The 68,220-nt window shown below is 37.3% G+C and overlaps 3 long non-coding RNA genes across 3 annotated transcripts; all 3 read right to left on the bottom strand.

Moving 5' to 3' along the window:
- Positions 1 to 23,000: 23,000 nt before the first annotated feature.
- LOC127075502 (uncharacterized) lies at positions 23,001 to 23,621 on the bottom strand. The gene is made up of 2 exons (XR_007786485.1): positions 23,520 to 23,621; positions 23,001 to 23,259 (listed from the first exon to the last, which is right to left on the bottom strand). It is a non-coding gene; the product is annotated as an uncharacterized LOC127075502 (long non-coding RNA).
- Positions 23,622 to 28,748: 5,127 nt separating this feature from the next.
- Positions 28,749 to 38,632, bottom strand: LOC127075494 (uncharacterized). Its single transcript, XR_007786473.1, has 2 exons — positions 38,526 to 38,632; positions 28,749 to 29,001 (listed from the first exon to the last, which is right to left on the bottom strand). It is a non-coding gene; the product is annotated as an uncharacterized LOC127075494 (long non-coding RNA).
- LOC127075496 (uncharacterized) lies at positions 35,042 to 35,793 on the bottom strand. The gene is made up of 2 exons (XR_007786478.1): positions 35,648 to 35,793; positions 35,042 to 35,389 (listed from the first exon to the last, which is right to left on the bottom strand). It is a non-coding gene; the product is annotated as an uncharacterized LOC127075496 (long non-coding RNA).
- Positions 38,633 to 68,220: the final 29,588 nt, after the last annotated feature.

Here is a 68,220-nt window from a genome sequence, read left to right as displayed (position 1 = left end):
AATCTTTAATCAAAAAACATGTAAAGCCATTAATCAGAACGATGGCTCTGTCCTTTTCACAGGCAAAAGGAAAAACAACATTTATAAAATTAATCTTTCTGATTTAAAAGAACAAAATGTTAAATGTCTGATGTCAGTTCACGAAGAGCAATGGGTATGGCATAGACGCTTGGGCCACATTAGCATGAGGAAACTTTCTCAGCTAAATAAACTCGAGTTAGTCAGAGGCCTACCTAAACTGAAGTTTTCTTCAGATGCTCTGTGTGAAGCATGTCAGAAAGGAAAATTTTCAAAAACGTCTTTCAAAAAGAAAAATGTTGTTTCTACCTCTAAGCCTCTGGAACTTCTCCACATTGACTTATTTGGTCCTGTGAAAACAGCATCAGTCAATGGAAAGAAGTATGGACTAGTAATTGTTGATGATTACAGCCGCTGGACATGGGTGAAATTCCTAAAGCACAAGAGTGAGTCTCACTCTGTATTCACCAATTTCTGTTCCAAAGTGCAAAAAGAATTTGACTCTAAAATTATTAAAGTCAGAAGTGATCATGGTGGGGAATTTGAAAAAAAAGATTTTGAGGAATTATTTGACTCTAATGGAATATCCCATGATTTCTCCTGCCCTAGAACTCCACAACAAAATGGAGTTGTAGAGAGGAAGAATAGGACACTCCAAGAGATGGCCAGAACCATGATCAATGAAACTAATGTAGCAAAGCACTTTTGGGCAGAAGCTGTAAATACAGCGTGTTACATTCAGAATAGAATCTCTATAAGACCTATTCTGGAAAAGACTCCCTATGAACTGTGTAAAGGAAGAAAACCAAACATCTCATATTTTCATCCTTTTGGATGTTCTTGCTTTATCTTAAATACTAAAGAACATCTGAACAAGTTTGATTCCAAAGCACAGAAAGGTATTATGTTAGGATACTCAGAACGCTCTAAAGGCTACAGAGTATACAACACAGAAACCAAAATTGTGGAAGAATCAATTCATGTCAGATTTGATGATAAGCTTGACCCTGAAAAGTCAAAGCTAGTTGAAAAGTTTGCAGATTTAGAGATCACTCTGGTAGAATCTGATAAAACTCCAGAAGCAACTGTCACTCAGAACTCTGAAGAAATTAAATCTCCAGAAATCCCAAGGAAAGTTAAAAGTCGTATTAACGTATCTGAAGATTTGATTCTGGGAAACAAAGACGAACCTGTCAGAACCAGATCTACCTTCAGGACCTCTGAAGATACTCCTCTGGGACTGGTGTCTCTGATTGAGCCTACGTCTTGTGATGAAGCACTTCAGGATAACGACTGGGTTGCAGCCATGCAAGAAGAACTAGATCAATTCACAAAGAATGATGTCTGGGATCTCGTTTCTAAACCCAGAGGCACTCGCATCATTGGAACCAGATGGGTTTTCAGAAACAAGCTGAACGAGAAAGGAGAAATTGTCAGAAACAAAGCTCGACTGGTAGCTCAAGGTTACAGTCAACAAGAAGGTATTGACTATAATGAAACCTTTGCTCCAGTCGCGAGGTTAGAATCTATTCGTCTTCTTGTATCTTTTGCTATTAATCACTCTATCAAATTATATCAAATGGATGTCAAGAGTGCATTCCTTAATGGTTATATTTCAAAAGAAGTGTATGTCAACCAACCTCCAGGTTTTGAAAATTCAAATTTTCCAGAACATGTTTTCAAACTTAAAAAATCTTTATATGGACTTAAACAAGCTCCCAGAGCTTGGTATGAACGTTTAAGCAATTTTCTTCTGGAACAAAATTTTATCAGAGGGAAAGTTGATTCCACACTCTTCTGTAAGAACCTTAATAATGATCTCATGATATGTCAGATTTACGTTGATGCCATTATTTTTGGTTCTGCTAATATCTCTGTTTGTCAAGAATTTTCTGAGTTAATGCAGGCAGAATTTGAAATGAGTTTAATGCAAGAACTAAAGTTCTTCCTAGGAATTCAAATTAATCAAACTTCAGAAGCCACGTACGTTCATCAAAGTAAATACATTAAAGATGTTCTGAAGAAGTTTGACATGACTGAATGCAACTCTGCAAAAACTCCTATGCACCCAACTTGCATTCTTGAAAAGGAAGAGGTAAGCAAAAAGGTTTGTCAGAAGCTCTATCGAGGTATGATAGGCTCTCTTCTCTATCTGACTGCTACTCGTCCTGATATTCTCTTTAGTGTCTGTCTTTGTGCCAGATTCCAATCAGATCCTAGAGAATCTCATTTAACAGCAGTTAAGAGAATTCTTAAGTATCTGAAAGGAACTCCTAACCTGGGCCTGATGTATGAGAAAACATCAGAGTATAGACTCTCGGGTTACTGTGATGCAGACTATGCAGGAGATAGAATAGAACGAAAAAGCACTTCTGGAAATTGCCAGCTTCTGGGAAACAATCTGATATCCTGGGCTAGCAAAAGACAGTCAACAATCGCTCTATCAACTGCAGAAGCAGAATACATCTCAGCATCACTGTGCACAACTCAGATGCTCTGGATGAAGCATCAGTTAGAAGATCTGCAAATCTTTGAGAGTAACATTCCTATCTTTTGTGATAATACTGCTGCTATTTGTCTTAGTAAGAATCCCATTCTACATTCCAGAGCCAAACACATTGAAATAAAACATCATTTTATCAGAGACTATGTTCAGAAAGGGATAGTAACATTGAAGTTCATTGATACAGAACATCAATGGGCAGATATCTTTACTAAGCCTCTAGCTGAAGATAGATTTCTTTTCATCTTAGAAAATCTGAACATTAAAAATTGCCCTGAATGAAGTATGGCTCTGAAAATGTAAAATGAGACTCTGATATAAACAAATGTGCTTCTGCCTCTGACTCTGATACTTCTACCAGTTAAGAAGATATCTGAGTTAGAAATCTCCAGGAACCAATCCTTTGGTATTCCTGAAGATCAGATACATCAACACGTGGAGCACTGAGCGTCTAACCCTAGAACTTCTAGACAGCTGTCCAAAAGAAATTCAAAGGGCAGACGTTTGAGTTCTCCTCGAGCAGTGTGCGTACTGTTGGGATTAGACATTCATTAATTAGCTGTAATCATTTCTCCCCCAAGCGTGCTTACTTGAGCTTTGTGCTAACGCAATATTATGTGTCGTTTTGCATGTGTTTTTACTTAGAGTATTTAAACACTCCTCTCACATTTCACACACTTATCACTCTCACTCACTCTAAAAACCCTAAACCTCTCTGAAGCATTTCTACAAACTCTTCATCTTCATCAATCTTCATCTTCTTCTTCACCATGGACGCTCAACAACAACAAGTTTTCAACTTTTCTCAACAAATGGAATCAAGCTCAACTGCTCAAACTTCAAGCATTCCAACTCCAACGGTTACAGGCGTCACCATTACTCCAGTGTACAAGGAACCCCATGTTCTTGACCGAGAACCCCACATAAACCTATCAACTCCATTTGAGGGACTGGAAGTTTTGTGTGAAACTCTTGTGGACTTCGACAACATGAGGAGAAATGGCGTTGATCTTACTGAAGAACTTCGTCAACAAGGTTGGGGAAACTACTTCCAAAGGCTCTATGGCCCTGTTTACCCACTTCTCATCAAGGAGTTCTGGAGATTTGCAGATGCTGATGACCATTTCATCGTCTCCTATGTTTTGGGGGTAAAGATAGTAATTACTGAAAAGTCAATTGCTTCTTTATTGAACATGGAGAAAGATGGAGGAAAATAGATTTACAACATCAACCCTAGATCAAGGCGCGTTGCTGAAGTAATCAATCCAACCATCTTCAAACCCAACACTGAAAGAAATCCTTCAAAGAACATAGAGCTGCATCAGAACCTCAGAGTGTGGCTCAAGATCATTCTAGGAACTATTCACCACCGCCCAACATCTAACTCCTCTGATTACATCAATGCAGATCAGAAGTGCATTCTGTACTGCATTCACAAGGGTGTGAAGATCTGCCTCCCTGCACTACTTTTCAGATACCTCAGAGACTCTGTCAGGGAGACCAGAAATAACATGAAGCCCATAACCTACATCCCTCTGGGAAGATTGATATCTGATGTTTTCATCGAGAATGGGTTAGTAGATCATCTGGAGAAGAACAGGCTGATGCAAGATCTGGCAATAGATACTGGGAAGCCTCTGAACGCCAGAAATCTCAAGAGTATGGGAATAGTAAAGAAGATTCAAGTCAGACCCACGCTGGACACCTCCTGGGATTCCTTGAAAGATCAGAGGAAGCTGCCTCATGGTCTTGCTAGGTTCTACAAGAATGAACCCAGAGATGCGGTTGCTATCTATCTTCAGCGTCTGCTGAATGAAGGTGTTGACATCTCTGACTTCAGCCTCGACGATTGTCTAAATTCAGAAGAAGACTTCGTCAGGTACAAGAGAGGTCTTTTTGAGAAAAAGATAGCATCACAGGCAAAGAAGGCAAGACTTGGAGAAACTTCTGGAAGCAGATCTCCAGCTCCTCTGCAAATTTCTACTGGTACGTCTGTTCCTCCTATTCCCTCTGAACCTCTTATGGCTTCTTCTAATCCTCTCCCAACATCACCTCTACCCAAACCTATATTTACATTATCTGACATTCCACCTTCTACAACAAAATCTCCAATGCCCAAATTCAATCTTGCCTTCACAAACCTACCTATATCTGAAGCCCTAGAAATGAAACAAACCACCTCTTCTTCCACAGCACCAGAATCACCACCTTACTTCATCCTCTCTTCTGACCCAAAATGCTCTGATCCTAACTCACCAACCTTAGCCCAAATTCAGGCTCAAAACCTCGCTTCACAACAACCAACACAACCTGAACAGGAAGTTACTTCACCTCCTCCAGAACCTGAAGTAACTTCACCACCACAACAAACAACCAACATTCCTTCTGAAGACCAACCTTCTGAAACTCAACCCTCTGACCTCCACACCTCTGATATCACCCCTCCAAACACCTCCGCTGAACCTGAACCTGAAGCTGAAACTGAACCTTTAGACTTAAACCCTCTTTACGCTTCACCCCAAAGATCTGAACCTCAACCTGAAGCAGAATCTGAACCTCTCACATTAAATCTCAGCCCTCCAACATCTTCACCTCAAACCTCTGAACCAAACCTTTCTGTACCTACCCTTGAGGAAGCCATAATGCTGGTCGCAGAGGCTTCAGTACAAAAGGTCAAGTCTCTGACCACTAACTTTGAAGTCAGTGATGATCCTGACTCTGTAAGGACACACTGGAACAGAGTCATTGGCTGGATGACCTCTGAGGCTTTTAGACTGAAGAACATCTCTGAACAAGTCAGAAATGGCTACATCAGAGATGCTGAGGCAAGACTTCAGGAAAGACTTGCAAGAGAAGCTGAAGCCAGAAGGCTGGAAGAAGAGAGATTAGCAAGAGAAGTTGAAGAAGAGGCTAGAAGGCTAGAGCTCTGGCTGATGCTGCTGCTGCTGCCGAAGCTGAAGCACAAGCTGCTGCTGAAGCTGAAGCGCAGGATGCTGCTGAAGCACAGCAGGCTCTGACTCAGGGGGAGTCTTCTTCTTCTGTTATCCCTATGGTTCTCCAGACGCTGAAAGAACTTAAGCAAGATCAGAATGAACTCCGGGCCAAAATGGACAAGCAAGATACTGTCAACGACAACATCCAGAACATGCTTGCTCAGTTGCTTCAGAGAATGCCTCCGCCTCCGAACCCCTAGGCACTTAGGATATTTTTTTTTGCTTGCCTGTTGTTTTTGTTTGCTTTCTCTGATTCTGATGTTTTCCTGTTCTTGTTGCCTTTGTGCTTTTATCTGAATACAATGTTTTTTCTCTTAATTTATTTATTTTTGCTATGTCTTTTTGATTCTGACAAAAAGGGGGAGAAGTCATTAAAAGCTCTGATGAAAATACTGTCTAAATACCTTAAGCACTCTGCAACATATTTTCTTAAATTAAATTTATCTAACAATAGACTTAAGAAATTGCAGAAGGTATCAAGAAATTTCATCGCTTGGAAGCTCTGGTAAGAACTTCTGAACTCCCTAGCACTAACTCAGGGGGAGCTCTTATCTATCTGATCTGATATTATTCATGTTTCATCTGCTAATTAAGTTTGTTTTGTCATCATCAAAAAGGGGGAGATTGTAAGAACAAAAATTGTTCTACAACAGATTCCTTGATTTTGATGATAACAAAGGATGAAACCAAAAATGGCACCCTAACGAAAAGTTTCTAAGTGTGCAGGGTTCTAAAGAAAGAAGGAAGAAATCTGATGACGTCATCAGATACAGAACCAGATCAGATACAAATTATCAAATGATCAGAAGCATCTGAAGTGGAAGCACGTTCAAGAAAGTCTAACTCTGAGCAAAACAGCGAAGTATCAGAAGCATCTGAACAAGAAGTAAGCTCTAGATGTTCTGACTCTGAACAACGCTATCTCTAAATTCCAGAAGTTATCAGCGCTGTCTGAAGAAACTATCTGAACTCAAAAGAGATCAACATCAGAAGAAAAATTCCAAGATTCTCAGATACACGAAGACTCTGATCATGGAATTGCTAATTATGAAAGAGTAACGTTAAAGTCAAGTAAAGGTTTGCAAATGGATTTCCTAATACAGAAAGAGACGTTAATCTCCAATTTCAATAAAGTAGATACTATATGTAGTAAGTAGTCATTTCAAGGAGAGAAAGTTATCCTGCAGAAGCTATTTAAGTGATGGCGTAAATTCATTTTAATATCCACCAGTTTCAACCACTACCTCACTGATATATAAAATGGGCTGCAATCAACATTGAAGAACAAGTAAGCTAACAAGCAAAAATTATACTGAAACATCAACGCACAAGAAATCTTCTTGCTCTCATAATCTTCACGAAGCTTTTGCTTATAACGTGAAAAACTCTTGTTCTTAATATTGTAATATTTGCTTTCTTAGAAGCACTCTAGATTACATAAATCTTTTATCTATTGTTTGTTTATTTCCTCAAGTGACTCTGTGTAGTCTGTATACTTGAGAGGACTAAGAGATCTTTTTCTTAGACGTTGTTTGTAATCTTTTAAGATTAGTGGATTAAGTCCTTGTTGAAGGCGAAATCACCTCGGCCGGGTGGACTGGAGTAGCTTTGTGTTATAAGCGAACCAGTATAAAATCCTTGTGTGATTTTCATTTTGAAAAGCGCTTATTTTTCCAAACAATTCAAACCCCCCCCCCCTTCTTGTTTTTCTCACCTTCAAGAAGATCATTCAGCCGCACCTTGAAGACTTGGAAACAGTCAACTTGAGGTCTAAGGATTGTGTTCGCATGGTTAAGATTGGGGAACTTCTTGAAGAGTCTGTCAAGAAGGATTTGATCAGTTTGCTACGAGAATATTCAGATGTCTTCGCTTGGTCATATGAAGACATGTCGGGTTTAGATACAGATATTGTGCAACATTTCCTGCCTTTGAATCCTGAGTGCGTGCCAGTGAAGCAAAAGCTCAGAAGAACTCATCCAGATATGGCAGTGAAAATCAAAGAGGAAGTTCAGAAGCAAATTGATGCGGGGTTTCTGGTGACTTCTACATATCCTCAATGGGTGGCCAATATTGTGCCTGTTCCTAAGAAGGACGGAAAAGTCCGTATGTGCGTTGATTATAGAGATTTGAATAAGGCTAGTCCAAAAGATGATTTTCCTCTACCGCACATTGATATGTTGGTAGATAATACAGCTAAATTCAAAGTCTTTTCCTTTATGGACGGATTTTCCGGATACAATCAAATCAAGATGGCACCAGAGGATATGGAGAAGACAACATTCATCACACCTTGGGGAACATTCTGTTATCGAGTGATGCCCTTCGGTTTGAAGAACGCCGGAGCCACGTACCAACGAGCCATGACTACCTTGTTTCATGATATGATGCACAAGGAGATAGAAGTCTATGTTGATGATATGATTGCTAAGTCCCGAACGGAAGTTGAGCATGTTGAGCATTTGTTGAAGCTTTTTCAGCGTTTGAGGAAGTTTAGACTCCGCCTGAATCCGAACAAATGTACCTTTGGAGTCCGTTCCGGAAAGTTATTGGGTTTCATTGTCAGCGAAAGAGGTATTGAGGTTGATCCTGCAAAGGTCAAAGCAATACAGGAGATGCCTGCACCCAAAACTGAGAAGCAAGTCCGAGGTTTTCTTGGCCGCTTGAATTATATTTCCAGATTTATATCCCACATGACTGCCACATGTGCGCCGATATTCAAGCTCCTTCGGAAAGATCAGTCCCATGATTGGACCGAGGATTGCCAGAAAGCTTTCGACAGTATCAAAGAGTACCTGTCCGAACCTCCGATCTTGTCTCCGCCTGTGGAAGGAAGACCTCTGATTATGTACTTAACAGTTCTCGAAGACTCGATGGGTTGTGTACTCGGTCAACAAGATGAATCAGGGAAGAAAGAATTTGCTATCTACTACCTCAGTAAGAAGTTTACTGATTGTGAGTCTTGGTACTCTATGCTTGAGAAGACGTGCTGTGCTTTGGCTTGGGCTGCTAAGCGTTTGCGCCAGTACATGATAAATCATACAACTTGGTTGATATCCAGAATGGATCCAATTAAGTATATCTTCGAGAAGCCTGCTTTAACTGGGAGGATTGCCCGTTGGCAGATGTTGTTGTCTGAGTATGATATTGAGTATCGAGCTCAGAAGGCTATCAAAGGTAGTATCTTGGCTGATCATTTAGCACACCAGCCAATTGAAGATCATCAGTCAGTTCAGTTTGACTTCCCTGATGAGGAAATTCTGTACTTGAAAATGAAAGATTATGATGAGCCTACACTTGATGAAGGTCCAGAACCTGGTTCCAGATGGACGATGGTGTTTGATGGCGCTGTTAATCAGTATGGAAATGGAATTGGGGCAGTAATTGTTAATCCCCAAGGTGCTCATATTCCTTTTACAGCAAGGCTAACTTTCAAATGCACGAATAATATGGCGGAGTATGAAGCCTGCATTATGGGACTTGAAGAATGTATTGATTTGAGAATCAAGCATCTTGACGTTTATGGTGATTCGGCCCTGGTTGTTAATCAGATCAAGGGTGAATGGGAGACGAATCAGCCAAGTCTCATACCATGCAGAGATTATGCAAGAAGGATTTCAACTTTCTTCACAGAAGTTGAATTTCATCATATTCCTCGAGAGGATAATCGGATGGCAGATGCTCTTGCTACGCTTGCTTCTATGATAGTAGTCAGACGGTGGAATGATGTCCCCAATATTACTGTAATGCGCTTGGATAGACCAGCTCACATATTTGCAATCGAAGAAGTCAAAGATGACAAGCCTTGGTATTTTGATATCAAGAATTTCCTCCAGAACCAGGTCTACCCGCCTGGGGCGTCTGTAAAAGATAGGAAAACTTTGAGAAGGTTGTCAGGCAGTTTCTACCTCAGTGGTGAAGTGTTGTATAAGAGAAATTTCAATATGGTTTTGCTCAGATGCGTGGATAGACACGAAGCAAACCTATTGATGACTGAGTTCCATGAGGGTTCATTTGGTACTCATTCCAATGGACATGCTATGGCTAAGAAGATGTTGAGAGCAGGCTACTATTGGTTGACAATGGAGTCTGACTGTTGCAAATATGTGAAGAAATGTCACAAGTGTCAAATTTATGCGGACAAGATTCATGTTCCTCCGACACTCCTGAATGTGATTTTATCACCATGGCCTTTCTCTATGTGGGGAATCGACATGATTGGCATGATTGAGCCAAAAGCGTCCAACGGACACAGGTTTATCCTCGTAGCAATCGACTACTTCACCAAATGGGTTGAAGCTGCTTCGTATGCGAATGTGACTAGACAGGTGGTTGTGAAGTTCATCAAGAACCAGCTGATTTGCCGTTATGGTGTGCCAGAGAGGATCATTACTGATAATGGATCTAATCTGAATAACAAGATGATGGATGAGTTGTGCGCTGAGTTCAAGATTGCACACCATAATTCTTCTCCTTACAGACCCAAGATGAATGGGGCTGTTGAAGCCGCTAATAAGAATATCAAGAAGATTATCCAGAAAATGACAGTCACGTACAAAGATTGGCATGAGATGCTGCCATTTGCTTTGCATGGATATCGTACGTCTGTACGCACTTCAACAGGGGCAACCCCTTTCCCTCTTGTTTATGGCATGAAGGTTGTTCTCCCAGTAGAGGTGGAGATCCCGTCAATGCGAGTCTTGATGGAAGCCAAGTTGACTGATGCTGAATGGGTTCAGAGTCGTTATGACCAACTGAACTTGATCGAAGAAAAGAGATTGACTGCCATGTGCCATGGTCAGTTATATCAGCAGAGAATGAAGAAAGCATTCGATAAGAAGGTCAAGCCTCGTGTGTTCAGAGAAGGTGACCTCGTGCTCAAGAAAGTCTTGTCTTTCGTGCCCGATTCCAGGGGCAAGTGGACTCCAAACTACGAGGGTCCATATGTTGTTAAGAGAGCCTTTTCAGGCGGAGCTTTGATGCTTACAACAATGGATGGGGAGGATTTCACTCGTCCTGTGAATTCAGATGCAGTTAAGAAATACTTTGCCTAATAAAAAAAAAGTATATGCAAACGAAAAAACAGAATAGCTCGCTAAGTTGAAAACCCGGAAGGGCGGCTTAGGCAAAAATGAGCGTCTCGATGGGGAACCCGCAAGGGTAATCCAGGCAAAAGTTAGAGACTTGAAAAAGCAATATTTGCATCCTGCTAGATTGAGTACCTCACCCTGGGGCAATCTAGGCAAAAATTAGGGACTCAGGCAAGTAAACTGCATCCTGACAAGACTTTCTGTTTCATCAGCTGTCTTTTCGTCAGAGGATTCTCAATTCGTCGTCAACTGAAGCTTCGAATACATCGAGATTCAAATTGGTAGAGAAAGGATCATTATGTTCAATGTAGCCCTCTTCCAATATATATCACTGATTTCAAATTTGTACAGATCTATGGAGTCTTGCCATTTGCAGACTACCATTCCATCAAATAAATTTGAGCTTTTATCCAATTATTTGCACTCTTGTTTGTTTCAATTCAACAAATGTTTTGCATGTTTTAATTGATAAAAATATCATCGTTTTAAAAACAAAATTTTTCAAAATTTATTGTTTTAAACAAAGTGAACATTCACAATGATAAAAGGATACTCAACGAATTTCTCAGTGCTCTCCCAAGGGTGGCATGATTTCCAACAGGTAAGACATTTGTTTATATTCCTGGTTTGGTTTGTATCCTTCTTCTCCAGATTCTGGTTGTTGGGGTTGTTCCCCAAGCAGAGATTGGTTGTTAGGGTTGTTCCCTAAGCAGAGCTTCTGTGGATGTTTTCTCCCCGAAGCAGAATTGTGTGTTGAAGACTCGGTCTGTTCTCCAGCAGTAGTCTCTCCCCGGCTTGTTTGTTTGGTTGTTCAGAAAATTTGTGGTTAGTGGGTGGATATCCCCGTATCCCGTATTCCTCCCTAAGTGAGTTGCCAGTGCAGTCAGAGCAGAGTGTTTGTTGAAGACTCAGTTTCGTCTCCGGCAGTGATTCTCCTCAGCATGGTTGATTTCTTTTTGAAGATTCAGTGGTTGAGTGGGTTGATCCCGGTATTTCATCCATATTTCCCAGCTTTGTCTGTTTCCTCAGCACGGTCGCTTTCTTTTTGAGAGACCTGGTAAGTCAGTGGTTTGAGGCCCGGTACTCTACCTTTTCCCCGGCGAAGTCGTCCGCGGAGTTGTTGCTCCTCTCCATCAGAGTGTTTGTTCTCTTCAACAGAACATTTATCTTCTCCCTCCATGTAGAATCCTCAGTAGATCTCCGGTGGAGCCGTCAGTAGATTTGTGATGCGACGAATTATATTTGTGATTTTTCAGAGATCTCCGTCAGAATTGGTATATTCGACAGAGCGCTGTTATAGCAGTTTGCTTGGTGAATTCTCCGTTCCCTCAGCAAATCCTCTGTTCCCCAGTTGGTTGGGATGATCTTGATGCTTTTGATCCTCAGTAGTGTGGCTATGTTGCAGAATCTACTTGTGTGATCTATTTTCCCCCTCAGTGGATGTATCTTCGACAGTGATTGATGATATCCCCAGTAGAGTTGCTTGTGCAGCCAAACTCTATCCGGGTGACCTTTGCTCCCTCAGTGGGTTGTTCCCTAATGGAGTTATGTTGGATCCGTTCCCATAGCAGTGTTTGCTAGGATCCCCTGCAGGACTTTGAGATTTTCTCTTGTTCCCCGACAGATTCGTCTTGGTGGCTGTTTTGCCCGTTGTGACTTTCTGTGCCCTAGTTGGGGTGATCGCTGATCCATTGCTCAGAATTGGTATTCTCCAGTTATCTCTGATTCTTTTGCTTCCGCTTCCCAGCAGTACCCGCAGATCTTCGCTGTTATAGCATGTGGATCTCCAGCAGATTGGCTTTCCAGTTGGTTTCTCCCCTGGAAGTGTAATACCGGACGTTTGATTCCTGGACCTGTTGTGTTAGAAATGTCTGTTTTGTCAGCATCCATCAAACATAAATAACGCATATTCATGCATATTCATAAAACATTCAGATATTCATGTTGCATTTTTGCCATATATCCTTTGTTGTTGTTCCCTGCTATGGTGATATAGATCTTTATAGATCTTCCTAAGCAGATGTCGGGTGTTAATCTCTCCATGTAGAGTCAGCCCTATAAGCAGAAAGTGTCTGTCTTTCCTTCTGCAGTTCCCCACTGAGATATACCCTCGTGGATGACGGTTTCTTCCGTTTCCTCCCAACACATATATTGGGATGGATGTTCCTATTTGAGTTATATCCTCATTAGGACGTGTCTTGATTCAGTCTGTCTTTTCAGATCTTTCCCGAATTTGACGTTTGTCGTCTGTTTCTTGTGCTTCCCTGTGGTGATTTTTATCCCCAGCGGATTTTTCGGGCCTCTACCCTTATACCGGTAGTTGTAAGTCCTAGGGTTCCTTTCCTCTTGGCGGAATTTATGGTTATACACCCTTCATTCCTCCGCAAGAGTCGATTTTGGGCCTCTACCCTTATACCGGTGGCTGTAAGTCCTATTTTCCTTGCCCTATTGATGGAGTTGGTGGTTATATACCTTTTTTTCCTCGGCAAGAGTTGTTGGTTTTCTGCCTAGTAGTGGGTAGTTATAAATCCTATTTCGTTACTCTCCAGCAGAGTTTGCGGTTGTTAAACCCTATTTTTATTTCCCGTGCAGATTTGTGAAATATTTCCATCCCACGTGGAGTTAGTGAATTCATATAAACCCTAATCTTGTTATCCTCACCAGAGTGTTGGCTACTGCCCTCATACCGGTAGTCGTAAGTCCTATCTCTTTTCCCCTAGTAGTGGTAACCTCTGTGGTTCGGTCTGGTTGATGGTGGATCTTCTGTTGTGGTGGTTTTATCCCAAACAGAGTTTATTCCCGGTGGTGATTTATATCCCCAATGGAGTTTGTGGTCTTCTACCCCGTATTCGGTAGTTGTAAATCCTTTGTCGCTGTGATTTTTCCTCTCCAGCGGAGTTGTATCTTATGATACACGTGGATAATTGCCGGATGCTTGCAATGTTATCCTTTTGAAGTAGCCAGTGGGTCTTTTCACCGTTTGCTAGTGATTTGTTCCCCGGATCATTGATTGTTTATCAATGTATCCCCAGCTTTTGTGGATAATTGTCGGATGCTTGCAATTTATCCCCAGTGAGTCTTTCATTTACCCTTTTGTTGGTAATGTGTTGCTCCCTTTGATTGGTCATCATTATATACCTAGTGTGGTGTCCCGATGCCTTTCTTTTCGGTCGATTTATCCTTTATTAACCCTTATACCGGTTGTGGATAATCTTCCATGCGAGTATACTATCCACGTTCTGACGGTAATGGATAATATATCTCATGCACTCTTCAGTTGAAGCCTTTTGTGTTTCCCTGGTCGAGTAAGATTCGTTATTCCCCTTTGCGGAGTCGAATATTCTGTGTTGTTGGATAATTGCCGGATGCTTGCAATTTATCCCTTGAGTTGTCGTTCGTTTACCCAGATGCTTGGTATCGATTGTCTCTCTTTTTTGGTTAGTCACCTATTATATACTTCGGTATCTCTGGTGTCTTTTCCTTTCGAGTATATTATTCACGGTCTGCCGGTAATGAATAATATGTCTCATGCGCTCTTTAGTTGGAATCCTTTGTTGATTTCCCCCAATTGAGCAAGATTCGTATTCTTTGTAGAATCGAATATTCATCCTTTAACCGGTTTGTGTTTCGGATGTGTGTTTTGGCATATATACCAACTCACGTTTTCGGTAGATCACCTATTATATACTTCGGTATCTCTGGTGTTTCTTACCATGCGAGTTTATTATCTACGTTCTGACGGTAATAGATAATATATCTCATGCGAGTATTCTATCCACGGTCTGCCGGTAATGGATATTATATCTCATGCACTCTTTGGGTTTGTGTCCCCAGTTGAGTAAGATTCGTTTTCCCTTTGTGGATTCGAATGTCCATCCTTTAAGTCGATTTTGCTTCTTCAAGCCCTCCTGTCGGATGATGAGTGTCTTGGCATATATACCAATTCACGTTTCGGTCGGTCACCTATTATATACCTCGGTATCCCTGGTGTTCCTTCCTTCCTACTCCCTATTATGACGTTGGTCCCTTGTGGAGTTAGATTTTCCTGAGTTTTTGTACCCTTTGTTGGTGTTCATCAGATGTTGGCTGATTGATATCTCTCACCTTTATACCGGTCTTAGATATTCATTCTTCCTGAGTTTGTTGCCCTTATACCGGTGACACCTCATTTCTTGTTGCTGTTCCCAGGAGAGTCTCTTTGTTAGACATTCCCCTGCGGAGTTTCCTTTGGTGATTTTTGCCCTTTGCTATATGGGTGTTTCCCCAATATATGCATTTTCCCGGCAGGGAGGTTCTATGTGGATCTTTTCCTGGTCCGAGTCCGGATTTTTATCCGAAGTATCCTTTATGGATAATTTGAGTCAGCTTGTGTCTTTCCAAAGGATTTATTTTCCTCTGGAATTCTTTATTCCCCAGTGTGAGTCCTTTGCTTCCCCAGCAAGCTCTCCAGTCCGATGTCTGTTATCCCCACTCAGAGTTGTGCCTTAGTCACACTGTGTCAGTTTTGTTTTCCCTAATCAGAGTCGTGTCCTGCTCACGCATTCTTTTTCTTACTATCCCCTAACTAGAGTCCCAATAAGAGTCTCATTAGAGTATCTGTTCCTGGTGAGCGTATTACTCCGATGGATCGTCTTTTCTTCTGTGTGAACCATATATCTCCCCATAGAATTTGCTTTTGCATGCATACATCTGCATCATGAGGTCTCTTAGGGACCAAAATTCGTCTCATTACTATTATTTAAGCCCATTCTACCGCGTCGAGATGAAGATTTCTAAACTTCACTTCTCCGGATAGAATGACCTTAAATAGGGGCATCTGTAAGACCCCAATTTTGGCCCTAAGATCCCTCATGGCCCATATCATATCATATCATGGCCTCAAGGATCATTGCATACCCTAGCTCCCCTCCTAGTGGGTGGGATACCTTGTGAGTGTGGTTCTTGATCACCAAGCATGTATTACATTTGTATAGCATTGCTTTTCATATGTTTACTAACCAAAAGTACAAAAATATTGTCATCTAACCATGTTGCTTGCAGATGAAGCTAGCTAGGTCAAAACAGTCAAATCAGGCCTTGAGCAATACGTGGTGGCCATTCTTGAAGAATTTGGACACCATGATCATTCATAAAGAGTTCATATAACTTATGGTATCATTTGGAATCAAGATCTCAATTGAAAGAGGCTTGGAATTCATCAGAACATGGCCCAGTCATCCAAAACCCTATAAAAGTCAACTGTGGTAAACTGTGGTCAACTGTGCATTTAATCAGGGATTTGAAGGTGTGAGATGGTTAGAAAGACCTCATTCATGTCCATACAAGTCTCATTTGACATTTCAAAGATCAAGGTTGAAGGATTTGAAGTCAGACAAAAAGTTTCCAAAAATGGAAATGACCTGTAATTCTCACCTGCCAAAAATGGAAAGTTTTTCTCCCAAAAATTACTTCATCATACAAGCTTCAAATGAAGTTTTGTCCAGCATGAAAGTAGAAGATCTTATTCTCACCTTTCCAAAAAGTCCAAGAACACTCAATTCCCATGTATGGTTGACAAATTATGGTCAAATCATTTTCAGAAAATGCCCGAGTTCAAAGTGGCATAACTTTCACATGGAATGGCCAAATTGGATGGTTCTTCTTTGAGCAAACCCCATTCAACATGTAATTTCATAATCCATCATCACATTTTGCCAAAAACCTTCACATAAAAAGGTCATTTTTCAAGTGTACTAATTAAAAACCAAGGGCAAAATGGTCCAAAACTCAAAGTACATGGAATTTTGACATGGGACCAATTCCAATAGCTTCCAAATGAAATTTGTGACTTGTTCAAAGTGATAAATCACTGTTACATTGCATGGAACCATCCAAGGGCAAAAAGGCCAAAATGCTTAAATGTGCACATTTGCTAATTATCAAAATTGGTGCTAATCATGATTATGAGTTGGATTAACTTGAAGTATATAAGCTTAATTCTAACAGAAACTCAGGATCCATAATCATTTTTTCAGATCCATCACAAAAAACTCTCAAACTCTCTCACTTTCTCCATTTTCCACATAAACAATTTTCATCAATTTTTCAAGAATTTCATCATTGCTTTTGCCTTTTTTCCTATTGATTCTTCATGTGTAGGTAAGGTTAAAGTTCTGTTTGTGGAGATTGAAGGAAGAATCGAGCAAGAACTCCAACTGTCCAAGCTTCACTCTTCCATGGCAGCTGCGAAAATCCATTGATTCGTGCATCTTTGAGCTAAGAGTTCTTCACCAATCACCTTCATAATCATCATCCTTCATCTGTTTTCAAGAATTGGATCAAAACAAGCAAAGATTTCACACTGTGCTTCAAGAAGGTGAGTTTTTCGAATCTTCCAATTGTTGCAATTTCCATGTGGATTCAGTAGATCGTTGAACGTAGAGTGTATTGATGTTTGAATCGCGTGATTTCATCCACTAATCATCAAGATATTATAGATTTAAGTTTGTGTACCAAAACTTCTTTTGATCGGATCTTTATGTATGTTAACCTTTAGACAAAACCATGGCCATAACTGTAATCTACGTTGGAAGAGGAAGAGATCGGTATATCGTTTGTGTCATTTGGTTAAGAAAAGCTCATAACCGCATCTGAAGGTGATGAACGAAGAACGCGCGAAGAAGCTCATGAATTCTGGAAAATACCGTGCTTCAATCCGTTTCAGCGCTGGCCATTTTCAAATTTCTGTTTGGCGCCGGCTTGGACCAATAGGAAGCTGACACCGAATTATTGAAGCTGTGCGTTTTAAGCCTGGAACGGGAATATTACGAAAGTGCCACTCGGTCCAAATTAATCCATATTACACATTAAATAATTATTTCACATATTAACAAATCTTCAAAAAATCATATAAAATTCAATATTAGTCCAAATTAGATGGGATTTTTTTTGTTAGATCCCAAATTTCCTCTAGAATTTTTTAGGCATAGTAACTTAAGTTGTGCCTGGTAGAATTTTGGAATGGTATATTGATCTTTATCATGTGTGCAATATTTGTATGTTTTACCATTTTAATCACCAAATGATCATGCTTACTCCAAATTGAATGAAATTTCATATGATGATTCTTGACTCATGCCTGGAGATTTTGATATATAATTTGTAATTTTTGGATCTATGGTTTGATAGATATGACATATTCGTTTTGAGTGTGAGAATATGTGTCACACTATGCTATGCTGAGTTCATGATTTATTTTTCCATGCTTGTACTAGGCCTATGGCTCTGATTTTTTGCATGAGGTGACTTTCATATGTTAGGTTTCACCATGATTTTTTGTGGATTTAGTTGATGCATTTTCTAATTGATTTGGATTTTTGATTGCTGTTTAGCATTTTTGGGTTGTTTCTTGAGTAGCAAACTTACATGTATTGTTAAATGCTCATCCCTTATCCCATGAATATGAAATTTGGTGGAGTGCTTCCTAACATGTATAGCTTTAATTTGGCTTTGGTCCCATTCATTTCTAATTTGATTTCACTGTTTTACCATTGATTGAAGTTGGTGTACATTTTGGTGACCTAATTTGGTTGTGTTTTTGCATGCCTTAACATGTTGATTTAATTCCCATAGTTCCTCTAGTCCAAATTGCATGAAAATTGACATGTAGCACATTGAATGTCTTATGTTTAGGATATAATTTTTGTAGAATTTATTGAGCTGTTTTGATATCTGTTTGGATGTAATCATTCTGGTTGTTCATGTGATTCAACTTTGCTTACTTTGTCTTAATTTGTGCATGAAATGAATTTAGTGCATAGTTTGGATATGAGACCAATTGGGATCTCTTCTTATTTGAATTATCTTGACTTTGATCATGTTTTACTTGCTGTTTTAAGATTTTTCCATCCTTTGGACCCTAGGCTTGTCCTAGTGGTCTTGTTACTCATGTTTGAGTTTGACTTTGACTTTTCAGGTTAAGAAGCTAATGCCTTAAGGAGGTTGATTCATAATTGAGTTGTTTTATTTGACTATTGTGAACTAACTTGTTTGTGTTGTAGGGTGCTTGGTTCACTTGAGCTTTGTGCTATGCACATCATTGATTGATTGTACATTGTTGATTGATCATTATGTTGTTGTTTTGTTTATGTTGGGATGCTGATTATATTTGATTGATTTCAGGTACCCTTAGTTGCTTAGTTCTCTTAAGAACTTGCTTTGCTTTGCTTAATAGCAATTTGCATTGAGGTAGACTCTCTTGTCTCCATGTAGTCTGGAAGACCTGGCTTGTTACTTAGCCAGGCAACTGTCTGAAGTCCTCCTTAAGAGGCAATGTTTGTGATTGTTTATGTTTGTCCCAAGCAGGAAAAGTCCTTTAAATAAGGCAATTGGTGGATATAAGAGATATGTAGCCTATCTCCCACTATTCTGTGAGTCTTCTCCTTGCTCCCATTACATGGTTGTAGCATTGAGATCCTAACCCAAGATCTATCGAGTCAATAAAATGTGGAGAGAGTTCCTACTTTCTGAACTCCCACACCTTCTAATATTCAATACTCTCTCTGAACAGAGATAAGAGTGATGAGGCACACCCCTCATATCCCTTCATCTGCTTCACCTTAGCCCCTCAATGGCAAGGTTAAGAGCAACTTTAACCCTATTCCAGTTGGCTTTAATGCCTCACCCATTGCTTGAGCCTAATTGAATGGTTATAGTGTGTGCTACTTGAATTTATGTGATTGATTACTTGATTCATTTATACATGATTACTTGAGTTTTCCATTGTGCATTCATCATCATTGTTTGCCATTAGTGCATGATTATTTCATTTGTCTTTGTGATACATGGTTGTTTGCCCATTGAGGACAATTGTAAGTCCATGTAGATTGGCTTTTGTTCCCATGATATGGAAGGGATAGAGTGTAAGACCTCATTGGTCACTCATATCCTCCTTGCTCATTACTTGATACACATTGATGTTGTATGTGAGGATTCATTATAAGTCCCTGTGATGTGGCATTTGTATTCCTAGGATCATATTGTGGAAGTTAGAGTAAGCCCAGATAGATTGGCATTTGACGTCCATTGTTTTGCTTTTGTTTGTTTATGTGAGGATTCATTGTAAGTCCCTGTGATGTGGCATTTGTATTCCTATGATCATATGTAGGAGATTGGTATAAGCCCATTTAGTGGCATCCGGTATCCGCTTCTTTCTTTTGTTCATTTGCTTTAGGAGATTAGTGTAAGACCATTGAGTGGCATCTGAGATCCATGTTTGTTTTAGGAGATTGGTGTAAATCCATATATTGGTATCCGATATCCGCTTTTGTTGTGAGATTGGTGTAAGACCATTGAGTGGCATCCGGTATCACTCTTACTTGTTTATTCCATATTGTTCATTGCCTATTCCTAAGGACACACTTGAATCATCTTCTATATGATTTCAAGAGGTGAACCTTTCTAAGAAGTTTTACATCCCATTATCCATTCATCCCATTGTGTCCTACCTTTTCACACATGTTTTTAAAAAGCTTGAAATAAGTGTTGTGCAAACATTCTCACTCCTTTCCAAATTAGAAACTTGCACCTTAAGTCCATGATTTTCCAAATCCCATTTTTGTAAATACTTCATTTTGAATTGACTTTAATCATACCTTGACCATATTTTGTAAATAATCCAAATCAATTAACTTCACCCATTCAATGATTTTGTGGCTTTGTCCATGTTTGTTAAGTTTTGATACATTAGCTATAGGTTTGATTTACCCTAGTTGGTTGATATTAATCTCACCTATTTGTCCTTAGTAGATGAATTGTAAGTCTTCCTTGCTTATTATAGGGCTAACCCCTCTCTAGCAAGTGGAAGCTTTTCTCACATGGTGGACTAGTTGTTATATAAGGTTGAGTTTTCTCCCATGGGTAACGTAAAACCTTAGGGCTTGTGTTTAAAATTGAACTCACTAATTTTTGGAAATCTTTTAGCCGAACTACGGCGTTTTGATCCTTTACCTTTCATGGAAAGGTACGTAGGCAACAGTTCATCCGTTCAAACACAAAAATAATTAACATGTACATTCTTTCCTCATCATCCCAATCATGTTTGCACAATACTTATGTCATAACAAATAATAATTTTCAAACAACAATTGTGAAAAGGGCTCCCTAGGAGTACCTAGGACGCATTGGGTGCCTAACACCTTCCCTTTGCGTAATTTACCCCTTACCCCGATCTGATCTTTTATTGGTTTTCTACGCGTAAAACTTCTTAGGCTTTTGTTCGCTTTTTAGCCAGTCCTTAGGATAAATAAAAGTGCGGTGGCGACTCTATGTTCATTGTATGCTTTGCTTATGATTTAATCAATAGATCATATAGTAATGAATACACCGCTACAGAAAAGTGGCGACTCTGCTGGGGATAGATAAGAATCCTTGGTGGTATTGCCAACTTTTCACCATTGTTGTGTGATATATTATTATCTGTTATTTGACATATTTTTGTACAATTTGGGATAACTATATTGATTGTAATGTTTGAATTGCTTGATATACAAATGTTGTTTGCTTTGGTGATCTCTGTGAGATGAGTTCTATACCCGAACTCGAGTGCACCTTAGGATAGGAGAATGGCATAGTCTCGTCGATTGGTGTGGAGTATTCCTTAGCCAGTTGACTTGCGAGTCCATTCACTTGGTGGAGGTCATGTTGGATTAATAATGTCACACAAGTTATTTGTGGTTAGGCATTATTCTTTCAATCATGTGCCTTAGAAGCCAAGGACCTTAGTTTACCAAACCCATCTTGGCCTATTTTTAGGACGTAGTGCGGAGGTCGTTCAGATGTAAGTTCTGATGCGATTGTCACGCGATACTACACTCATAAGAGTTTCTCTTGAGAATATTTTTGGAATACGAGTATTCGTTCCTCCGATAATATCCGAAAGATGGAACGATGATTATGGGAACCTCTGATAGAACATGTCTGGCAGGTTTTAAACCCTAGTACACTCCCTTTGGGTGGTTCTTAACCGAGACTCCATGCTCGTGACTCTCAACAAACCCGTGATTCATGGTTGAGTCGTTCAGACACCGTTAATATCAATGGAACCTGGGTGTTGATAAGGTGTAAAACCTAAATCCACCAAGAAGGATGGTTGATATTAGGGATGTCAGAGCCGGTTCATGTACCGTTAATATCAATGGAACTTGGGTGTCGATAAGGTGAAAACCTAAATCCACCAAAATAGATGATTGATATTAGGGATACATCGAGCTTTCCCATGACCTTTGTTTGGTGTGCTTTGCTTGATCCTTGAGTGTGATTGTTGCATTCATACATTCACGCATTCATCCGCATTTCATGTCATCGAAAAAAAAAAGAAAATTTTCAAGGAACTTAAAAGGGTTTATTTGCAAAATTTTCAGACATGGAAAGACCAAAGAGGCATACGAAGAAGTACAGTTTCCGACAGCCTGATGTAAAAGAGTTAAGGAACCTGACATCTTATGTATTAGATCCCTTGGGTTTCAAGGCTCGATATGGGAAGCTTCTACCTCTGCTGACTACCCAAGTTGATGAGGGCCTGATGAATACTCTTGTCCAGTTCTATGATCCGATGTATCGCTGCTTCTTATTTCCGGATTTCCAGCTGTTGCCTACTTTGGAAGAATACTCTCACCTTATTGAGATTCCTATTCTGGATCAGGTGCCGTTCAGTGGCCTAGAGAGTATTCCATCTGCTCGTGAGATTGCTAGTCTGTTGCATATAGATGAAGACCTGATTAGAGCTAATCTGATCGCCAAAGGTGGAGTTCAGAGTTTTTCTTCCGAGTTCCTTGTCACTCAAGCTACCTTCTATGGAGAAGCCAGGAGTGAAGATGCCTTTGAGGCTCTGTTTGTGCTACTCATCTATGGATTAGTGCTATTTCCCAACTTTGACAAGTTCGTGGACATGAATGCTATTAGGATCTTCTCAGTTCTTAATCCAGTGCCGACCTTGTTGGGCGATGCCTATTTCTCTCTGCACCTGAGGAATATGAAGGGTGGTGGAGTTATTGTCTGCTGTCTACCTCTGTTGTACAAGTGGTTTATTTCGCACTTGCCGCAGACAGTTGCTTTTAAGGAGAACAAAGGATGTCTACGGTGGTCTCAGAGACTCATGTCTCTCACTAATGATGATATCTCTTGGTACGATCGCGTGTATGATACCGTTCAGATTATTGATTATTATGGTGAATTGTAAACACTAGCAATCCTTATCAATGTTTTTTTAATCTATGACGAGTTCATACGTTTCATATCATCCAAGAAATATGGCACTAATTTGTAACATAGATTGTTGGTGAGAGTTTATTTTCATTTTAAAGTGAATTTATCGATAATTGAGGTTTACAGATTTCCAACATTACAAAAACTCCTTACAGCTTTTAATTTTCAAACACAAATTAAGGTGCAACTTTTATTTTTCAGTGATATGAATGATACACCGCAACTTCTTAAATAAAACAACAACAATTATCTTGACCACCCGGAAACCAACATTGTCCACCTTTTTGAAATCCCTTTCTAAGGCATTCTCTGCCACAATTTGAATTACAAGTATCTACGCAACATGCTGCCGGTGGTCCATTTCTTCCGTAAGGGCAATCTAGTGTAGCTGGAGTGTCCAAACTAGTAACAGACCCTGAAACAAAAAAAAATGTATAAGTTATTATGCACACAAAGTTGTTTCTTTATATTTTTCAAATTTTGCACCCGATATTATCATTACTTCATCAAAAGTTGGTGAATCACGTAGATCTAACAACTAAAGCTAATCTTTTTCTCTCTCTATGAAAACAAATTCTAAGGATACAAATAATAAAAATTCTTAAATTTAAATGTAAATTGTTTCATCAAAATAAAAATGTATTAAAAGAGATATAAAAAAATTCCTCCCTTTACCAGAATTCAAAATCAAAATAATACATAAAACACCAAAAAGATAAGAAGATTGACAGCTTTGAGAAGTCATTTTGTTGGATTTCACTTTATATTTTCTTGTGTGTTACAAGACTAAAATGATATGCATTATATAGACAAAAAAAATTAGATGGAAATAAAAATTATTATTATTTTATTTTATTAAATTTCATTCAAAGTTAATAATCATATTTTGAAGATTTATTATATTATAAGACTTTTTAAAGATGCACATGTCAAAAACAATTGAATAGAAATATTAATAAAATTTAAAAATTAAGAGAAAATTATGTTAATTATTCAAATATAATTAGTAAGTAATATTAATGGTAGAAATATATTAATTAGTTAAAATAAGAATTGTCATTGTTTTTAAAACTTCGTGGTTTTACTATGACAATATTTTATTTAAGATCCAAAATTGATACTAGGGTCACCATATGTTTCTGTACCTACAAATATTCATTGAGTGTTTATTGAATATTGATCACTAGTTCAATAATAAAATAAAAATATTATTTACAATAGTTATTCTATAAAATAAAATTTAAAAAAAGAAATAGTAGGTCAATTAGTCATAATTAATGTAATATCTACTAGTTACATGTCTAGAATAATAAGCAGTTGTATAAATAATTGGTACGGGAAAACATCAATTGAAATATATTGAAGTGGTCAAGAATAAAATTTTCACAAAAATAGAATTAGGATAAATAATATATCAATAACCGAACAAAATCTTTAACATAAAAGATAGACACTCCATCATATCCCCGATGCCAAGTCCATAGTTTCGAGTCCGAATCAATTACCTGCTAAATCCAAAAAAATACAATAACATGGGATGCGATATTAATTTTAGTACGTTTCTGATATAAACAATTGAATCTCTGACTACCCTTCTACCCAGTTCAAGGTCTACTTGAAAACTCTATCAGGATATCTCAACCCAATCCCACACGTATGAGTTTTAACTATACACCTCACGATCATCTCATTGGCGTTAGACATCTATTTAAACACTCAAGATTCACATACTGAAATAATATACTTATCCTACCACAGTTCTCCAACAGATATATAGATAATCTGTTATCCAAGCTGATAGGTATGCTTTGGTGTTACGTAAATCCCGACTCAGGCGCTTATGTATTGTGACCAACTAAAACACTAACAAATAAAACAAAGTGTCAACAACCGTACCAGTCTATATATGACGCATATAGCTCATGACCAACAAGGGTCCTCCTATAAGCATATCATCTAGATTTACTCTCTTCTACTGCCACCCGTATGAACTGAAACATTTATAAATTCATACGCTCATTATCGAATCAGGAGTTCAACAAACTCCTATACTTATAGGCCATTGACCACAAATATAATAGTCAACTATCCGGAGTAGCGTATGGATCGCATATCATCCTAAACTATCTCATGAGAACTATATCTCGTGATATCCGTGTATAGAGCTAAAACTATACATCGTGACTAGGATAGTCACATTATCCACATACACTACTGAGATGGACATGTTATCCCATACACCTATATATAACCCTGCAGACCATAACTGCAACGGTCCCCACATTCGAGTCTAGTTTGTGAGATCTTCGACATTCTACTAAATTTTTTGAGATTCCGGAACCACTTTGGGTTATATACCTAGTGTATGCAGTTAGACATCTCAATCCCCTAAATGTTTTATAGTCAGTTAATTGAAAGGTCTTCACAAGCCTTTCTGGTTATCAGTAATCAACACGAATATAAGCATATAAAATAACTTTGGATGTTCATGATTTTCCTACCTCAAACTTAATTATTCTAGGTTTTCCCTGCAACACTAATAGTATCATGTAACCATAATCATATTGATTATGTTACTATCTTGTGTTACTAACCAATAGGGTAGTCCATCACGTAATACGATATTCACCATCTCTCATCCAACTCTTAGTTTAATCCTATCTCGAACGACTGATTTACACCTAAACGCATAGAAAATACAACATTTATAACAAAAAAAAAATATGCCTGTGTTTAAATTAGATTATATTTTTTTCATCAACAATTATTTATTGGGTATGAAAGTTTTGATTAGATAAGTTTTGGATCCTTCTCACTATTTAGTATTAAACTATTATGACAATTGTAAACACTAGCAATCCTTATCAATGTTTTTTTAATCTATGACGAGTTCATATATTTCATATCATCCAAGAAATATGGAACTAATTTGTAACATAGATTGTTGGTGAGAATTTATTTTCATTTTAAAGTGAATTTATCGATAATTGAGGTTTACAGATTTCCAACATTACAAAAACTCCTTACCGCTTCTAATTTTCAAACACAAATTAAGGTGCAGCTTTTATTTTTCATTGATATGAATGATACACCGTAGCTTCTTAAATAAAACAACAACAATTATCTTGACCACCCGGAAACCAACATTGTCCACCTTTTTGAAATCCCTTTCTAAGGCATTCTGTGCCTAAATTTGAATTACAAGTATCTACGTAACATGCTGTTGGTGGTCCATTTCTTCAATAAGGGCAATCTAGTGTAGCCGGAGTGTCCAAACTAGTAACAGATCCTGAAACAAAAAAATGTATAAGTTATTATGCACACAAAGTTGTTTCTTTATATTTTTCAAATTTTGCACCCGATATTATCATTACTTCATCAAAAGTTGGTGAATCACGTAGATCTAACAACCAAAGCTAATCTTTTTCTCTCTCTATGAAAAAAAATTCTAAAGATACAAATAATAAAAATTCTTAAATTTAAATGTAAATTGTTTCATCAAAATAAAAATGTATTAAAAGAGATATAGAAAAATTCCTCCCTTTACCTGAATGCAAAATCAAAATAATACATAAAACACCAAAAAGATAAGAAGATTGACAACTTTGAGAAGTCATTTTGTTGGATTTCACTTTATATTTTCTTGTGTGTTACAAGACTAAAATGATATGCATTATATAGACAAAAAAATTAGATGGAAATAAAAATTATTATTATTTTATCTTATTAAATTTCATTCAAAGTTAATAATCATATTCTGAAGATTTATTATATTATAAGACTTTTTAAAGATGCACATGTCAAAAACAACTAAATAGAAATATTAATAAAATTTAAAAATTAAGAGAAAATTAGGTTAATTATTCAAATATAATTAATAAGTAATATTAATGGTAGAAATATATTAATTAGTTAAAATAAGAATTGTCATTGTTTTTAAAACTTCGTGGTTTTACTATGACAATATTTTATTTAAGATCCAAAATTGATACTAGGGTCACCATATGTTTCTGTACCTACAAATATTCATTGAGTGTTTATTGAATATTGATCACTAGTTCAATAATAAAATAAAAATATTAATTACAATAGTTATTTTATAAAATAAATTTTAAAAAAGAAAATAGTAGGTCAATTAGTCATAATTAATGTAATATCTACTAGTTACATGTCTAGAATAATAACCAGTGGTATAAATAATTGGTACGGGAAAACATCAATTGAAATATATTGAAGTGGGCCAGAATAAAATTTTCACAAAAATAGAATTAGGATAAATAATATATCAATGACCGAACAAAATCTTTAACATAAACGATAGACACTCCATCATATCCCCGATGCCAAGTCCATAGTTTCGAGTCCGAATCAATTACCTGCTAAATCCAAAATAATACAATAACATGGGATGCGATACTAATTTTAGTAGGTTTCTGATATAAACAATTGAATCTCTGACTACCCTTCTACCCAGGTCAAGGTCTAATTGAAAACTCTATCAGGATATCTCAACCCAATCCCACACGAATGAGTTTTAACTATACACCTCACGATCATCTCATTGGCGTTAGATATCTATTTAAACACTCAAGATTCACATAATGAAATAATATACTTATCCTACCACAGTTCTCTAACTGATATGTAGATAATCTGTTATCCAAGCCGATAGGTATGCTTTGGTGTTACGTAAATCCCGATTCAGGCGTTTATGTATTGTGACCAACTAAAACACTAACAAATAAAACGAAGTGTCAACAACCGTACCAGTCTATATATGACGCATATGGCTCATGACCAACAAGGGTCCTCCTATAAGCATATCATCTAGATTTACTCTCTTCTACTGTCACCCGTATGAACTGAAGCATTTATAAATTTATACGCTCAGTATCGAATCAGGAGTTCAACAAACTCCTATACTTATAGGCCATTGACCACAAATATAATAGTCAACTATCCGGAGTAGCGTATGGATCACATATCATCCTAAAATATCTCATGAGAACTATATCTCGTGATATTCGTGTATAGAGCCAAAACTATACATCATGACTAGGATAGTCACATGATCCACATACACTACTGAGATGGACATGTTATCCCATACACCTATATATAAACCTACACACCCTAATTGCAACGGTCCCCTCATTCGAGTCTAGTTTATGAGATCTTCGACATTCTACTAAATTTTGTGAGATTCCGGAACCACTTTGGGTTATATACCTAGTGTATGCAGTTAGACATCTCAATCCCCTAGATGTTTTATAGTCAGTTAATTGAAAGGTCTTCACAAGCCTTTCTGGTTATCAGTAATCAACACGAATATAAGCATATAGAATAACTTTGGATGTTCATGATTTTCCTACCTCAAACATAATTAATCTAGGTTTTCCCTACAACACTACTAGTATCATGTAACCATAATCATATTTATTTTGTTACTATCTTGTGGTACTAACCAATAGGGTAGTCCATCACATAATACGATATTCACCATCTCTCATCCAACTCTTAGTTTAATCCTATCTCGAACGACTGATTTACACCTAAACGCATAGAAAATACAACATTTATAACAAAAAAATATGCCTATGTTAAAATTAGATTATATTTTTTTCATCAACAATTATTTATTGGGTATGAAAGTTTTGATTAGATAAGTTTTGGATCCTTCTCAATATTTAGTATTAAACTATTATGACAATTGTAAACACTAGCAATCCTTATCAATGTTTTTTTAATATATGACGAGTTCATATGTTTCATATCATCCAAGAAATATGGCACTAATTTGTAACATAGATTGTTGGTGAGAATTTATTTTCATTTTAAAGTGAATTTATCGATAATTGAGGTTTACAGATTTCCAACATTACAAAAACTCCTTACCGCTTCTAATTTTCAAGCACAAATTAAGGTGCAGCTTTTATTTTTCATTGATATGAATGATACACCGTAGCTTCTTAAATAAAACAACAACAATTATCTTGACCACCCGGAAACCAACATTGTCCACCTTTTTGAAATCCCTTTCTAAGGCATTCTGTGCCACAATTTGAATTACAAGTATCTACGCAACATGCTGCTGGTGGTCCATTTCTTCCATAAGGGCAATCTAGTGTAGCTGGAGTGTCCAAACTAGTAACAGATCCTGAAACAAAAAAATTGTATAAGTTATTATGCACACAAAGTTGTTTCTTTATATTTTTCAAATTTTGCACCCGATATTATCATTACTTCATCAAAAGTTGGTGAATCACGTAGATCTAACAACTAAAGCTAATCTTTTTCTCTCTCTATGAAAAAAAATTCTAAGGATAGAAATAATAAAAATTCTTAAATTTAAATGTAAATTGTTTCATCAAAATAAAAATGTATTAAAAGAGATATAGAAAAAATTCCTCCCTTTACCTTAATTCAAAATCAAAATAATACATAAAACACCAAAAAGATAAGAAGATTGACACCTTTGAGAAGTCATTTTGTTGGATTTCACCTTATATTTTCTTGTGTGTTACAAGACTAAAATGATATGCATTATATAGACAAAAAAAATTAAATGGAAATAAAAATTATTATTATTTTATTTTATTAAATTTCATTCAAAGTTAATAATCATATTTTGAAGATTTATTATATTATAAGACTTTTTAAAGATGCACATGTCAAAAACAATTGAATAGAAATATTAATAAAATTTAAAAATTAAGAGAAAATTATGTTAATTATTCAAATATAATTAGTAAGTAATATTAATGGTAGAAATATATTAATTAGTTAAAATAAGAATTGTCATTGTTTTTAAAACTTCGTGGTTTTACTATGACAATAGTTTATTTAAGATCCAAAATTGATACTAGGATGTTGAAAATTTTACCTTATACCCCTACATTTTATAAAATATATCAATTTTATCCTTATATATTTTTAAATAATTTATTATTTTATTATTTAAATATTTTTTAAATTTTATTTTACATACCGAAAGACTTTGTAAAAGAATTCTGGTAGTCATTTTTCATGTATTTTTTAAACTTTTTTTATGTACCGGAAGACTTTACAAAAGAGTTCCGGTACACAAAAATTAACTAGCAGAACTCTTTTACAAAGTCTTCCGATATACAAAAAAAAAGTCAAAAATATTTGAAAAATGAATACCGGAACTCTTTTGAAAAGTCTTCCGGTTCTCAAAAATTGACTACCGGAACTCTTTTGCAAAGTCTTCCGGTACACAAAAAAATGATAAAAAAAATATTTAAAAATGACTACCGGAACTCTTTTGTAAAGTCTTCCGGTACATAAAATTTGACTACCGGAACTCTTATGCAAAGTCTTCCGGTACACACAAAAAAATGTTAAAAAAATATTTGAAAAATGACTACGGGAACTCTTTTGCAAAGTCTTCCGATAGACAAAAATTGACTACCGGAACTCCTTTGCAAAGTCTTCCGGTACATAAAAAAATATTAAAAAAATACTTGAAAATAACTACCGGAACTCTTTTCCAAAGTCTTCCGGTACACAAAAATAAAATTTTAAAAATATTTAAAAAATAAAATACTAAATTAATTAAAAATATATAAGGATAAAATTTGTATTTTTTTATAAAATATAGGTGTGGAAGGATAAATGTAGGGGTATAAGGTAAAACTTTCCCATATGTTCCTGTACCTACAAATATTCAATGAGTGTTTATTGAATATTGATCACTAGTTCAATAATAAAATAAAAATATTAATTACAATAGTTATTTCATAAAATAAATTTCAAAAAAGAAAATAGTAGGTCAATTAGTCATAATTAATGTAATATCTACTAGTTACATGTCTAGAATAATAACCAGTGGTATAAATAATTGGTACGGGAAAACAACAATTGAAATATATAGAAGTGGGCCAGAATAAAATTTTCACAAAAATAGAATTAGGATAAATAATATATCAATGACCGAACAAAATCTTTAACATAAAAGATAGACACTCCATCATATCCCCGATGCCAAGACCATAGTTTCGAGTCCGAATCAATTACCTACTAAATCCAAAATAATACAATAACATGGGATGCGATACTAGTTTTAGTAGGTTTCTGATATAAACAATTGAATCTCTGACTACCCTTCTACCCAGGTCAAGGTATACTTGAAAACTCTATCAGGATATCTCAACCCAATCCCACACGAATGAGTTTTAACTATACACCTCACGATCATGTCATTGGCGTTAGACATCTACTTAAACACTCAAGATTCACATACTGAAATAATATACTTATACTACCACAGTTCTCCAATTGATATGTAGATAATCTGTTATCCAAGCCGATAGGTATGCTTTGGTGTTACGTAAATCCCGACTCAAACGTTTATGTATTGTGACCAACTAAAACACTAACAAATAAAACGAAGTGTCAACAACCGCACCAGTCTATATATGACGCATATGGATCATGACCAACAAGGGTCCTCCTATAAGCATATCATCTAGATTTACTCCCTTCTACTGCCACCCGTATGAACTAAAGCATTTATAAATTTATACGCTCAGTATCGAATCAGGAGTTCAACAAACTCTTATACTTATAGGCCATTGACCACAAATGTAATAGTCAAATATCCGGAGTAGCGTATGGATCGCATATCATCCTAAAATATCTCATGAGAACTATATCTCGTGATATCCGTGTATAGAGCCAAAACTATACATCATGACTAGGATAGTCACATGATCCACATACACTACTGAGATGGACATGTTATCCCATACACCTATATATAACCCTGCAGACCCTAACTGCAACGGTCCCCACATTCGAGTCTAGTTTATGAGATCTTCGACATTCTACTAAATTTTGTGAGATTCCGGAACCACTTTGGGTTATATACCTAGTGCATGCAGTTAGACATCTCAATCCCCTAGATGTTTTATAGTCAGTTAATTGAAAGGTCTTCACAAGCCTTTCTGGTTATCAGTAATCAGCACAAATATAAGCATATAAAATAACTTTGGATGTTCATGATTTTCCTACCTCAAACATAATTAATCTCGGTTTTCCCTGCAACACTACTAGTATCATGTAACCATAATCATATTGATTATGTTACTATCTTGTGGTACTAACCAATAGGGTAGTCCATCACGTTATACGATATTCACCATCTCTCATCCAACTCTTAGTTTAATCCTATCTCGAACGACTGATTTACACCTAAACGCATAGAAAATACAACATTTATAACAAAAAAAATATGCCTTTGTTAAAATTAGATTATATTTTTTTCATCAACAATTATTTATTGGGTATGAAAGTTTTGATTAGATAAGTTTTGGATCCCTCTCAATATTTAGTATTAAACTATTATGACAATTGTAAACACTAGCATTCCTTATCAATTTTTTTTAATCTATGACGAGTTCATATGTTTCATATCATCCAAGAAATATGGCACTAATTTGTAACATAGATTGTTGGTGAGAATTTATTTTCATTTTAAAGTGAATTTATCGATAATTGAGGTTTACAAATTTCCAACATTACAAAAACTCCTTACAACTTCAAATTTTCAAACACAAATTAAGGTGCAGCTTTTATTTTTCAGTGATATGAATGATACACCGTAGCTTCTTAAATAAAACAACAACAATTATCTTGACCACCCGGAAACCAACATTGTCCACCTTTTTGAAATCCCTTTCTAAGGCATTATGTGCCACAATTTGAATTACAAGTATCTACGCAACATGCTGCTGGTGGTCCATTTCTTCCATAAGGGCAATCTAATGTAGCTGGAGTGTCCAGACTAGTAACAGATCCTGAAACAAAAAAAATGTATAAGTTATTATGCACACAAAGTTTTTTCTTTATATTTTTCAAATTTTGCACCCGATATTATCATTACTTCATCAAAAGTTGGTGAATCACGTAGATCTAACAACTAAAGCTAATCTTTTTCTCTCTCTATGAAAAAAAATTCTAAGGATACAAATAATAAAAATTCTTAAATTTAAATGTAAATTGTTTCATCAAAATAAAAATGTATTAAAAGAGATATAGAAAAATTCCTCCCTTTACCTGAATTCAAAATCAAAATAATACATAAAACACCAAAAAGATAAGAAGATTTATTGAAGATTTAATAATCACATTTTGAAGATTTATTGTATTATAAGACTTTTTAAAGATGCACATGTCAAAAACAATTGAATAGAAATATTAATAAAATTTAAAAATTAAGAGAAAATTATGTTAATTATTCAAATATAATTAGTAAGTAATATTAATGGTAGAAATATATTAATTAGTTAAAATAAGAATTGTCATTGTTTTTAAAACTTCGTGGTTTTACTATGACAATAGTTTATTTAAGATCCAAAATAGGGTCACCATATGTTCCTGTACCTACAAATATTCATTGAGTGTTTATTGAATATTGATCACTAGTTCAATAATAAAATAAAAATATTAATTACAATAGTTATTTTATAAAATAAATTTTAAAAAAGAAAATAGTAGGTCAATTAGTCATAATTAATGTAATATCTACTAGTTACATGTCTAGAATAATAACCAGTGGTATAAATACTTGGTATGGAAAAACATCAATTGAAATATATAGAAGTGGGCCAGAATAAAATTTTCACAAAAATAGAATTAGGATAAATAATATATCAATGACCGAACAAAATCTTTAACATAAATGATAGACACTCCATCATATCCCGGATGCCAAGTCCATAGTTTCGAGTCCGAATCAATTACCTGCTAAATCCAAAATAATACAATAACATGGGATGAGATGCTAATTTTAGTAGGTTTCTGATATAAACAATTGAATCTCTGACTACCCTGCTACCCAGGTCAAGGTCTACTTGAAAACTCTATAGGATATCTCAACCCAATCCCACACGAATGAGTTTTAACTATACACCTCATGATCATCTCATTGGCGTTGTACATCTATTTAAACACTCAAGATTCACATACTGAAATAATATACTTATCCTACCACGGTTCTCCAACTGATATGTAGATAATCTGTTATCCAAGCCGATAGGTATGCTTTGGTGTTACGTAAATCCCGACTCAGGCGTTTATGTATTGTGACCAACTAAAACACTAACAAATCAAACAAAGTGTCAACAACCGTACCAGTCTATATATGACGCATATGGCTCATGACCAACAAGGGTCCTCCTATAAGCATATCATCTAGATTTACTCTCTTCTACTGCCACCCGTATAAACTGAAGCATTTATAAATTTATACGCTCAGTATCGAATCAGGAGTTCAACAAACTTCTCTACTTATAGGCCATTGACCACAAATATAATAGTCAACTATCCGGAGTAGCGTATGGATCACATATCATCATAAACTATCTCATGAGAACTATATCTCGTGATATCCGTGTATAGAGCCAAAACTATACATCGTGACTAGGATAGTCACATGATCCACATACACTATTGAGATGGACATGTTATCCCATACACCTATAAATAACCCTGCAGACCCTAACTGCGACGGCCCCCACATTCGAGTTTAGTTTATGAGATCTTCGACATTCTACTAAATTTTGTGAGATTCCATAACCACTTTGGGATATAAACCTAGTGTATGCAGTTAGACATCTCAATCCCCTAGATGTTTTATAGTTAGTTAATTGAAAGGTCTTCACAAGCCTTTCTGGTCATCAGTAATCAACACGAATATAAGCGTATAAAATAACTTTGGATGTTCATGATTTTCCTACCTCAAACATAATTTATCTATTTGTTCCCTACAACACTACTAGTATCATGTAACCTTAATCATATTGATTATGTTACTATCTTGTGGTACTAACCAATAGGATAGTCCATCACGTAATACGATATTCACCATCTCTCATCCAACTCTTAGTTTAATCCTATCTCGAACGACTGATTTACACATAAACGCATAGAAAATACAACATTTATAACACACAAAATATGCCTCTGTCAAAATTAGATTATATTTTTTTCATCGACAATTATTTATTGGGTATGAAAGTTTTGATTAGATAAGTTTTGGATCCTTCTCAATGTTTAATATTAAACTATTATGACAATTGTAAACACTAGCAATCCTTATCAATGTTTTTTTAATTTATGTCGAGTTCATATATTTCATATCATCCAAGAAATATGGCACTAATTTGTAACATAGATTATTGGTGAGAATTTATTTTCATTTTAAAGTGAATTTATCGATAATTGAGGTTTACAGATTTCCAACATTACAAAAACTCCTTCTAGCTTCTAATTTTCAAACACAAATTAAGGTGCAACTTTTATTTTTCAGTGATATGAATGATACACCATAGCTTCTTAAATAAAACAACAACAAGTATCTTGACCACCCGGAAACCAACATTGTCCACCTTTTTGAAATCCCTTTCTAAGACATTCTGTCCCACAATTCGAATTACAAGTATCTACGCAACATGCTGCTGGTGGTCCATTTCTTCCATAAGGGCAATCTAGTGTAGTTGGAGTGTCCAAACTAGTAATAGATCCTGAAACAAAAAAAATGTATAAGTTATGATGCACACAAAGTTGTTTCTTTATATTTTTCAAATTTTGCAACCGATATTATTATTACTTCATAAAAAGTTGGTGAATCATGTAGATCTAAAAACTAAAGCTAATGTTTTTCTCTCTATGAACAAAAATTCTAAGGATACAAATAATAAAAATTCTTAAATTTAAACGTAAATTGTTTCATCAAACTAAAAATGTATTAAAAGAGACATAGAAAAAACTCATCCCTTTACCTGAATTCAAAATCAAAATAATACATAAAACACCGAAAAAATAAGAAGAGTGACAACTTTGAGAAGTCATTTTGTTGGATTTCACTTTATATTTTCTTGTGTGTTACAAGACTAAAATGCTATGCATTATATATACTAAAATTTACTTTTAAATGGAAATAAAAATTATTATTATTTTATTTTATAAAATTTCATTCAAAGTTAATAATCCTATGTTTGAAGATTTATTATATTATAAGACTTTTTAATGATGTACATGTCAAAAACAATTGAATAGAAATATTAATAAAATTTAAAAATTAAGATAAAATTTTGTTAATTATTCAAATATATTTAATAAGTAATATTAATGGTAGAAATATAATAATTAATTGAAATATGAATTGTCCTTGTTTTTAAAACTTCTTGGTTTTACTATGACAATATTTTATATAAGATTCAAAGTTAAAACTAGGGTCACCATATGTTTCTGTACCTACAAATATTCATTGAGTATTTATTGAATATTGATCACTAGTTCAATAATAAAATAAAAATATTAATTACAATAATCATTTTATAAAATAACATTTAAATAAGAAAATAGTAGGTCAATTAGTAATATTTAATGTAATATCTACTAGTTACATGTCTAGATTAATAACCAGTGGTATTAATAATTGGTACGGGAAACATCAATTCAAATATATAGAAGTGGGTCAGATTAAAATTTTCACAAAAATAAAATTAGGATAAATAATACATCAATGAGTGAACAAAATCTTTTACATTAAAGATAGACACTCCATCGTATCCTCGATTCCAAGTCCATAGTTGCGAGTCCGAACCAATTACCTACTAAATCAAAAATAACACAATAACATGGGATGAGATGCTAATGTTCGTAGGTTTCTGATATAAACAATTGAATCTATGACTATCCTTCTACCCAGGTCATGGTCTACTTGAAAAGTCCATTAGGATATCTCAACCCAATCCCACACGAATGAGTTTTGAGTATAAACCTCACAATCATCTCATTGGCATTATACATCTAGTCAAACACACAAGATTTACATACTAAAATAATATACTTATCCTTTCGTGGTTCTCCAACTGATAATTGGATAATCAGTTATCCAAGCCAATAGATATGCTTTGGTGTTACTTAAAGCCCGACTCAAACATTTATGTATTGTGGCCAACTAAAACACTAACAAGTCAAACGAAGTGTCAAAAACTGTACTAGTCTATATATGACTCATATGGCTCATGACCAACTAGGGTCCTCCTATAAGCATAACATCTAGAATGAGTCTCTCTTAGTGCACAAATATGACCTTGAGCATTTATAAATTTCTACATTGAGTATACAACCAAGAGTTCAACAAACTCCTATACTTATAGGCCATGGACCACAAATATAGTAGTCAATTATCCGGAGTAGCGCATGGATCATATATCATCCAAATCTATCTCATGAGAACTATATCTTGTGATATCCGTGTATAGAGCCAGAACTATACATCGTGACTAAGGTAGTCACATGACCCACTTACGCTATTGAGATGGACATGTTATCCCATACACCCATATATAACCCTGTAGACCCTAACTGCAACGGTCCCTGACATTCGAGTCTAGTTTATGAGATCTTTGATATCCTACTACAACTTTGTGACATTCCGACACCATTTTAAGTTATATACCTAGTGTATGTAGTTAGACATTTCAATCCCCTATATGTTTTATAGTCAGTTAATTGAAAGGTCTTCAAGAACCTTTCTGGTTGTCAATAATCAACACGAATATAATAAGCATATAAATTAACATGAATGTTCACGATTTTCCTACATCAAACATAATTAATATGGCTTTTCCCTACAACACTACTAGTATCATGTAATCTTAATCATATTGATTAAGTTACTATCTTGTGGTACTAACCAATAGGGTAGTCCATCACGTAATACGATATTCACCATCTCTCATCCAACTCTTAGTTTAATCCTATCTCGAACGACTGATTTACAGCTAAACACATAGAAAATACAACATTTATAACAAACAAAAAATTCCTCTGTTAGAATTAGATTATATTTTTTTCATCAACAATTATTTATTGGGTATGAAATTTTGATTAGATATGTTTTGGATCCTTCTCAATATTTAGTATTAAACTATTATGACATTTGTAACCACTAGCAATCCTTATCAATGTCTTTTTAATCTACGACGAGTTCATATATTTCATATCATCCAAGAAATATGGCAATAATTTGTAACATAGATTTTTGGTGAGAATTTATTTTTATTTTAAAGTGAATTTATGGATAATTGAGGTTTACAGATTTCCAATATTACAAAAACTCCTTACAACTTCTAATTTTCAAACACAAATTAAGGTGCATCTTTTATTTTCCAGTGATATGAGTGATACACCGTAGCTTCTTAAATAAAACAACAACAATTATCTTGACCACCCGGAAACCAACATTGTCCACCTTTTTGAAATCCCTTCCTAAGGCACTATGTACCATAATTTTAATTACAAGTATTTATGCAACATGCTGCTGGTGGTCAATTTCTTCCCTAAGGGCAATCTATCGTAGCTGGAGTGTCCAAACTAGTAACAGATCCTGAAACAAAAAAAAAAAGTATAAGTTATTATGCACACAAGGTTTTTTCTTTATATTTTTCAAATTTGGCCCCCAATATTATTATTACTTTATAAAAAGTTGGTGAATCGTGTATATCTAACAACTAAAGTTAATGTTTTTCTCTCTATGAACAAAAATTCTAAGGATACAAATAATAAAAATTCTTAAATTTAAACGTAAATTGTTTCATCAAAATAAAAATGTATTAAAAGAGATATAGAAAAAATTCCTCCCTTTACCTGAATTCAAAATCAAAATAATACATAAAACACCAAAAAGATAAGAAGATTGACAGCTTTGAGAAGTCATTTTGTTGGATTTCACTTTATATTTTCTTGTGTGTTACAAGACTAAAATGATATGCATTATATAGGAAAAAAATTAAATGGAAATAACAATTATTATTATTTTATTTTATTAAATTTCATTCAAAGTTGATAATCATATGTTTGAAGATTTATTATATTATAAGACTTTTTAAAGATGTACATGTCAAAAACAATTGAATAGAAATATTAATAGAATTTAAAAATTAAGAGAAAATTATGTTAATTATTCAAATATAATTAATAAGTAATATTAATGGTAGAAATATATTAATTAATTGAAATAAGAATTGTCCTTGTTTTTAAATCTTCGTGGTTTTACTATGACCATATTTTATGTAAGATCCAAAATGGATACTAGGGTCACCATATGTTTCTGTACCTACAAATATTCATCGAGTATTTATTGAATATTGATCACTAGTTCAATAATAAAATAAAAATATTAATTACAATAGTTATTTTACAAATTAATTTTAAATAAGAAAATAGTAGGTCAATTAGTAATATTTAATGTAATATCTACTAGTTACTGTAAGACCCCAATTTTGTCCCTAAGATCCCTCATGGCATCATATCATATCATATCATTGCCTCAAGGATCTTTGTGCACCTTGCTTCCTTCCCTGTGGGTGGGTTGTCTTTTGAGAGTGGTTCTTGATCACCAAGCATCTTTGGCATATGTATATCATTGCTTTTCATTTGTTTACTAACCAAAAGTACAAAAATATGTCATTTAACCTTGTCACTTGCAGATGAAGCAATCTTAGGTCAAGACAGTCAAAGGCATTCATTGAGCAATAGATGGTGGCCATTCTTGAGAATTTGGGCACCATTGATCATTCACAAGAGTTCATATGAACCATGGTATCATTTTGAATCAAGATCCCAAGTGGTAGAGGCTTGAATTTCATCTGAGCATGGTCAGGTCAACTAAAACCCTAGAAAAGTCAACACAAGTCAACTGTGCATTCAGTCATGGATTTGATGGTGGGAGATGGTTAGAGAGGCCTCATTCATGTCCATACAAGTCTCATTTGACATTCCAAACATCAACAATGAAGAATTTGAGGTCAGATGAAAAGTTTCCAAAAATAGTAAGTGACCTGTAATTTGAAATTGCCAAAAATGGAAAGGTCTTCTCCTCAAGTTTACATCATCAAGAAAGCTTCAAATGAAATTTTGTCCAACATGAAAGTTGAAGATCTTGTTCTCCCCTTTCCAGAAAGTCCAAGATCATGAATTTCTCATGTATGGTTAAGGAATTATGATCAAAACATGGCCAAGTGAATTTGAACTTCAAACATGCATAACTTTTGAACCATAAGGCCAAATGAAGTGGTTCTTTTTGCAACATTTCTCTCTTGACATGCACTATCCAATTCACATATCATAAGCCATGCATTTCCATCACAAAAATATTTGACTTTTCATTTGAATTTTGGAGGGAAAGTTTAAATTCAAAAATTATGCATTATCCACACATTCCATCATTTGCATTTGGCTCCAAATTGATTTTTCAAGTGAATTAACACAGAAATCGTGCACTGTTCCATTGCTTTTCCACACATGAGGTGCATTGGCCAATTTGCATAAACACTTGATTTTCATTAATTACACTTGCATTGCTTAATTGTGATTAACAAACTTGATTAGCAGATCATATAAAAGGCAAACCATAACAGAATTCATCATCAACACTTCATAATTCTCAGATCTGAAAATTTTCTTCACTTGGTTCTCTCACTTTTTCTTCAATTTTCTTCATACACCTTGCCTTGTTCTTGATTTGTTCATCATCCATAAGCATAATTGAGCATTTTGGAAGCAGGATTCGAAGGATTTCATGCAGATTTGAGGACTGTTGAAGCTCACACTCATCAATGGCAGTTGGAGATTTAAGCAAGATCGTGCAAGATTAAGCTATCATTCCTCATCCATTCATTCATCTAAGCATTGAGGAGCATCTGTTTGAGCTTAGCATGGCCTGAAAGCAACAATTTCACTTCTGCCTCTTCAACAAGGTCAGATTTCGAATGCTTTAATTCTTGAAATAGTTATGTGCATGTTGTAGATCCTTCATCACTGAGTACATTGAGCTTTAGATCATTAATTTCCATGCAGTATTGTGATAGTTATGGTGATTTGAAGTTTGGCATGTGAAACTTATTGTGTTCGATTTGCTTGATACATGTAGAATTAGGTTAAATTAAGCATTGATCTGTGATGTATGATGGAAGATGAGTCCAATGATATGTGTATTTTGAATTTCTGTGGATGTTTGTTCTTGAGGATGATGAACACGATGAAGGCGTATGAATGAGCTAGGGTTTTCTGTCCAGATTTCTGTTTGATCTTGTTAGCGCCTGTATTGCATGTGATTTCATGTTAGTGATCATGCAGTGGTCCAAGTCAGCGTGTGCGTGGCCATTTGATTGGATGATAGCGCTTGCATGTGCCACATCAGTTAAGTGAAATGGTGCGTTTCACTTAACTGGCACGCTAGTTCAAATAAGCACTCGGTTCGAATCTTGCTGATGTACTTTTCCAAAAGGCCTTTTGTATTATTTCATCTATTCCATCCATTCATGAACCATGCTTTCATATGTTTTTTTTTTATTTTTCTTCCACTTTCAAAAATTCATAACTCCATAAATATTCATCCAATTAATGTGTGGTTTTTTGCATCTTGATACTCATCATGTCTAGTATTTTTTGGCTATTTTTCCAGAAATTGTGCACGGATGAAATATGTTTTGGCTTAGGGTTTGTGTATGCATGTGCTTTTTGGACCTTGCCTGCCATATGCTTTGTGAAATGATGAGTTTTAATCCAATGCTTTTGAAATTTTGTATGCTTAAACTAGACATCTTGCTGGTCATTTTGGTGTTGAGTTTGCATTTTTAGCATTTATGGTTGTTGAGATATGATCTGGTTAATGTAGGTGTGACAATGTGTGTCACACCTTTGCTTGCTCAACTTGTGAATTTTCTTTGCCATGCCAAATGAACTCCAAATGCTCTGATTTTTTGCATGATACATATTATGGATGTTATGGTTGATCATGAATGTTTGTGGAATTTTTGGATTCATTTTTGATTTGTTTGGTATTTTTCTTGCTGGTTGACCATTTGTGAACTTTTGAAGAGTGTTGAACTTCAATGATTTGGGAAATGCTGGTTGTGTATCCTATGAATGTGGAATTTTGCACATTGTTTATAGACATATTGAAGTTTATTGTGGCTTTGGTTTGAGGTATTTACCATTTTTCATTTCTGTTTTAGGATTGCCTTAAGTTGATGTACCAATTTGTGCCTCCTTTGAGCTTGTTTGTGCCTACCTTGCCTTATGGAATTTCTTTGCCATGCTTAAACTTGTCCAAATGCCTTGATTTTTGGTGTGATGATCATGTTATGTGTTCTGTTTAGCCATGATTTTTCTTGGAATTAATTGAACCATTTTTGAATTAATGTGCATTTGTTCATTCTGTTGCTTCAATGTGGTTCCAACTTGCATGCCTTGCCTTAGTTGATTTGTGAAATGAATTTGGTTGATGCTATGGACATGAGACCTTTTGGATTAGTTTTTTAGTTGATTGAAGTTGATTCATGTTAATTTTTAGCTTCTGTTTTAAATTTTTTCTTCATCTTTGACCCTAGGCTTTGACCTAGTGGTTTGCCTCTCATGTTTGAAGCTTTGTTTCAGGTTACACATTCAAGTTACACAATTGATGATGCCTCATCTTGAGAGCATTTGATATTTGCTTTTGATTAATAATGTGTGTTTTGTAGGTTGATGTTGACTCTCTTGAGTTTGACTTGTGGCTTACATATTGTGTATATTGGTTATCTGTTGCATTAACTGTTGGTTGTTTGTCTGTATAGTATACTAATATGTTTGATGTTTCTACAGGTACATTAGTTGCTTAAGTTCATTTTGAACTTGCTTTTGCTTGGTTGCTTAACCAATTAGGTATAATTTCTCTTCTTCATGTAGTCTGGAAGACCTACTGTTACTTGGTAGGCACCTGTCTGAAGTCCTACTTAAGAGGCAATGCTTGTGTTTGTTTATCTTTGTGCCAAGCAGGAAAAGTCCTTTGATAAGGCAATTGGCAGATAAAAGAGATATGTAATCCATCTCCTGCTATTCAGTGTGTCATCCCTTTGCTCTTATAACATGTTGATGCATTATGGATATTAACCCAAGATCTATAGAGTCATTCACTTGTGGAGAGAGTTCCAACTTTCTGAACTCCCACACCTTCTATTATTCAAAGCTCTCCCAGGCCAAGGATAAGAGCTATGAGGCACACCCCTCATCTCCTTTTCATCTGCTTCACCTTAACTCTCAATGTTAAGGTTAAGAGCACAACTTACCCCATTCCAGTTGACTTTAAAGTCTAACCTTGTTTGGGCCTAATTGCTTGTGTATAATGTGTGTTATTTGACTTGCTTGCTTGATTGATTGATTCATCTGTACATGTTTGCTTGTGTGCCTTGTGCATTTATCATCATTAATTGTTCATTATTGCATGATCATTGTTCATATCTTTGTGACATTTTTGTTTGTCCATTGAGGAATCAATTGTAAGTCCATGTATTGGCCATTGTTCCTATGATTTGGAAGGGATTGAGTGTAAGACCATTTATTGGCAACTTGTATCCTTTTTGCTTATTGCTTTTGTTGTTTTTTGTATGTGAGGATTCAATTGTAAGTCCATGTTGTTGGCATTTGTATTCCTATGATCATCCTGTGGAGATTGGAATAAGTCCAGATAGATTGGCATCTGATATCCATGTTTTGTTTTGCCTTGGGAGATTAGTGTAAGTCCATTGATTGGCATCTGGTATCCTTGTTTGTTTTAGGAGATTGGTGTAAATCCATTGATTGGTATCCGGTATCCACCTTTGCCTTGGGAGATTGGAGTAAGTCCATATATTGGCATCTGATATCCATGTTTGTTTTGGTTCTTTGGAGATTGGAGTAAGTCCATATATTGGCATCTGATATCCATGTTTGTTTTAGGAGATTGGTGTAAATCCATTGATTGGTATCCGGTATCCATCTTTGTTTGTGAGATTGGTGTAAGTCCATTGATTGGCATCTGGTATCCACTTGCTTGTTTATTTGCTATTGCTCATTGCCTATTCTTAAGGAATCACTTGAATCATCTTCTATATGATTTCAAGAGGTGAACCTCTAAGAAGTTTTACACTCCTTCACCACACCCTTTTTGTTATAATCCCTTTTCACTTGTTGACTTTTAAAACTTGAAATAAATGTTGTGCAAACATCTTCATGTCTTTTCAAATTAGAAACCTGGACCTTAAGTTCTTAACTTTTCAAACTTCATTTTCATAATACTTCTTTGAATTGAATTCTAATCATACTTTGACCATATTTTGTGAATATTCATGATCAATTAACTTCCACTCATTCAATTGTTTTGTGGCTTTGTCCCATCTTGATAAGTTTTCATACATTAGCCATAGGTTTGATTTATCCTAGTTGGTTGATGTTAATCTCACCTCTTTGTCCTTAGTGATTGAATTGTAAGACTTCCTTGCTTATTATAGGGCATGGTCCCTCACTAGCAAGTTGAAGCTTTTCTCACATGGTGGACTTGTTGTTTGTATAAGGTTGAGTTTTCTCCCTTGGATAACGAAAGACCTTAGGGCTTTTGTTTAAAATGAACCCACTCATATTTTGGAAATCTTTTAGCCGAACTACGGCGTTTTGATCCTTACCTTCCATGGAAAGGTACGTAGGCAACGGGTTCATCCGTTCAAACACAAAAATAATAACTTGTACATTCTTTTCTCATCTTCCCAATCATGTTTGCACAATATGTCATAAAAAAATAAACTTTTTTTATACAACAAGTGTGAAAAGGGCTCCCTAGGAGTACCTAGGACGTTTTGGGTGCCTAACACCTTCCCATTGCGTAATTTACCCCTTACCCAGATTCTCTGATCTTTTCATTAGTTTTCTATGTGTAAAACTTCTTAGGCTTTTGTTCGCTTTTTAGCCATTCCTTCGGATAAATAAAAGTGCGGTGGCGACTCGATTCCTTGTATGCTTTGCTTTTGGTTTAATCAATAAATCATAAAGTGACGAATACACCGCTACAGAAAAGTGGCGACTCTGTTGGGGACATGTTCCTTGGTGGTATTGCCTACTTTTCACCCTTGTTGTGTGATATATTGTTATGTGTTATGTGACGTATTTTTGTACAATTTGGGATAACTGTATTGATTGTAATGTTTGAATTGCTTGATATACAATTGCTGTTTGCTTTGGTGATCTCTGTGAGATGAGTTCTATACCCGAACTCGAGTGCACCTTAGGATAGGAGAATGGCATAGTCTTGTAGACTGGTGTGGAGTATTCCTTAGCCAGTTGACTTGCGAGTCCATTCACTTGGTGGAGGTCATGTTGGATTAATAATGTCACACAAGTTATTTGTGGTTAGGCATTATTCTTTCAATCATGTGCCTTAGAAGCCAAGGACCTTAGTTTACCAAGCCCATCTTGGCCTATTTTAGGATGTAGTGCGGAGGTCATTCAGATGTCAGATCTGATGCGATTGTTACGCGATACTACACTCATAAGAGTCTCTCTTGAGAATATTTTTGGAATACGAGTATTCGTTCCTCCGATAATATTCGAAAGATGGGACGATGATTATGGGAACCTATGGTAGAACATGTTTGGCAGGTTTAAACCCTAGTACACTCCCTTTGGGTGGTTCTTAACCGAGACTCCATGCTCGTGACTCTCAGCAAACCCGTGATTCATGGTTGAGTCGTTCAGACAACCTTAATATCAATGGAACTTGGGTGTCGATAAGGTGTAAAACCTAAATCCACCAAAACGGATGGTTGATATTAAGGATGTTTGAGCCGGTTCATGTACCGTTAATATCAATGGAACTTGGGTGTTGATAAGGTGAAAACCATAATCCACCAAAATGGATGATTGATATTAGGGATACTATGAGCTTTCCCATGACCTTTGTCTGGTGTGACTTGCTTGATCCTTGAGTGTGATTGTTGCAGTCATGCATTCATGCATTCATCTGCATTCATGTCATCAGAAAGAGAAAATTTTCAAGGAACTTAAAGGGTTTATTTGCAAAATTTTCAGACATGGAAAGACCGAAAAGGCATACAAAGAAGTACAACTTTAGACAGCCCGATGTGAAAGAGTTAAGGAATCTGACATCTTATGTATTAGATCCCTTGGGTTTCAAAGCTCGGTATGGGAAGCTTCTGCCTCTGTTGACTACTCAGGTTGATGAGGGACTGATGAGTACTTTGGCGCAGTTTTATGATCCTTTGTATCATTGCTTCTCTTTTCCGGACTTCCAGTTGTTGCCTACCTTGGAGGAGTATGCTCATCTTATTGGGATCCCGATTCTGAATCAGGTGCCGTTCAGTGGCTTAGAGAGTATTCCGACTGCTCGAGAGATTACGAACTTGTTGCACATAGATGAAGACTTGATTAAAGCTAATCTGACTGTCAAAGGTGGAATTCAGGGTCTTCCGTCCGAGTTCCTCGTTGCTCAAGCTACCATCTATGGGAAGGCCATGAGTGAGGATGCCTTTGAGGCTTTATTTGTGCTGCTCATCTATGGGTTGGTGTTGTTCCCCAACATCGACAAATTTGTGGATGCGAACGCCATTAGGATCTTTTCAGTTCTTAATCCCGTTCCGACTCTGTTGGGTGATGCCTATGTCTCTTTGCATCTGAGGAATGCAAAGGGTGGAGGAGTTATTGTGTGCTGTTTGCCTCTGCTGTATAAGTGGTTTATTTCTCACTTACCACAGACGGTTGCTTTCAAGGAGAACAAGGGATGTCTACGGTGGTCTCAGAGACTCATGTCTCTCACTAATGATGATATCTCTTGGTATGATCGCGTGTATGATACTGTGCAGATTATTGATTACTGTGGTGAATTCCCTAATGTGCCTCTTCTTGGTACATGTGGAGGGATCAGCTACAATCCTATCATAGCACGTCGTCAGCTTGGGTTCCCCCTAAAGGATAAACCTCATAACATTCTGTTAGAAGGTGTGTTCTTTCAGGAGGGTAAAGATCCCCAAGGCCTGAAAGCCAGGATGGTCCGCGCTTGGCGCCATATTCATAAGAAGGGTAGGAATGAGTTGGGTCCGAAGAACTGCATTGCTTTGGAGCCGTATACCTCTTGGGTCAGACAGAGAGCTGCTGTGTACCTTATGTCGTATGATCATCCGAGACCTACACCGTTGGATGTGGCTGGGCCTTCAACCCTCCCCACCCAAGATGTAGAGGAGTTGAGAGAAGAGGACCTTTCACGTGCTTGGATCCGTGAAAGAGAGGAGTTTCTTCACCAGCTTAAGGAAAAGGACGCTCTGATTGAGTTTCTCGACCATCAGGTGATCGACGATCCGAATGATACTTGGACTTCTCTGCTCCCTCAGTCTTCCAAGTTCTGGAAGAGGAAGTATGATCGACTTGCAAAGGAGAAAGCGGATATGGAAGCAGCCTATGAGAGAGAGATCAAGAAGCTGTGTGCATCTCGTCTTCCAGCATCCCGAGCTTCTAGGGATCCATAAGATGTTTATTTTCCTTTTCCCTTTGTAATGATCAAAAATGATGTACTTCTTTGTTCCAAATATATTTGATGAGATATTTTCCATATGATATTAAATGCTTAAATATTCAAAATTTCAAATAATGCCCTAAAAGGTTCCTTGAAAATAAAATAAAGCATATGCACGAGCATTACATGCATCATTTTACATAAGCAGGTATCTTGTTATGGTCTTCTTGTCTGTGGCCTAACTCTGTGCTCTTCATTTATTTTGAAGACAAGCTGACTCACCGGTACTATACCAGAGCCAATTCTGCTAGAGTGATGGGTCAACTTGAACAAGAGAACAGAGAATTGAAGGAAGAGGTCGCTCGTCTGAGTGCTCTGATGGAGCAGTTTCTGTCTGCTCAGAATCAACCTTCTCCAACTCCTGCAACTCCTCCCCAGAGGACGGTTATATCTGAAGTCGTTGCTCCGACGGTGCCAGCTGCTAGTGCTCATTTCGTGCCGAATGCCATGCCAGCCGGGTTTCCTTGGGGTATGCCTACGGGTTTCATGCCAGATATTCCTGCTCTAACTTTTGCTTCTGTGCCGGCATCTAGCCCGGTCCTTGTTGCTCCTCCTCCTGTCGTGCATACCATGCCTAGGGTAGAAGACACCATCTATCATTCTGAGCCGTCTGAGGGCCCAGATGTCAATGAGAAGATGGAAGCGATGAACGATCAATTCCTTGAGCTGCGTAAGGAATTGAAGACCCTCCGAGGGAAAGATCTGTTTCGCAAGTCTGCTGCTGAGCTTTGCCTTGTTCCCGGTGCAAAGATTCCAATCAAGTTCAAAGTGCCTGACTTTGAAAAGTATAAAGGGAACACCCGTCCTCTCGCTCACCTGGTCATGTATGCCAGGAAAATGTCTACGCAAACTGATAATGATCAACTTCTGATTCATTACTTCCAGGATAGTTTGTCTGGTGCGGCTCTTCGCTGGTATATGAGCCTTGATAGTGCAAACATCCAATCCTTCAATGATCTTGGCGAAGCTTTCGTCAAGAAATACAAGTATAATGTTGATATGGCGCCTGACCGTGATCAACTCAGGGCTATGTCTCAGAAGGATAAAGAGACATTTAAGGAGTACGCCCAGAGGTGGAGAGAGCTGGCAGCTCAGATCACTCCTCCGCTGGAAGAGAAAGAAATGACTAAGATCTTTTTGAAGACTCTTAGCTCATTCTATTATGAGCTGATGGTTGCAAGTGCTCCCTCTGATTTCACCGAGATGGTGAACATGGGGATGCGTCTGGAGGAAGGAGTCCGTGAAGGACGTTTGTCAAAAGATGAGAGCTCTTCTAAACGGTATGGGGCGTTTAAGAAGAAAGATGGGGAGGCACATGCTGTGTAGTCCCATGCTAAACCAAGAAGACCCTCTGTTCAGAGGAAGCCAGTACGTCGTACCAGTAATCAGCACCAGGTGGCTCATATAGCACCTGTCTTCAGAGATAATGCTCAATATCAGCAGCCTAATCAGCATCAGCATCAGCAACAACCTCAGTATCAACAGCAACATCGTCCACAGCAACAGGCTTACCAGCCTCGTGGCAGTACCAGTAATCAGGCCAATTTGAATTATGATAGGAAGAAGATCAGTTTCGATCCCATTCCTATGTCATACGCTGACTTGTATCCTTCCTTGTTGGAAAGGAAGCTGGTTACTCCCAGGGATCCTCCAGCTGTGCCTGCGAACCCGCAATGGTGGTATAAGCCAGACCAACACTGTGTTTATCACTCCGGTGCTCCGGGGCATAACATAGAGAACTGCTTTCCGTTGAAGACTAAGGTTCAAGACCTTATGAGATGCGGCATTCTGAGCTTCGAGGACTCAGGCCCCAATGTTACAAAGAACCCATTGCCCGAGCATGGGAAATCAGCGAATATGGTCTAGGGGTGCCCTGGGAAGTACAAAGTCAAATATGTAAGCCATATTCGACGGTCATTGGTCGAGTTGCATCGTTTACTGTGTCAGTACAGTCATATGGAGCATGACCATGACAAATGCCACATCTGTTCTGTTAATAGACTGGGGTGTCGCCAAGTGCGAAGAGAGCTTCAAGAGCTGTTGATGAAGGTACCATAGAGATTCTTCAGAACCGAAATGTTGATGAAGATGAACTAGAAGTCGATGTTATCTCTCCTGTGTTCAAGCTGCCTGAGCCTGTTGTCATCCGGTATGATGGTAGCAAGCCGAAGGTCTCTCCTTCTATAATAATCAAGCCTGCAGGCCCTGTGCCTTATTCTTCGGATAAAGCTATCCCTTTCAGGTACAATCCCGTTGTTGTGGAAGATGGGAAAGAGGTGTTGTTGCCTTCAACTTCTGTTACCAATATTGCTGACGTGAGTGGGTTGACCCGTAGTGGTCGTGTGTTTTCTGCACCCCTAAGGCCTCATGTTGTTTCTGATTCCGCTGAGCGCCCGGTTGGGACTGCTGTGAATGTTCAGAATCCGGCACTTGCTGTTGCCAAACCCTCCTCTGTACAAAAGACTCCTGCTTCTTCTGTTGGCCCTAGTGGCATTGTGAATGAAGAGTGTGATGAGATGCCGAGGCTCATCAAAAAGAGTGAATACAACGTTGTAGACCAGCTTCTACAAACGCCGTCCAAAATCTCCGTTTTATCTTTGCTGCTGAATTCAGAACCCCATAGGGAGTCTCTGCAGAAAGTTTTGGATCTGGCCTATGTTGATCATGATGTCACCATAGAACAGTTTGACAGTATCGTTGCAAACATCACTGCTTGCAACACTTTGAGTTTCTGTGACGTTGATCTCCCTGAGGAGGGAAGAGACCACAACATGGCTCTACATATTTCTATGAACTGCAAGACTGATGCCATGTCCAACGTGCTGGTGGACACCGGATCATCTCTGAATGTATTGCCAAAAACCACGCTCTCGAAGTTGTCATATCAAGGGCCTCCCATGAGGCAGAGTGGTGTTATTGTGAAAGCTTTTGATGGGTCGCGTAAGACCGTGATTGGGGAAGTTGATCTCCCAATCAAAATTGGACCAAGCGATTTCCAGGTTACCTTCCAGGTTATGGATATCCACCCATCATATAGCTGTCTCCTTGGCAGACCATGGATTCACGAGGCTGGCGCCGTGACATCCACCCTACACCAGAAGCTGAAATTCGTGAAGAATAAGAAACTGGTTGTGGTAGGGGGAGAAAAGGCTCTCCTGGTTAGCCACTTGTCTTCCTTCTCCTATATTGACGCTGAGGATGAAGTTGGAACCCCTTTCCAAGCTTTATCTATTGATGAACCAATTGAGAAGAAGTCTCCTTCATTTGCTTCCTACCGTGATGCGAAACTGGCCATTGAATGTGGTGCAGTTGCTGGATTAGGGAAGATGATCGAGCTTGAAGACAATAAATCCCGGGTTGGGATTGGCTATTATTCTGGGGCATTCAACGAGCACAGTCTGTTTAAGAGTGCAGGTTTCATCCATGTTGATCAATCTGAAGAAGCTGCTGCTATCTTGGAAGAGGATGCAGAGGACTTGAGCAACTTCATCATACCTGGTGGGATCTGCCACAATTGGGTCGCTGTAGATGTTCCTACAGTTATCCATAGATCAGAGTAATGATTCACTTTGTTCAAAACCCTTCTCCCATTCCAAAAGGAGAAGTGATGACATTGTTGGCAGCATATATACAATGATATTTTCATTCAATTAATGCATTGTTAAACATTTATTTTTCCTTTTGTTTTCATTTTTTTGCTTTTGCATGAAATCAGTGATCACAAAAAACCCTAAAAACAAGAATAAAAGCAATCCTTTTCATCTGCATAATGGTTTGCTTGTTTAAATTCTAAAGTTTTTCATTAACCAAAATCATTATGCAGGTTGATTCTAAAACCCATTGAACATAATGATCCAACGCCATCTCCCAATTTTGAATTCCCTGTATTCGAGGCAGAGGAAGATGATGTTGAAGGGATTCCTGATGAGATTACCCGTCTCCTTGAGCACGAGAAGAAGATCATTCAGCCGCATCTCGAAGACTTGGAAACAGTCAACTTGGGGTCTGAGGATTGTGTTCGTCTGATTAAGATTGGGGCACTTCTTGAAGAGTCTGTCAAGAAGGGGTTGATCAGTTTGCTACGAGAATATTCCGATATCTTTGCTTGGTTGTATGAAGACATGCCGGGTTTAGATACAGATATTGTGCAACATTTCCTGCCTTTGAAGCCTGAGTGCGTGCCTGTGAAGCAGAAGCTCAGAAGAACTCATCCAGATATGGCAGTGAAGATCAAAGAGGAAGTTCAGAAGCAAATTGATGCGGGGTTTCTGGTGACTTCTACATATCCTCAGTGGGTGGCCAATATTGTGCCTGTGCCTAAGAAGGACGGAAAAGTCCGTATGTGTGTTGATTACAGAGATTTGAATAAAGCTAGTTCGAAAGATGATTTTCCTCTACCACACATTGATATGTTGGTAGACAATACAGCCAAATTCAAAGTCTTTTCCTTTATGGACGGATTTTCCGGATATAATCAAATCAAGATGGCACCCGAGGATATGGAGAAGACAACATTAATCACACCTTGGGGAACATTCTGTTATCGAGTGATGCCCTTCGGTTTGAAGAACGCCGGAGCCACGTATCAACGAGCTATGACTACCTTGTTTCATGATATGATGCACAAGGAGATAGAAGTCTATGTTGATGATATGATTGCTAAGTCCCGAACGGAAGTTTAACATGTTGAGCATTTGTTGAAGCTTTTTCAGCGTTTGAGGAAGTTTAGACTTCGCCTGAATCCGAACAAATGTACATTTGGAGTCCGTTCCGGCAAGTTATTGGGTTTTGTTGTCAGCGAGAGAGGTATTGAGGTTGATCCTGCCAAGGTCAACGCAATACAAGAAATGCCTGCGCCCAAAACTGAGAAGGAAGTCCGAGGTTTTCTTGGCCGCTTGAACTACATTTCCAGGTTTATATCCCACATAACTGCCACATGTGCGCCGATATTCAAGCTCCTCCAGAAAGATCAGTCTCATGATTGGACCGAGGATTGTCAGAAAGCTTTCGACAGTATCAAGGAGTATCTGTCTGAACCTCCGATTTTGTCCCCGCCTGTGGAAGGAAGACCTCTGATTATGTATTTGACTGTTCTTGAGGACTCGATGGGTTGTGTACTCGGTCAGCAAGATGAATCTGGGAAGAAAGAATCTGCTATATACTACCTCAGTAAGAAGTTTACTGATTGTGAGTCTCGATACTCAATGCTTGAGAAGACGTGCTGTGCTTTGGCTTGGGCTGCTAAGCGTTTGCGCCAGTACATGATAAATCATACAACTTGGTTGATATCCAGAATTGATCCAATTAAGTATATCTTCGAGAAGCCTGCTTTAACCGGGAGGATTGCCCGTTGGCAGATGTTGTTGTCTGAATATGATATTGAGTATCGAGCTCAGAAAGCTATCAAAGGTAGTATCTTGGCTGACCATTTAGCGCACCAGCCGATTGAAGATCATCAGTCTGTTCAGTATGACTTCCCTGATGAGGAGATTCTGTACTTGAAAATGAAAGATTGTGATGAGCCTATACTTGATGAAGGTCCGGAACCTGGTTCCAGATGGACGATGGTGTTTGATGGCGCTGTAAATCAGTATGGAAATGGAATTGGGGCAGTAATCATTACTCCTCAAGGTACTCATATTCCGTTTACAGCAAGGCTAACTTTCAAATGCACGAATAATATGGCGGAGTACGAAGCCTGCATTATGGGACTGGAAGAATGTATTGATTTGAGAATCAAGCATCTTGATGTGTATGGTGATTCGGCCCTCGTTGTTAATCAGATCAAAGGTGAATGGGAGACGAATCAGCCTGGTCTCATTCCATACAGAGATTATGCAAGAAGGATTTCAACTTTCTTTACAGAAGTTGACTTTCATCATATTCCTCGAGAGGATAATCGGATGGCAGATGCTCTTGCTACGCTGGCTTCAATGATTGTCGTGAAGTATTGGAATGAAGTTCCCAATATCGCCGTGATGCGCTTGGATAGACCAGCTCACATATTTGCAGTTGAAGAAGTGAAAGATGACAAGCCTTGGTATTTTGATATCAAGAATTTCCTCCAGAACCAGGTCTACCCGCCTGGGGCATCTGTGAAAGATAGGAAAACTTTGAGAAGGTTGTCAGGCAGTTTCTACCTCAGTGGTGAAGTACTATATAAGAGAAATTTTGACATGGTTTTGCTCAGATGCGTGGATAGACACGAAGCAAACCTGTTGATGACTGAGGTCTATGAGGGTTCATTTGGTACTCATTCCAATGGACATGCCATGGCTAGAAAGATGTTGAGAACAGGCTATTATTGGCTGACAATGGAGTCTGACTGCTGCAAGTATGTGAAGAAATGCCACAAGTGTCAGATTTATGCGGATAAGATTCATATTCCTCCGACACTTCTGAATGTGATTTCATCACCATGGCCTTTCTCTATGTGGGGAATTGACATGATTGGCATGATTGAACCGAAAGCGTCCAATGGGCACAGGTTTATTCTCGTAGCAATTGATTACTTCACCAAATGGGTTGAGGCCGCGTCGTATGCGAATGTGACCAGGCAGGTGGTTGTGAAGTTTATCAAGAATCAGCTGATTTGTCGTTATGGTGTGCCAGATAAGATCATTACTGATAATGGATCTAATCTGAATAATAAGATGATGGATGAGTTGTGCGCTGAATTCAAGATTGCACACCATAATTCCTCTCCTTACAGACCTAAGATGAATGGGGTTGTTGAAGCGGCTAATAAGAACATCAAGAAGATTATCCAGAAGATGACAGTCACGTACAAAGATTGGCATGAGATGCTGCCATTTGCTTTGCATGGTTATCGTACATCTGTACGCACTTCAATAGGGGAAACCCCTTTCTCTCTTGTTTACGGCATGGAGGCTGTTCTCCCAGTAGAGGTGGAGATCCCATCAATGTGAGTCTTGATGGAAGCCAAGTTGATTGATGCTGAATGGATTCAAAGTCGTTATGACCAGTTGAATTTGATTGAAGAGAAACGATTGACTGCCATGTGTCATGGTCAGTTATATCAGCAGAGAATGAAGAAAGCATTCGATAAAAAGGTCAAGCCTCGTGTGTTCCGAGAAGGTGACCTCGTGCTCAAGAAAGTCTTGTCTTTCGCGCCCGATTCCAGGGGCAAGTGGACTTCAAACTACGAGGGTCCATATGTTGTTAAGAGAGCCTTTTCAGGCGGTGCTTTGATGCTTACAACAATGGATGGGGAGGATTTCACTCGTCCTGTGAATTCAGATGCAGTCAAGAAATACTTTGCCTAAAAAAAGAGTGTATGCAAAAGAAAAACAGAATAGCTCGCTAAGTTGAAAACCCGAAAGGGCGGCTTAGGCAAAAATGAGTGTCTCGGTGGAGAACCCGCAAGGGCGATCCAGGCAAAAGTTAGAGACATAAAAAAAAATATTTGCATCCCGCTAGATTGAGTACCTCACCCTGGGGCAATCTAGGCAAAAATTAGGGATTTGGCAAGTAACCGCATCCTGATAAGACTTTCTGTTCCACAGCCGTCTGATCGTCAGAGATTCTCGATTCATCGTCAACTGAAGCTTCGAATACATCGAGATTCAAATTGGTAGAGAAAGGATCATTATGTTCAATGTAGCCCTCTTCCAATATATATCATTGATTTCAAATTTGTACAGATCTATGGAGTCTTGCCATTTGCAGGCTACCATTCCATCAAATAAATTTGAGCTGTTATCCAATTATTTGCACTCTTATTTGTTTCAATTCAACAAATGTTTTGCATTGTTTTAATTGATAAAATGTCATTGTTTTAAACAAATAAATTTTTCCAAATTTTGTTGTTTTAAACAAAGTGAATATTCACAATGATGAAAGGATACTTAAGAACTTCTCAGTGCTCTCTCGAGGGTGGCATGATTTCCAACAGGTAGGACATTTGTTCATATTCCTGGCTTGGTTGTGTCCTCTTTCTCCAGATTGTTGTTGGGGTTGTTCCCCAAGCAGAGCTTTTGTTGGGGTTTGTTCCCCAAGCAAATGTTGTTGAAGACCTAGTTTTCTTCTCCAGCAGTAGTCTCTCCCCAGCATGGATGTTTTCTTTGGAAGATTCAGTGATTGATTGGGTTGATACCCCAGTGCTTCATCCATTTTCCTTAGCTTAGTCCGCAGAGTTGATATTGTGGCAGTTTCTGCCTATTGAAAGCTCTTTTGGATCCCCAGTAGGGTCGGTTGGTGATCTGTCATCCTGGGATTAGGCTGATTTTTCCTGATTGTTTTTGATCCTCAGTAGAGTGGCTTGTTGCAGAATCTACTTGTGTGGTCTATTTTTCCTTCAGTGGGTGTATCCCCGATGGAGTGTCTATGTGTGTTCTCCCCAAGTAGAGTGACTTGTTGCAGAATCTACTTGTGTGAGCTGTTCTCCCTCAGTGGGTTGTTCCCCAGCGGAGTTATTCGGAGTTGCTTTCATAATAGTTCTCACTTGTGCAGTGAACTTTTGTTTCTCAGTTGATACTGAGAACCCCCCTGCAGATATCTTGGGATTTCTCCGTTTACCCAACAGATTTGTCTTTGTGGCTGTTTATGCCTGTTGTGGACTTTCTGTGCCCTGGATGGGATGTTTGTTGAGCCATCACTCAGAGATTTTTGTGATTTCCTGATATCTCTGATCTTTTGCCTCCCTGCAGATATTGGCTTTTTAGCATGGATCTCCAGCAGATTGGCTTTCCAGTTGGTTTTTTCCCTGGAAGTATAGTACCGGGCGTTTGATTCCTGGACCTGTTTGTGTTTGATATGTCTGTTTTGTCAGCATTCATCAAACATAAGTTACGCATATTCATGCATATTCATAAACATTCAGATATTCATGTTGCATTGTTTGCCATATATCTTTTGTTTGTTGTTCTCTGCTATTGGTAATATAGATCTCTTCATTAGATCTTCCCAAGAAGATGTCGGGTGTCTAATCTCTCAACATAGAGTCATCCCCATAAGCAGAAAGTGTCTGTCTTTCCTTCTGTAGTTCCCCACTGAGATATATCCTCGTGGATGACGGTTTCTTCTGTTTCCTCCCAACACATGTATTGGGATGGATGTTCCTATTTGAGTTATATCCTCATTAGGACGGGTCTTGATCCAGTTTGCCTTTCGGTTTGACCTCGAATTGGCTACTTGTCAACTGTTTCTTGTACTTCCCTGTGGAATAAATGAATGAATTGCCCAGTAACCGGCAATAATTCTTTTTATCCCCAACGGAGTTGTTGGCCTCTACCCTTATACCGGTAGTTGTAAGTCCTATGTTCTTGCCTTCTTGGCGGAATTTGTGGTTATATACCTTTTATTCCTCGGCAAGAGTGGGTGGTTCGTTATAAACCCTATTTTGTTTCCCGTGCGGATTTGTGATTCTTTCGTTCCCCACGCGGAGTTGTTGGTTTTCTACCCAGTATTATTCGGTGGATGTAAACCCTACTTGTTTATCCCTCATCAGAGTTGATGGCCACTACCCCGTATTCGGTAGTTGTAAGTCCTATCTCTTTTCCCCTAGCAGAAGTAACCTTTGCGGTTCGTTCTGGTCGACGGTGGATTTTGTGCTGTTGTGGTTTTATCCCCAACGGAGTCTGTGCTTTCGTGTGGATGATTGCCGTATGCCAGCAATCCTATCCCCAGCTGAGTCTTTGGTTTTCTACCCGGTAGTCGGTAGTGTTAAACCTCTTGTTTCCTCAGCCAGAGATTGTTGGTTTTCTACCCCGTATTCGGTAGTTGTAAACCCTAATCCCTCCCCTTTACAGAGTTAACTTTGTTGTTCATCCTAACCGATGATGGTTACTCTTTGTGGTTATCTTCATCTGATGTTCGATGTTGATATTCCTTCCTTGCTTGTGGATAATTGCCGGTTGCTAGCAATTATATCCCCAATAGTCTTCTGGATCATTGCCGTATGCTTGCAATGTTATCCCGTTTGAAGTCGCCAGCAAGTCCTTGTGGATAATTGTGTTTATACAATTCATCCCCAGCGGGTCTTCTTTCATTTACCCTTTTGTTGGTAATGTTGTTGCTCCCTTTGATCGGTCATCATTATATACCTAGTTTTGGTATCCCGATGCCTTTCTGTTCGGTTGATTTATCCTTTATTAACCCAGTAACCGGTTGTGGATAATCTTCCAAGCGAGTATGTTATCCACGTTCTGACGGTAATGGATAATATATCTCATGCACTCTTCAGTCGAAACTTGTTGTGTTTCCCCGATCGAGTAAGATTCGCTATTCCTTTTGCGGAATCGAATGTTCTTTGTTCTTGGATAATTGCCGGATGCTTGCAATTTATCCCTTTGAGTTGTCTTTCGTTTACCCGTATGCTTGGTATCGATTGTCTCTCTCTTTGGTTAGTCACCTATTATATACCCAGTAACCGGTATCTTTGGTGTCTCTTCCTTTCGAGGATATTATTCACGTTCTGACGGTAATGAATAATATACCTCATGCGCTATTTGGTTGGAGTCCTTTGTTGATTTTCCCCAGTAGAGTAAGATTCGTATTCTTTGTAGAATCGAATATCCATCCTTTCGGATGATGAGTGTTTTGGCAGTATAAAACCAATCCACGTTTTCGGTAGGTCACCTATTATATACCCAGTAACCGGTATCCCTGGTGTTTCCTTCCATGCGAGTGTATTATCTACGTTCTGACGGTAATAGATAATATATCTTATGCGAGTATTTTATCCACGTTCTGACGGTAATGGATATTATATCTCATGCGCTCTTTGGGTTTGTGTCCCCAATTGAGTAAGATTCGTCTTCCCGTTGTGGATTCGAATGTCCATCCTGTAAGTCGATTTGCTTTTTCAAGCCCTCCTTTTGGATGATGAGTGTTTTGGCAGTAAAAACCAATTCACGTTTTGGTCGGTCACCTATTTTATACCCAGTAACCGGTATCCTTGGTGCTCCTTCCTTTCTGCTCCCTATTACGACCCTGGTCCCCTGTGGAGTCAGATTTCCCTAAGTTGCTGTACCTTTTGCCGGTTTTTCTCAGATGTTTGGATTGATTGATGTCTCTCACCCTTATACCGGTTTTAGATATTCATTCTTTCTGAGTTTTGTTACCCTTATACCGGTAACACCTCATCTTGTTGATTTTCCCCAGGAGAGTCTCTTTGTTAGACATTTCCCGTTGGAATTCTTGTTGTGATTTTACCCTTTGCTGTATTGGCGTTTTCCCCAATATAGGCATTTTTCCCCGGCAGGGAGGTTCTTTGTGAATCTTTTCCTGGTCCGAGTCCGGATTTTTATCCGAAGTATCCTTTGTGGATAGCTTGAGTCAGATTGAGTCTTTCCATTGGAGGTGTTTCCCTTTGGGATTTTCTTCTTTTCCCCAGTTTGAGTCCTTCACTTCCCAGTGAGGTCTCCAGTCCAGTCGTGTCTCATTCACGCAGTGTCAGTTTGTCCCCTAATTCAGAGTCGTGTCCTGCTCACGCATGCTTTTTCTTTCTATCCCCAATAAGAGTCCCCGTGAGAGTCTTGTTAGAGTCTCTGTTCCTAGTGAGTGTATTACTCCGATGGATTGTCTTTCCTTCTTTTGTGGACCAGTATCCCCACAGGGGTCGTTTTCTTTTATATGCATACATTTGCATCATGAGGTCTCTTAGGGACCAAAATTTGTCTCATTACTGTTATTTAATCCCATTCTACCGCGTCGAGATGAAGATTTCTAAACTTCACTTCTCCGGCTAGAATGACCTTAAATAGGGGCATCTGTAAGACCCCAGTTTTGTCCCTAAGATCCCTCATGGCATCATATCATATCATATCATTGCCTCAAGGATCTTTGTGCACCTTGCTTCCTTCCCTGTGGGTGGGTTGTCTTTTGAGAGTGGTTCTTGATCACCAAGCATGTTTGGCATATGTATATCATTGCTTTTCATTTGTTTACTAATCAAAAGTACAAAAATATGTCATTTAACCTTGTCACTTGCAGATGAAGCAATCTTAGGTCAAGACAGTCAAAGGCATTCATTGAGCAATAGATGGTGGCCATTCTTGAGAATTTGGGAACCATTGATCATTCACAAGAGTTCATATGAACCATGGTATCATTTTGAATCAAGATCCCAAGTGGTAGAGGCTTGAATTTCATCTGAGCATGGTCAGGTCAACTAAAACCCTAGAAAAGTCAACACAAGTCAACTGTGCATTCAGTCATGGATTTGATGGTGGGAGATGGTTAGAGAGGCCTCATTCATGTCCATACAAGTCTCATTTGACATTCCAAACATCAACAATGAAGAATTTGAGGTCAGATGAAAAGTTTCCAAAAATAGTAAGTGACCTGTAATTTGAAATTGCCAAAAATGGAAAGGTCTTCTCCTCAAGTTTACATCATCAAGAAAGCTTCAAATGAAATTTTGTCCAACATGAAAGTTGAAGATATTGTTCTCCCCTTTCCAGAAAGTCCAAGATCATGAATTTCTCATGTATGGTTAAGGAACTATGATCAAAACATGGCCAAGTGAATTTGAACTTCAAACATGCATAACTTTTGAACCATAAGGCCAAATGAAGTGGTTCTTTTTGCAACATTTCTCTCTTGACATGCACTATCCAATTCACATATCATAAGCCATGCATTTCCATCACAAAAATATTTGACTTTTCATTTGAATTTTGGAGGGAAAGTTTAAATTCAAAAATTATGCATTATCCACACATTCCATCATTTGCATTTGGCTCCAAATTGGTTTTTCAAGTGAATTAACACAGAAATCGTGCACTGTTCCATTGCTTTTCCACACATGAGGTGCATTGGCCAATTTTCATAAACACTTGGTTTTCATTAATTACACTTGCATTGCTTAATTGTGATTAACAAACTTGATTAGCAGATCATATAAAAGACAAACCATAACAGAATTCATCATCAACACTTCATAATTCTCAGATCTGAAAATTTTCTTCACTTGGTTCTCTCACTTTTTCTTCAATTTTCTTCATACACCTTGCCTTGTTCTTGATTTGTTCATCATCCATAAGCATAATTGAGCATTTTGGAAGCAGGATTCGAAGGATTTCATGCAGATTTGAGGACTGTTGAAGCTCACACTCATCAATGGCAGTTGGAGATTCAAGCAAGATCGTGCAAGATTAAGCTATCATTCCTCATCCATTCATTCATCTAAGCATTGAGGAGCATCTGTTTGAGCTTAGCATGGCCTGAAAGCAACAATTTCACTTCTGCCTCTTCAACAAGGTCAGATTTCGAATGCTTTAATTCTTGAAATAGTTATGTGCATGTTGTAGATCCTTCATCACTGAGTACATTGAGCTTTAGATCATTAATTTCCATGCAGTATTGTGATAGTTATGGTGATTTGAAGTTTGGCATGTGAAACTTATTGTGTTCGATTTGCTTGATACATGTAGAATTAGGTTAAATTAAGCATTGATCTGTGATGTATGATGGAAGATGAGTCCAATGATATGTGTATTTTGAATTTCTGTGGATGTTTGATCTTGAGGATGATGAACACGATGAAGGCGTATGAATGAGCTAGGGTTTTCTGTCCAGATTTATGTTTGATCTTGTTAGCGCCTGTATTGCATGTGATTTCATGTTAGTGATCATGCAGTGGTCCAAGTCAGCGTGTGCGTGGCCATTTGATTGGATGATAGCGCTTGCATGTGCCACATCAGTTAAGTGAAATGGTGCGTTTCACTTAACTGGGGCGCTAGTTCAAATAAGCGCTCGGTTCGAATCTTGCTGATGTACTTTTCCAAAAGGCCTTTTGTATTATTTCATGTATTCCATCCATTCATGAACCATGCTTTCATATGTTTTTTTTTCTTCCACATTCAAAAATTCATAACTCCATAAATATTCATCCAATTAATGTGTGGTTTTTTGCATCTTGATCCTCATCATGTCTAGTATTTTTTGTCTATTTTTCCAGAAATTGTGCACGGCTGAAAAATGTTTTGGCTTAGGGTTTGTGTATGCATGTGATTTTTGGACCTTGCCTGCCATATGCTTTGTGAAATGATGAGTTTTAATCCAATGCTTTTGAAATTTGGTATGCTTAAACTAGACATCTTGATGGTCATTTTGGTATTGAGTTTGCATTTTTAGCAATTATGGTTGTTGAGATATGATCTGGTTAATGTAGGTAAAACAATGTGTGTCACACCTTTGCTAGCTCAACTTGTGAATTTTCTTTGCCATTCCAAATGAACTCCAAATGCTCTGAGTTTTTGCATGATACATATTATGGATGTTATGGTTGATCATGAAATTTTGTGGAATTTTTGGATTCATTTCTGATTTGTTTGGTATTTTTCTTGCTGGTTGACCATTTGTGAACTTTTGAAGAGTGTTGAACTTCAATGATTTGGGAAATTCTGGTTGTGTATCCTATGAATGTGGAATTTTGCACATTGTTTATAGACATATTGAAGTTTGTTGTGGATTTGGTTTGAGGTTTTTGCCATTTGTCATTTCTGTTTTAGGATTGCCTTAAGTTGATGTACCAATTTGTGCCTCCTTTGAGCTTGTTTGTGCCTACCTTGCCTTATGGAATTTCTTTTCCATGCTTAAACTTGTCCAAATGCCTTGATTTTTGGTGTGATGATCATGTTATGTGTTCTGTTTAGCCATGATTTTTCTGGGAATTAATTGAACCATTTTTGAATTAATGTGCATTTGTTCATTCTGTTGCTTCAATGTGGTTCCAACTTGCATGCCTTGCCTTAGTTGATTTGTGAAATGAATTTGGTTGATGCTATGGACATGAGACCTTTTGGATTAGTTTTTTAGTTGATTGAAGTTGATTCATGTTAATTGTTAGCTTCTGTTTTAAATTTTTTCTTCATCTTTGACCCTAGGCTTTGACCTAGTGGTTTGCCTCTCATGTTTGAAGCTTTGTTTCAGGTTACACATTCAAGTTACACAATTGATGATGCCTCATCTTGAGAGCATTTGATATTTTCTTTTGATTAATAATGTGTGTTTTGTAGGTTGATGTTGACTCTCTTGAGTTTAACTTGTGGCTTACACATTATGTATATTGGTTATCTGTTGCATTAACTGTTGGTTGTTTGTCTGTATAGTATACTAATATGTTTGATGTTTCTACAGGTACATTAGTTGCTTAAGTTCATTTTGAACTTGCTTTTGCTTGGTTGCTTAACCAATTAGGTATAATTTCTCTTCTTCATGTAGTCTGGAAGACCTACTGTTACTTGGTAGGCACCTGTCTGAAGTCCTCCTTAAGAGGCAATGCTTGTGTTTGTTTATCTTTGTGCCAAGCAGGAAAAGTCCTTTGATAAGGCAATTGGCAGATAAAAGAGATGTGTAATCCATCTCCTGCTATTCAGTGTGTCATCCCTTTGCTCACATAACATGTTGATGCATTGTGGATATTAACTAGAGATCTATAGAGTCATTCACTTGTGGAGAGAGTTCCAACTTTCTGAACTCCCACACCTTCTATTATTCAAAGCTCTCCCAGGCCAAGGATAAGAGCTATGAGGCACACCCCTCATCTCCTTTTCATTTGTTTCACCTTAACTCTCAATGTTAAGGTTAAGAGCACAACTTACCCCATTCCAGTTGACTTTAAAGTCTAACCTTGTTTGAGCCTAATTGCTTGTGTATAGTGTGTGCTATTTGACTTGCTTGATTGATTGATTCATCTGTACATGTTTGCTTGTGTGCCTTGTGCATTTATCATCATTAATTGTTCATTATTGCATGATCATTGTTCATATCTTTGTGACATTTTTGTTTGTCCATTGAGGAATCAATTGTAAGTCCATGTATTGGCCATTGTTCCTATGATTTGGAAGGGATTGAGTGTAAGACCATTTATTGGCAACTTGTATCCTTTTTGCTTATTGCTTTTGTTGTTTTTTGTATGTGAGGATTCAATTGTAAGTCCATGTTGTTGGCATTTGTATTCCTATGATCATCCTGTGGAGATTGGAATAAGTCCAGATAGATTGGCATCTGATATCCATGTTTTGTTTTGCCTTGGGAGATTAGTGTAAGTCCATTGATTGGCATCTGGTATCCTTGTTTGTTTTAGGAGATTGGTGTAAATCCATTGATTGGTATCCGGTATCCACCTTTGCCTTGGGAGATTGGAGTAAGTCCATATATTGGCATCTGATATCCATGTTTGTTTTGGTTCTTTGGAGATTGGAGTAAGTCCATATATTGGCATCTGATATCCATGTTTGTTTTAGGAGATTGGTGTAAATCCATTGATTGGTATCCGGTATCCATCTTTGTTTGTGAGATTGGTGTAAGTCCATTGATTGGCATCTGGTATCCACTTGCTTGTTTATTTGCTATTGCTCATTGCCTATTCCTAAGGAATCACTTGAATCATCTTCTATATGATTTCAAGAGGTGAACCTCTAAGAAGTTTTACACTCCTTCACCACACCATTTTTGTTATAATCCCTTTTCACTTGTTGACTTTTAAAACTTGAAATAAATGTTGTGCAAACATCTTCATGTCTTTTCAAATTAGAAACCTAGACCTTAAGTTCTTAACTTTTCAAACTTCATTTTCATAATACTTCTTTGAATTGAATTCTAATCATACTTTGACCATATTTTGTGAATATTCATGATCAATTAACTTCCACTCATTCAATTGTTTTGTGGCTTTGTCCCATCTTGATAAGTTTTCATACATTAGCCATAGGTTTGATTTATCCTAGTTGGTTGATGTTAATCTCATCTCTTTGTCCTTAGTGATTGAATTGTAAGACTTCCTTGCTTATTATAGGGCATGGTCCCTCACTAGCAAGTTGAAGCTTTTCTCACATGGTGGACTTGTTGTTTGTATAAGGTTGAGTTTTCTCCCGTGGATAACGAAAGACCTTAGGGCTTTTGTTTAAAATGAACCCACTCATATTTTGGAAATCTTTTAGCCGAACTACGGCGTTTTGATCCTTACCTTCCATGGAAAGGTACGTAGGCAACGGGTTCATCCGTTCAAACACAAAAATAATAACTTGTACATTCTTTTCTCATCTTCCCAATCATGTTTGCACAATATGTCATAAACAAATAAACTCTTTTTATACAACAAGTGTGAAAAGGGCTCCCTAGGAGTACCTAGGACGTTTTGGGTGCCTAACACCTTCCCATTGCGTAATTTACCCCTTACCCAGATTCTTTGATCTTTTCATTAGTTTTCTATGTGTAAAACTTCTTAGGCTTTTGTTCGCTTTTTAGCCATTCCTTCGGATAAATAAAAGTGCGGTGGCGACTCGATTCCTTGTATGCTTTGCTTTTGGTTTAATCAATAAATCATAAAGTGACGAATACACCGCTACAGTTACATGTCTAGAATGATAACCAGTGGTATTAATAATTGGTACGGGAAACATCAATTGATATATATAGAAGTGGGCCAGATTAAAATTTTCACAAAAATAGAATTAGGATAAATATTACATCAATGACAGAACAAAATCTTTAACATAAAAGATAGACGCTCCATCATATCCTCGATGCCAAGTCCATAGTTGCGAGTTCGAATCAATTACCTGCTAAATCCAAAATAACACAATAACATGGGATGATATACTAATTTTAATAGGTTTCTGATATAAACAATTGAATCTCTGTCTACCCTTCTACCCAGGTCAAGGTCTACTTGAAAAGTCCATCAGGATATCTCAACCCAATCCCACGCGAATGAGTTTTGATTATACACCTCACGATCATCTCATTGGTGTTATAAATCTAGTTAAACATGCAAGACTCACATACTGAAATAATATACTTATCCTGCTGTGGTTCTCCAACTAATAATTGGATAATCAGATATCCAAGCCGATATGTAATGTTTGGTGTTACGTAAATCACGACTCAGACGTTTATGTATTATGACCAAATAAAACACTAACAAATCTAACAAATTTTAACAACCGTACCAGTCTATATATGACTCATATGGCTCATGACCAACTAGGGTCCTCCTATAAGCATATCATCTAGATTGACTCTCTCCTGTAGCCACCCATATGACCTGAAGCATTTATATATTTCTACACTGAGTATAGAACCAGGAGTACAACAAACTACTATACTTATAGGTCGTGGACCACAAATATAGTAGTTAGCTATCTGGAGTAGCTTATGGATCATATATCATCCTAATCTATCTCATGAGAACTATATCTCGTTATATCCATGTATAGAGCCATAACTATACGTCGTGACTAGGGTAGTCACACGACCCACATACGCTATTGAGATGGGCCTGTTATCCCATACACCCATATATAACCCTGCAGACCCTAACATCAATGGTCCCCCACATTCGAGTCTAGTTTATGAGATCTTCGACATCCTACTACAACTTTGTGAGATTCCAGCACTACTTTGGGTTATATACCTAGTGTATGATGTTAGACATATCAAGCCTTATATATTTTATAGTTAGTTAATTGAAAGGTCTTCTGAAGTCTTTCTAGTTATCAATAATCAACACGGATATAAGCATATAAAATAACTTTGGATGTCCATGATTTTCCTACATCAAACATAATTAATCTGGCTTTTCCCTACAGCACTACTAGTATCATGTAACCATAATCTTATTGATCATGTTACTATCTTGTGGTACTAACAAATAGGGTAGTCCATCACGTAATACGATATTCACAATATCTCATCCAACTCTTAGTTTAATCCTATCTCGAACGGCTGATTTACAGCTAAACGCATAGAAAATACAACATTTATATAAAAAAAAGAAACCTCGGTTAATATTAGATTATATCTTTTTTATCAACAGTTATTTATTGGGTATGAAAGTTTTGTTTAGATAAGTTTTGGATCCGTATCAATATTTAGTATTAAACTATTATGACAATCGTAAATACTAGCGATCCTTATCAATATTTTTTTAATCTATTATGAGTTCATATATTTCATATCATCCGAGAAATATGGCACTAATTTGTAACATAGATTGTTGGTGAGAATTTATTTTTATTTTAATGTGAATTTATTGATAATTGAGGTTTACAAATTTCCAACATTACAAAAACTCCTTGCAACTTCAAATTTTCAAACACAAATTAAGGTGCATCTTTTATTTTTCAGTGATATGAGTGATACAACGTAGCTTCTTAAATAAAACAACAACAATTATCTTGACCACCCGGAAACCAACATTGTCTAACTTTTTGAAATCCCTTTCAAAGGCATTATGTGCCACAATTTGAATTACAAGTATCTACGTAACATGCTGCTTGTGGTCCATTTCTTCCATAAGGACAATCTAGTGTAGCTGGAGTGTCCAAACTAATAACAGATCCTGAAACAAACAAAAAAATTAAATTATTATGCATACAAAGTGGTTTCTTTATATTTTTCAAACTTTTCACCCAATATTATTATAACTTCATAAAAAGTTAGTAAACCATGTAGATCTAACAACTAAAGCTAATGTTTTTCTCTTTATGAACATAAATTCTAATGATACAAATAATAAAAATTCTTAAATTTAAACGTAAATTATTTCATCAAAATGAAATTGTATTAAAAGAGATATAGAAGAAATCCCCCCCTTTACCTGAAATCAAAATCAAAATAATGCAAAAAAACACCATAGTAGCGATTACCATGAAAACCTACAATCGTTGAATGGAATATGAATGGAACATGAATACAAGCCTATCTTAGACCCATCATATGGAACCATGAACTAGGATTTAGCTAGGAGAAAGATCAAAGTGCCAATCCATAACTAAAAGCCCTAAAGGTTGCTAGAAGAAACACTGCTCAAAGAATACACGCACGCACATACTAACAAAACAGGTGGAAGACGGAGGAAGATAACTCAGCAGGATATCGCATCCTGGTCCTACGTAGTTTGTCAGAAACAAACATCAGAGTCAACGTAGTTCGGGACAAGGGAGAACATGCTCGATAGGATATTGCATCCTATGCCTACGTATCTCATCTGGAATGAGAATCAGAGCTACCGTAGTTCGGCTCACGCACGCCAAACAAAACAAAACGCACACAGGAAACCGACTGCCAATCGCTGGACTTATGTCAGACTCCGCACAAAAATGGCAAACATGGGACCCGAATGCCAATCACTGGAGTTACATCAGCGCCCGAACCAAACAAATCCACACTGGAACCCGAATGCCAATTGCTGGACTTACATCAGCTTCCAAGCACACAACAACCAAACAAGCTAATAGGGAGTCGGGAACTCGAGCCTATAACTGTCAAGCACACACACAAAAAAAGAAAAAAGGGTGCCCGGAAATATCTCGTACGACCTCCTGCCTACGTACCTCATCTGGAATGAGGATCAGGGCAACGTAGTTCCCCTTAACAGGGGAGAAACTTTCTCCTAACTAGAGACTGGGAAATGACAAACTAAAAGGGAGACTGACTCGAGCCTAATAGTTATCATGTATTCCACAATGGTCCTAGGTTGAGTTTTCTATCTACTTGCACAGCAGCAAGCTAATCCTAAACAGGAAAAGCAAAGCATGCAAGCACAATCAAAACAAAACAAACATTCACAATTAGCACACACTATATACAGACAAAGTGGGCTCACACAAGGGTTAGGCTGCAAAAGCAAGCCAACTGTATCAGGTGATGATTTGACCTTAACCCTAACATTGAGAGTTAGGGTGAAGCAGATGAATGGGAAGTGAGGATGAGACCTCACAGCTCTTATCCCTGGCCAGGGAGAGCTTCAGACAAAGGAAGTGTTGGTTCAGAAAGTAGGAACCCTTCTACACTTATGACTGACTCAACTGTACAACTGTACAATGATCTTGGGTTAGTATCCACAATGCATCAACATGTAATGTGAGCAAAGGGATGACACACTGACTAACAGGAGATGGATTGCACATCTCTTTTATCTGTCAATTTCCTTATCAAGGGTCTTTTCCTGCTTGGCACAAATGTAAACAATCACAAGCATTGCCTCTTAAG

The sequence above is a fragment of the Lathyrus oleraceus genome, chromosome 4 (genome assembly GCF_024323335.1).
Source record: "Lathyrus oleraceus cultivar Zhongwan6 chromosome 4, CAAS_Psat_ZW6_1.0, whole genome shotgun sequence".
NCBI lineage: Eukaryota > Viridiplantae > Streptophyta > Magnoliopsida > Fabales > Fabaceae > Lathyrus > Lathyrus oleraceus.
The sequence above is the reverse complement of the archived record's forward strand: the minus strand, read 5'-3'. Positions and strand labels throughout refer to the sequence as shown.